At 45.4% G+C, this 66473-nt stretch overlaps 11 protein-coding genes across 16 annotated transcripts in view; 6 read left to right on the top strand and 5 right to left on the bottom strand.

The window, feature by feature from the left end:
* The window catches only part of LOC101762510 (26S proteasome non-ATPase regulatory subunit 11 homolog), a 2849-nt gene extending 2463 nt beyond the window's left edge, over positions 1-386 (bottom strand). Inside the window, exon 1 of the mRNA XM_004975672.3 lies at positions 174-386. The gene's annotated coding sequence lies outside the window, so the exon portion shown is untranslated. The remainder of the gene's footprint in view (positions 1-173) is intronic.
* A 924-nt stretch (positions 387-1310) lies between these two features.
* Positions 1311-5445, top strand: LOC101762097 (MLO-like protein 1). The gene is made up of 14 exons (XM_004975671.3): positions 1311-1643; positions 1735-1789; positions 1904-2133; positions 2642-2758; positions 2874-2925; positions 3066-3157; positions 3250-3324; positions 3422-3510; positions 3629-3678; positions 3779-3819; positions 3989-4204; positions 4325-4392; positions 4495-4555; positions 4654-5445. The coding sequence occupies exons 1-14, from the start codon at positions 1524-1526 to the stop codon at positions 4825-4827; spliced, it is 1440 nt and encodes a 479-aa protein (XP_004975728.1). The 5' UTR covers positions 1311-1523; the 3' UTR covers positions 4828-5445.
* Positions 5446-16623: 11178 nt separating this feature from the next.
* On the bottom strand, positions 16624-18231 carry LOC101761425 (protein AUXIN-REGULATED GENE INVOLVED IN ORGAN SIZE-like). Of its 2 annotated transcripts, none has more exons than XM_022828181.1 (3): positions 17933-18231; positions 17332-17478; positions 16624-17243 (listed from the first exon to the last, which is right to left on the bottom strand). In XM_022828181.1, exons 2-3 carry the CDS (start codon positions 17374-17376, stop codon positions 16854-16856), a joined length of 435 nt encoding a protein of 144 aa, XP_022683916.1. In that variant the 5' UTR covers positions 17377-17478; positions 17933-18231; the 3' UTR covers positions 16624-16853. The 2 variants fall into 2 exon arrangements, with proteins under 2 accessions (XP_022683916.1, XP_012703045.1); XM_012847591.2 differs by having other exon boundaries at positions 17332-17481; positions 17933-18227.
* Positions 18232-19582: 1351 nt separating this feature from the next.
* LOC101760764 (calmodulin-binding protein 60 D) lies at positions 19583-24869 on the bottom strand. Of its 2 annotated transcripts, none has more exons than XM_004975668.2 (9): positions 24636-24869; positions 24384-24552; positions 23543-23618; positions 23391-23458; positions 22802-23295; positions 22559-22719; positions 22268-22471; positions 21130-21361; positions 19583-20557 (listed from the first exon to the last, which is right to left on the bottom strand). In XM_004975668.2, the coding sequence occupies exons 2-9, from the start codon at positions 24506-24508 to the stop codon at positions 19938-19940; spliced, it is 1980 nt and encodes a 659-aa protein (XP_004975725.1). In that variant the 5' UTR covers positions 24509-24552; positions 24636-24869; the 3' UTR covers positions 19583-19937. The 2 variants fall into 2 exon arrangements, with proteins under 2 accessions (XP_004975725.1, XP_004975724.1); XM_004975667.2 differs by having other exon boundaries at positions 19583-20560; positions 24636-24867.
* Positions 24870-28370: 3501 nt separating this feature from the next.
* Positions 28371-32149, top strand: LOC111257882 (elastin-like). Its single transcript, XM_022828194.1, has 2 exons — positions 28371-29302; positions 31963-32149. Exons 1-2 carry the CDS (start codon positions 28647-28649, stop codon positions 32111-32113), a joined length of 807 nt encoding a protein of 268 aa, XP_022683929.1. The 5' UTR covers positions 28371-28646; the 3' UTR covers positions 32114-32149.
* Positions 32135-32934, bottom strand: LOC101760353 (transcriptional regulator SUPERMAN). The gene has a single exon (XM_004975666.2). The coding sequence runs from the start codon at positions 32809-32811 to the stop codon at positions 32296-32298; it is 516 nt and encodes a 171-aa protein (XP_004975723.1). The 5' UTR covers positions 32812-32934; the 3' UTR covers positions 32135-32295.
* A 5378-nt stretch (positions 32935-38312) lies between these two features.
* LOC101759943 (E3 ubiquitin-protein ligase EL5) lies at positions 38313-39778 on the bottom strand. Its single transcript, XM_004975665.3, has one exon. It carries the CDS (start codon positions 39420-39422, stop codon positions 38526-38528), a length of 897 nt encoding a protein of 298 aa, XP_004975722.1. The 5' UTR covers positions 39423-39778; the 3' UTR covers positions 38313-38525.
* A 2281-nt stretch (positions 39779-42059) lies between these two features.
* Positions 42060-46319, top strand: LOC101759535 (ruBisCO large subunit-binding protein subunit beta, chloroplastic). Of its 2 annotated transcripts, none has more exons than XM_004975664.3 (14): positions 42060-42395; positions 42525-42809; positions 43149-43286; positions 43432-43527; positions 43612-43854; positions 43931-44165; positions 44236-44405; positions 44514-44591; positions 44694-44765; positions 44860-44967; positions 45158-45250; positions 45420-45512; positions 45611-45761; positions 45846-46319. In XM_004975664.3, exons 2-14 carry the CDS (start codon positions 42540-42542, stop codon positions 45863-45865), a joined length of 1767 nt encoding a protein of 588 aa, XP_004975721.1. In that variant the 5' UTR covers positions 42060-42395; positions 42525-42539; the 3' UTR covers positions 45866-46319. The 2 variants fall into 2 exon arrangements, with proteins under 2 accessions (XP_004975721.1, XP_012703274.1); XM_012847820.3 differs by having other exon boundaries at positions 42072-42395; positions 42505-42809.
* Positions 46320-50583: 4264 nt separating this feature from the next.
* On the top strand, positions 50584-52361 carry LOC101759126 (protein BEARSKIN1). The gene is made up of 3 exons (XM_014805547.2): positions 50584-50783; positions 50923-51200; positions 51310-52361. The coding sequence occupies exons 1-3, from the start codon at positions 50615-50617 to the stop codon at positions 51889-51891; spliced, it is 1029 nt and encodes a 342-aa protein (XP_014661033.1). The 5' UTR covers positions 50584-50614; the 3' UTR covers positions 51892-52361.
* Positions 52362-58654: 6293 nt separating this feature from the next.
* On the top strand, positions 58655-59830 carry LOC101758444 (COX assembly mitochondrial protein 2 homolog). 2 transcript variants are annotated; one of them, XM_004975662.4, is made up of 4 exons: positions 58655-58836; positions 59150-59237; positions 59350-59454; positions 59582-59830. In XM_004975662.4, the coding sequence occupies exons 2-4, from the start codon at positions 59193-59195 to the stop codon at positions 59681-59683; spliced, it is 252 nt and encodes an 83-aa protein (XP_004975719.1). In that variant the 5' UTR covers positions 58655-58836; positions 59150-59192; the 3' UTR covers positions 59684-59830. The 2 variants fall into 2 exon arrangements, with proteins under 2 accessions (XP_004975719.1, XP_004975718.1); XM_004975661.4 differs by having other exon boundaries at positions 58656-58836; positions 59161-59237.
* A 224-nt stretch (positions 59831-60054) lies between these two features.
* On the top strand, positions 60055-64644 carry LOC101757769 (putative 12-oxophytodienoate reductase 13). 2 transcript variants are annotated; one of them, XM_004975659.4, is made up of 4 exons: positions 60055-61865; positions 62577-62857; positions 63232-63381; positions 63648-64644. In XM_004975659.4, exons 1-4 carry the CDS (start codon positions 61807-61809, stop codon positions 64268-64270), a joined length of 1113 nt encoding a protein of 370 aa, XP_004975716.1. In that variant the 5' UTR covers positions 60055-61806; the 3' UTR covers positions 64271-64644. The 2 variants fall into 2 exon arrangements, with proteins under 2 accessions (XP_004975716.1, XP_004975717.1); XM_004975660.3 differs by lacking the exon at positions 63232-63381.
* The last annotated feature ends 1829 nt before the right edge of the window (positions 64645-66473 follow it).

Here is a 66473-nt window from a genome sequence, read left to right as displayed (position 1 = left end):
CGCCAACTCCACTACCAGAAAGATTGGATCAGCTCCTCTGACACGCAGAAAACGAATCCACGACAGGTTAGATGAATTATGGAGTGCGGCGCAGCAATTCGGATCCTTGCTCAGCGGAAAGGGAACTACAGAGCGATTGATACATCCAGCCAATCTAGGGTTTATTTGCTTACCAACGAGAGGAGATGTGGAGCCGCGCGCTCCGGAGGAAGGGAGGGCGCCGGGATCGACCGGAAGGCGTGCTCGTCGGAGAGGCTCGGGCGGTGGAGTCTTACTTCGAGAGGTGGCCGGCCGGGGTCGACGGATTGTCGCGCGCCTAGCGTCGCTCGGCACAGCCGGCGCGAGGGGATATCACTCGAGGAAGAGGACGAGTTCTTGTCCTCCGAATCGGGTTGGTTTACCGAATTGGAACCTTTGCTGCTTTTGAGTGGGCTGGGTTACAAGCTAGTGTTGGGCTTCATCGGTTGATTATGGGCCTACTTACTGCTGGGCCGCGAGACGGTCCTACGTTCCGGCAAGGCCCACCGAAAGAGACTTTTGCATTTTTTTTAACAAAAAAGTTTATCTTCTTGCAGCGGGAGCACCTGATACCCAGCCTGGCGTTATTTTCCGCTGCAAGCGTGTGTAGGATTTGCTCTTCCTGCTGACCAGGCTTGCAGCCTTGCACTGGAAGTAAACGTCAGTGCCATGCAACGACGCGAGCCTTTTCCGCGTCGATGGATGGAATAGAAAAACCAGGTGCCTTTCATGCATTAGTGTCAATCTAAGCATCGGTCCATACAGCTGCCTCTATAAAATTCTCTCTATTATTGGCAAATCAAATACTAGTGTTTATAAAAAAGAAAATGCATTTATTTAGTCTTTTTTTTTCATTGGGTTTTCCAGCTGTATGATGCGTTTGGCGTTAGTTGTTGCATTGGTATGTTAATCGGGCAACCAGCTCAGACATAGAATATATGCCGATACAGTACTATATTACCAAGAGACCGTAACTTTGCATTTTTTTTAAAAAAAAGCTTATTTTCTTGCGTGGAGCACCTGCAAGCGTATGTAGGATTTGTTCTTCCTGCTGATGTGCTAGCTAGCTTTCATATTGCAGGCTTGCAGCCTTGCCCTGGAAGTAAACGTCAGTGCCATGCAACGACGCAAGCCTTTTCGCGTCGATGGATATAATAGAAAATTCAGGTCTCATGCATTAATGATTTAATGTCAATATAAGCATCGATCCATACAGCTGCCTTTATAAAATTCTCTCAATTATTTTAGGACTCTACCTTTATATCTTTTGGGTGTTGTTAAAATATTATACGGAGCATACCAATCCACCGAAAAAGCATCCCAGAAAAAAAATCAGCGAAAAACAACTGGACACGAGCTCGATCGATGGTCAAAAGGGAGTGAGTGGCTCAAGCACAATCACCATCATCCTGAGAGCCACACACCTGCATGAACTACTTCATTTCAGGGCCGTAGCTAAAGACTAAAGAGGGAGCTAGAGATCGCCCGCATCGTCGGCGTCGGCCATGTCGTCGGAGTCGGAGGCGACGCTGGAGGAGACGCCGACATGGATCGTGGCGTCCGTGTGCTCCGCCATCGTCCTCATCTCCCTCGTCTTTGAGCGCGGGCTCCATCACCTCGGCAAGGTGAGGAACCCATCATGGCGCGCCACCACCCTTCCTCGTCGTCCCTTCCCTCCTTGCAAATCAGGCGAGCTGACAAGTCGATCAAGCACAGGCACTGGAGCGCCGGAGGGTGACCCTGTACGAGACGTTGCTGAAGCTCAAAGAAGGTTAATTTGATGGCCATGATCTTCGACGTAGCCTTACTGTCCAGTGTTCGCCATTCTCTTATGTCACTGACCCGTTTGATGACGCTGTTTGCTCGTGTACCATTAATTTTTCAGAGCTGATGCTGCTGGGGTTCGTGTCGCTGCTGCTCGTCGTCTTCCAGGACTTGATACAGAAGATCTGCATCGACGAGAGCCTCATGGAGCACTGGCTGCCGTGCCGAGGTGGGAACAACGACAAGCATGCCTCGGCGGCGGCGGCACACTACGGGGCCGCCTCCACTTTCGCTGCCAGCGGCAGGAGGATGCTCAAAGGAGGGGCAGCTTTTGGCCACTGTTCAAGCAAGGTAATCTTGTGGAACCAAGTATATAGATGAAAATTTCACCTTTTTCAACCTAGGTTGAACGGGTAGGTGTAGGCAGGCTAATATGGTATACCATGGATAGGAGTTTTGAGTTCGAATCTTGGTGGGCGCAATAAAATTATAGCAGCTCTAATATTAGGATAAAGGAGCTTTTTTAAAAAAAAGAGAGGATAAAAGAGCTTTAAGATTCTTGCTAATTTTTCTAAAGGGATGGAGCGGTTCACTTTTGCTAGGCATCCAATACCCCTTTTTCTAATGAACTTGACCCATATTGCTCTTAGTAGTTGGTAGTGCTACGCAAAGTTTGGAATGTTTCATTTCGAATAAATTCATTACTTTTTGAGAGGCATAGTCACGAAAAAGAAATGACATGTACAGGACAGTGCATTTTTCATTGAATCAAGCAAAGAATAATATAATGCTACAGTTTAGTGTGGAACAAAAACTAATTTAAAGGTTTGATTCGTGGCCCTTTTTTTATATCTCCCAGGGAAAAGTCCCCTTGCTCTCGCGTCACGCCTTAGAACAGCTACACATCTTCATCTTCGTTCTGGCCATCACGCATGTCGTTCTCAGCGCCTTGACTGTGCTCCTGGGACTTCTACAGGTCTGTCCATTCTAAGCGTGCTGATTCCATCTATACCCAACGACCTGATCTCTCTGAATTCAGAATGTTAACAACCAATTTGACACTCATGATAATCCATTTACATGTTCATCAGATGAGGAAATGGATGCACTGGGAGAACAACATCCAGCAAGAGGGCAGCTCTGGTATCAAAATTTTAATACTCATGCTACACGATGGCTTATGGCTGTAACATGAGTATCCAAATTCTTCTTCTTTTTGGACCAGCCGGTTCTTTCACATGACGAGGCTAACTGATGAATAACTGATGCGCCATCAACTGCAGCTCCCAAGATGATCAAGCGGGTGCAGAAAATCAAGTTTATCCAGGATCGGTGTAAGGGGCATGAGAGATTGACCTGGGTCATAATATGGATGGTCTGCAACTGTAACCTTATGCTACTTCTTTGGTGATTATTGCTTGATGATGAGTGCCTGCCGTTCACTAGAGCTCTTCTTCTTGCTTCCAGCGATCGTTCTTCAAACAGTTCTACGGATCAGTGTCCAACGATGACTATGTCACAATGAGGCTTGGTTTCGTCATGGTACGTGCTACCTGGCACTGTTCATGTTGCCATTTGTTCTTTTTGATAGCTGTTCATCCATGTGGTTTTACTATGAGATGTCTCTCCTGGTTGACAGGAGCACTTTAGGGGGCACCCAAAGTTCAACTTTTATGACTACATGATCAAAGCTCTCGATAAAGATTTCAAGAGAGTAGTTGGTATAAAGTAAGTTGGAATTACTTTTTTTTTTGCTAGCCTTGGACATTTGTTCTTTTATAGGAAATCTTCTGAACTTATGCTACAACTGGCACATCGATCAGTAACTGCCTTCGTTCTAGTGCAGATGGTATTACTGGATATTTGTCATGATCTTTTTGCTAGTCAACATCACCGGTGTGCTTACTCTTTCTCATGCATCTCAATCCAGTATTTATATGTTCAATAGCATGAATAACCAAATTGACCAATGATGTATTGCAATCTCTTGCTGTAGGGTGGCACTCCTATTTCTGGATCTCGTTGGTCCCGTTGTCTGTAAGTTACATTTCTGCATAATCTCTCAGAGCTACAAGCAGTACATCTAAAATCTATGATAAAACAGCTATATGTTGCATCGAAGAGGTCTTTACTGTTTCTGATGTATGAAACGCTCGTGATTTTCTTTTCTTTTCTTTTCCTCATGTTTCTTTCTCCTGTGTTGCAGCTGCTGCTTCTGATCGGGGCAAAGCTGGAGCACATCATAAACAAGCTGGCCTACGAGGTGGCCTCGAAGCACGCCGCTGGCCGAGGGGAAGGGGGCGCCGTCGTGCGCCCTTCAGACAAGCTGTTCTGGTTCCACAGCCCCCGGCTCGTGCTCGTCCTCATCCACTTCATCCTGTTCCAGAACGCGTTCGAGTTCGCGTATTTCATCTGGACACTAGTAAGCACAAGACATCGTGCAGATCTTGCTTCACAGTTGTTCAATCGATCTCTTACCATTGGATTCTAAAGTGAAAATGTACACCCGTTTGCACTGATAAATCATGGCATCCTTGACTAGGCGACCTTCGGTATCAACTCCTGCATCATGGACAAACTAGGGTACAGCGTATCGAGGATCGTCGTATGGTACTGTGGCAAGAACCTGCTTTCAATCCCCTCTTGAGATCAATGCACATCAACCTAACATTTGCGGTTTTTTGCATTGTCTGTTTCTTTTTTGTTCTCCAGCGTCATCGTCCAGGTGCTCTGCAGCTACAGCACGCTCCCCCTCTACGCCATCGTGTCCCATGTCAGTAGGCCAGAAGAACCAAGCGTCTCATGTATCCTTTATTTTTCCTGATGGAGTTCGTAGTTTTAATCCTCCTGTGTTGTGGACTGTGCTATCAGATGGGGAGTTCGTTCAAGAGCGCGGTGTTCGCCGACGACGTCGCTGACCATCTCAGAGGCTGGGCCGACAACGCGCGGGAGCGCATGAGAAGATCTGCCCTGGGTACGGCGGCAGCGGAACGGAATTGGGAAGAGAAGAGCCGCCCAGCTCAACTTCGGAGCATCTCCTTCTGAGGAAAGATGCTGCGCGCATATACTATGCGTGAGGGAGGGTTGAAATACAAGTGAAATATCACATTTTCCTATCAGCTCATACTTTTTTAGTTCAATTAGTTGGTGCATGTAGCTCAATGAAATTATCTTCCCAGTAGATAGTTTCTTCAAAATAAATTTCCAACCAATCCTCTCTCTTCTATCTCCTTTCCTCTCCCAATCTTCCTATCCCTTTTCCCTCTTCCTTGTTTTCATGTAGAGTTGGTTTTTTAAGGAAAATAGTTTTCTTTTCTTCGTAACTCTATTGCCACATCATCATTTTTTTTATATGATGCTCTAATTAATGTTATAGAAACTATCATTCTATTGGACTAGTCAACCGACAATGTAGTGGGTATGAAGGGCCACCAATCGGTGGAACCGACTCGGTCGGAGGGCAATAATGATATGGATGAATTTTGGGACACATGTCGATGATTTGGGCTAGCAGATGCTTGTTCATTTGGAACCCTACATCTGGCGAAGATCAATCATGATAGAACAAAGAACCTTAGGTTCATTGGGATACGATCTTGTACTATTTAGCCAGTATGGAAAATTTATGCTACAAGTGTTTGTTGGCTAGAGTTTTTGATGATTCGTGAAGCTACGACTATCTATTTATATCCGGGTGATATCAAGAACATCTTCGGTGTTAAGATGAGTTATGATGCTACCGTATTATCAAACACGGTAGCACGTAAACCGACACATAAAAAATTCAACCAGAAATATAAATGGATAGAGCATGCAAATATCTACTTGGATAGAGAATGCAAATATCATGCGAAAGTTTGAGGTTGAACAAAAATTTATGCAAGGTGAAACAAAAGAGAGAGAGATCACCACATGGTTGTAGCTCTGCACTACCATCTGTCGACGTTTAGATCCGACAACCTACCGACGGGGGGTGCCCGAGGTAGTGTTTTGGTTAGTGGGGCTCGTTGAGATCAAGAACTCGAAGGTGAACGCAGACACACGATTTAGACAGGTTCGGACCGCTAGATTGCATAATACCCTACGTCCTGTATGTTGGTTGGATTGAATTGCTTTGGAGGAGGTCCCTGGCTCACCTTATATAGTCGGGGGCAGTGTTCCAGGTCAGTTGGTTAAAAGCATACTAGTCGGATACGACCAGAGGAGTTCTACTCTTATTACAACGAGTATTTTCCTAATTCTCGACTAGTTCCTATCTTTCCATGTGGCCTACGCTGTCCTGCGCCATAGTCTCCATGTCAGATGCGTCTTGATGTCCAACCCCATATTTAGGACTGTCCAAACCTTTTGGTGGGCCCATAGATGTATGTACGATAAGCTCCCAAGTACTTTTTAGTCGAATGCAGCAGTTCTGTGTACTTTTGTAGACTTCACCGACTAATTTTGGTGCTTTTCGAGTACTTCATCTGATTGAATCTTCAAAAGTTATCTAAAAACTGCCATGCGACTAGAATGTGCTCAAGCCTCATTTAACTCAGTCTCATATCCTTCAATTTTGAATCTTATATGGATATGGAGTAGCTCCCGAGCCTTAGGTTGAATCGAAGAATCAGGCTTAGGGTCAATCTGTAATTTGCATCACTTTCCCTTTAAAATCCGGAGAAAAAACTTTTTTATCAATGGACACGTGGCACACAGTTCTCGAGCCTTTAGCCAACTAGTTTGGTGGGTATAAGGGTCAACCTTTGGTCAACGTGACCATCTCTGGAAGGAGATCTTATCTCCTCCTGAAATAAAGGTAACCGCCAATCAGGTGTCCGAAATTCTGGGAATCCTTTAAATCGAAATCCTTTCATTTGCGCAGTTTTTATCATGCTACTGTTATAAATAACGGAGGAGGTTACCCCTTCCGTTTTACCCTTGCCATTTGCCTTTCCAACTTCCACACTTTAGCCCTAGCGCCGCCGTCCCCCCACCAAGCACCCTCCGAGCTTATGCGACAGAAGAAGCATGTGACATCAAGAATGGGAAGGAAAGCTAGTGCGTCCAAATTAGGCAAAGGAGAGAAGAAGAAAACATCTGATAAAAAGAAAGAGTCATATTTGCCGGCACCCAAATATAGGAAAACCGATCAGATCATGCCACCAAATCCTGTCTGTGCCTGGAAGCGGTCAACTCTGAAGGAAGAGGACATCAAGACGCTCGTAGCTGCCAAATTACTCCAAGATCAAAACTTCATCAACTGGAGATCTGCTTATGACAACGCTTGCCCGTTGGAGACTTATCCCAATGAAACGGTAATTTTTTCCCAGGTCTTGCATTGTTGGCTTCAGATTTCTTCTAAGGCTTGCTGGATTTCTATAAATTGGAGTTGGTTCATCTAAACCCCAATGAGATCTTCCACATTGCTATTTTCATCCACTTCTGTGAAGCTTTTCTGGGGATCAGGCCGCATTTTCAGTTATTCCGAAAATTTTTCCGTGTGAAGCCTCAACCCTCAAAAGACCATACCCTCTTGGTTGGAGGTGCCAAAATTCAAATGCAAGAGACAATGAGCAGTCAGTATCTAGGCAATGAACTGATAGACTCCAATGCCGGGTGGAAGGAAAAATGGTGCTACATTGGCAACCATGATCCGAAACTCAACAAGCTAACAGGACACTGTCCTTCTTGGAACAACTGGTGGCTTGATGATCCAAAGCATGACAATTGCCTGCAAGTACCCAAGCTGGTGAAGTGGATAGCAGTTCTGAATGAACAAGGTCTGACAGGTATTGGCGTCGCATTCAGCTTTATGAAGCGACAGATTCAGCCGCTACAACAGTGCTGTCACTTAGGCTACGAGTACACAGGTCTTGATGATCTATCCAGATTCTCTTCTAATGAAATCAGCACGGATGAAGTCATGACGAGGCTCAAGCGAATGTTCAAGAACGTGGGCGAGATCGCCACTATTTGTAGGAATTCAGTGACTCACACCCGCCGAAGCCTGTAAGTACCCGTGGCCTTAGCGCCCAAGTACTTATTTTGAATGTCCTGGTCAACTGACTTGTCTCATTTTGCAGGAAGATGTTACTTTGTACTTCTCTGCTCCTCCTCCTCCCGGATCTGAAAATGTCTATGAAGCCACTCATCGCTTGTTTACGCGGGAAGTCATAGGAGGCGATGACCAAAAGGAGGAGGTAGTCGAATCCTCCAACTGCACTAGTTCTGATGCTACGGATGAAGTCAGGGCTCAGTCGTCTGCTAAGGTTGGGTCTTCCTGTGCAATGAAGAAATGCTCTACAACAGATGAGCTTGAAGCCGCAATCCCTCCACCATCGAAGAAAAGAGGGCCGTCATTGCAAAACAGAGCGTGAAAAAGTCTATATCAGAAGATGATGTGCCTCCCAAGGTAATTACCTATGAAGGACAAGATCATGATTATCATGTACTTCCAAAGGATGTTTCCAATGTTAATACCATTATCATGTACTTCCAAAGGATGTTTCCATTGTTAATATCGTATCTACTCAAGATGACACTTGTGGATTGCAGGTACTCGAGCTGGCGACGGGTGCTGAAAAGGCAACCGCTCTAGCTGCGCAAGACAAGTCGCCGGTCATCGAGGAGATGATCAACATTGAAGATGCTCCGGAGCCTCATGTTGTTGTTGATAGCAACACATCTGGATTGATGGTGGACCCTGCCGGCGCAAGAATAACTCGAACAGCAGAGGCGGTGGCTAAGGTTGGTAATGATCATGCTACGACCATTCAAGCTGCGCCAAAGGGACTGTCTCCTACCATCAAACCTCTGCGCCTTATAGGAGAACCCTCTTTGAAGTTGAGGAGATCTACAAGGTATGTCTTGTTGCTCCCGTGAGTACTTATTGTAACTCTCTTTTCTGTCTATTTGATGAAATCTTATCTGCTTAGGATATCTTCGGACATGAATTTGTCTAGACCTGACTCCGGTCCTTCGGCTGATGGTGATAGCCGCTCAACCCGAGACATCATCCATGCTCAAGCAGTCCTTCCACCGCAGGAGCAAATTGTGGAGAAACCGTCTACTCCAAGGGCTACATCTGCCGTGGTGGCTCTTATGCATGAGGTGTTGGCATCGTCAACTGATGTTGTGCCGCCAGCCCCCGAGCGATAAGTACCCGAAGAAGTGGCGGCGACTACTTCTAGCACCATGGCTACTCCTGTGGCCCCCGAGCCAGAGGTGGAAATTGAAGTGGCGACAGTTTTGGAGGTCATGCCGTTAACGCGTCCTCCGAGCTAGGTCCATCGACAAACCTTATCATGGTTCCGTGCAGCACAATTGATTCTGAAGCTCGTGCGGATCCTCTATCGGCTGGAGAAATTCGTCTTGAAGAAATCCAACTACTCGACAACACTCTGCTACACGTGGATGTGGTTGCTGGAATGATGGAGATGCACTGCTGTATCGGTGCTTACGCAGAGGTATGCTTGATCTGGCTTGTTCCATTGACACATAACTTCCAATTAGTATCCATGCCTTGATATGAGTACTTATTGTGTAGCACAGGATGTTATCAAATGCTCCCGCCGCAAGTCTTAGATGCTTGAAAGCTATGGGGACACAGTACTCTGTGCTGAGGCCCTTGAGAAAGAACTTGCCAAGGAGAGGGAGTACTTCTCTCGACTACTGATGAAGTATGATGGAGCTGCCGCTGAGTATCATAATCGCATCCAGCAACTTGAGGAAGAGAAAGACCGTCTCAAGGGGCACAACAAATTGTTGAACCAGCAAATCAAAGGTAATTGCTCTTCTCGTTGGATTCCGAGTACTGATTCTATTTGTAACACTTATCTTCTTGTGCATTATTTGTGCAGTGCTCAAAAAGTTAAACAAAGATCTCTAGGGGCAAGTCACAAATTGGAAGAATGCGCATTACCATGTAGACGATCAGCATGATAAGCTAATATTAAAATATGAGAATCTAGAGCATCACCTAGAGAAGGAGAAGAAAATGCACGAAGATGGTGAAATCGACTTGGTCAATGCCATGAAGACCATCTAAGAGCGTGAGTCGGAGATGATGACAGCAACATCCACTTTGAGCAAGATTGTCGAAGCCGCCCAGCCAATTGCGGACATGATTGAACCCCGAGTTGAGGGTGTGGAGTCCCGTCCACTGGAAGATATACTAAAGGATGTGCCGGAGAAGCTTTCAGGCTATATTTAGAAGATGGCCAAGTCGATCTCCCAGCAGGTGTTGAGTTCCGTGAAGTCATTCTCCCCAAAAGCCGATTTGGCACCCAGGCGGGGCGGATGACTGTACTGATGAAGCCCTTCAACAATATATGCGGGAGATAGCCCCAATTGCTGAAGAATTGGCCAAGCAATTGAACCTTGAGTAGATCCGTATCAAGCAGACATTAGTATTGTAAAGAAAACAATTATGTGTGCTCGATATGCACTATATATTAGTCTTTGCGCAATTATTTTTTGCTTTGCGACTTGTTATTTTTAGTGCCTCTCACAATTAATTCTAATGTTTGCTCGTACAATTAATGTGAGTGTCTGTGCACAAGGCTTCTTTTGTGAGCCTCATCAGATGCACAATAGAGTACTTAGGACGCGTGTCCTTGTGTTGAGCACGAGTACTCAAGCTATCTGGTTAGTAGACTAGCGGGCGAGTAGTCCCTTCAGGGTTTCGACGACTAGAGCCTATCTTTACAACTTTCCTGAGTTGTATTGATGTTATGCTCTAGAAAGCTCGTAACAGCGGACTTGTTATTACAAGCCGCAACTAGACAGATTTGTCTAGTGAATAATTACTCAGATAGTTGATTAACTCCTGAGGTACTGATGGCTTCTTTTTGCAAGCCACTAAGGAACAGATTTGTCCTATGAGTCAGCAACTTATGAAGTTTACTACAGACTTACTTTGCAAGCTGCGTTTGGATAATTTTGTCCAGTGATTTGAATAACTCATTAAATTTTAGCAGACTTACTATTACAAGCAGCATTTGGGCAACTTTTGTCCAGGGAGCTGAATAGTTCATTGGAGTTGTGCAGACATGTTATTACAAGCTGCGATTTGGGCGATTTTGCCCAGGAAGTTGAATAGCTCATTGTAGTTGTGCGGACTTGTTATTACAACCCATGATAAGGCAGAAATAAGTAGTCGAATTACGATAAAAATATGATTGCTTTATTGGATTGTAAATCTACAACTAGGACCGATGGCCGATTTACATGAATATGCAAATCTAAATTAGGGATAAAATCGACAGAGTTGCTCTTTGTTCCATGAGTTGTCGACGTCTTCACCAAAGGGGTGTTGTAGTCGATATGATCCAGGTCCATTGACCTTGGAGATGATAAAAGGTCCTTCCCATGGTGAGTTGAGCTTGTGCAGCCCTTTGGTGTCCTGGATACGACGAAGGACCATGTCGCCTATGTTGAACAATTGTTCTTTGACATTTCGATCATGGTAGCGGTGGAGGCTGTTGGGGTATCTTGAGGACTGGATGAGTGCTGCGCGGCGAGCTTCTTTGAGGTTGTAAATGTCTAGACACCTTGTTTCTTCTGCTGTGCCTTCCTCGTACTGCTTGATTGTTGGAGATTTCCACATAACGTTGGCAGGTAGGACAACTTCGGATCCGTAGACCAGGAAGTAGGATGATTGCCCTGTAGGCTTGCATGGCTGGGTACGTAGCCCCCAGAGTACATTGGGTAGCTCCTTGAGCCACTTGCCTCCCTTGGTGTTGGAGATGTCGTGTAGCCTTTTCTTGAGAGCGTCAAGCACCATCCTGTTGGCGAGCTCAACCTGGCCGTTGGCCCACGGATGAGCGATGGAGACATACCGGACGTCGATCCCACTGTTCTCGCAGTATTCCCAGAACCCATGGTTGTTGAAGTTTGAACCCAGGTCTGTGATTATACGATTAGGGAAGCCGTAGAGATGTACAAGCTCGTCGAGGAAGTCGAGTACTCTATCTGATTTGGGGCAGGTGACTGGCTTCACCTCAATCCACTTGGTAAAGTTATCAATGTCCACCAGGACTCGGTTGAATCCTCCAAGCGCCGTGGGGAGTGAGCTAATCATGTTAAGCCCCCAGCATGCAAGGGGCCAAGAGGGTGGTATGGTGATCAGCTTGTACATGATGCTGCTTAGCGAAGAATTGGCACCCTTGGCATCAACGGACTAGTTCCTCGGCGTAAGCGAGAGCTGTTGGCCAATAGAACCCTGATCTAAAAGCTTTACCCATGATTGTGTGTGAGGATGCGTGGTTGCCGCAAATGCCTTTGTGGATCTCTTCCAATATGTCCTTATCATCTTGCCATGAGACGCACTTCATGAGCACGTCTGACGATGCGCCTCTTCGCTAAAGCTTGTCTCTGACTAAAACATAGTTCTTACTGCGCCGTGAGACTTGTTCTGCCTCTGTCTTGTCTAAGGGTAACTTGTGCTCTTTGATAAGGTCGATGAAGGGAGCGGTCCGGTCTACATCAATCATCACAACCTCCCGAGCTGGCATGATAGGATCTTATCACACCCAGTGCTACCTATATGTGTGCCATGATCTAGTTTCATACATATAGTGACATCATTAGTGAATAACAGCAACAGTATCACGTAAAGGAATATAAGTAATGACTTATGAGTCTATCAGAGATATACAGCTTAATCCTGGAAACGGAGGCTCCAAACTTCACAGGCAGTTGACTAGGGGCTGCGTACGCCTAGAACTCAGCATCATCTTCAAAAAACTTCACACACTTTCCTCTTCTGAGCAGCAGTAAGTAAGGGTGGGTACACTTATGGTTGGTACTCAGAAAGGTCACAAGAAATAACTAGAATAACGATTTAAGTCAATCTTCAAGTTCAATTATCATGTGAGGATCCAGGTCGCTCTTGACCGTGAGCACGACTGATATATCAGTTTTACACTCTGCAGAGGTTGTACATCTTTACCCACAAGTCACGTAAAAGTTCAGAAGAACTTTAGACCCAACCATGTTGTGCTGATCAGGCACTCATCACACTACCGAGGTGTGACTGCATAGGGACGCTACGAGACTTTTACAAAGATTCCCTAATAAGGATAGATCGCTAAGGTTTCATGATCCGCAATGCATAAACCTCTCTCAAACTGCGAAGTTACCATAGAGCAGATTAGTTTGAGGGCTGAGCTACAAACCAACTACTGTCTCCTCCTCTTGCTCTTTTCATGTAAAACTACCACAAACTACAGATTAGTTGGCATAAAGTAAGTCCGTCGTACTTGTAGAGTACACATGTTGCTCATTGGAAATTATGTTCTGACTAGCGAATAAGTACCTGCCTTTGCTGTTTCGACTGCAGATGGTATCATTGGATATTCGTGATGATCTTTTTGATATTCAATGTCTCCGGTATGCTTCAATTTTCTTACATGGACACTGTTTTGCTCTCACGTCTGTCGGTTCTTTATCCCTGCATAGTTTTAGTAGCATCCACAAATGTGATGGTCTACTGCAATTTTCTTTGTTCAGGGTGGCACTCCAACTTCTGGATTGGCTGTAAGTACTATTTGTGTGTTCCTAATATACAAACAGCTAGACAGCTTCTGATTCCTAAACCCTGAACAGTAGGAGTGTAGGACTACCGTTACAGGGTCTGGATAATATAAAAGTAAAACAAACCATTTTAGCTGTTGCTACTGAAGATTTTGTTTTGCCTGTTGTGCTAACGTTTCACATGTCCTGTTGCAGCTGCTGCTCCTGATCGGAGCAAAGCTGGAGCACATTATAAACAAGCTGGCTTACGAGGTCGCCACGAAGCACTTTGCCGCGGACGAGGAGGGTCTTGTGCCCTTCGGACGAGCTGTTCTGGTTCCAGAGCCCCCGGGTCGTTCTCAGCATCATCCACTTCATCCTGTTCCAGAACGCGTTCGAGTTCGCGTACTTCTTCTGGACGCTGGTAAGCACACAAGCATCAAACTCTTGTGTCAGTGACAGATAGTGTTATCTGTTATGTCTTGGATTGCGCATGTGAGGATGCGTCCCTTAGCTTTCTAGGCGATTGAGATTTTGGGGCACTATGTTTTATACATGCAGGCGATGTTTGGCGTCAACTCCTGCATGATGGACGGACCGGGATACAGCATATCAAGAATCATCGTATGGTAGCAAGAACATCAATTTATCCTCTTCGTGCCATCTCATGCTGTTAAAAATGAGTCACCGATGATCAGCGCATCTCTCCGTTGTTGTTCTTCAGTGTCGTCGTCGAGGTCCTCTGCAGCTACAGCACGATCCCTCTCTACGGCATCGTCACTTATGTCAGTAGGCCTCCGCCTTATCATCAAGAGACACTCCTATCATTCACTTCACGTGCCTAGCATATTTGTTTCGTGCATATATACATAGTCTGAACTCAGTCAGCACGAGTGCATTATTGCAGATGGGGAGCTCGTTCAAGAGCGCCGTCTTCGCCGACGACGTCGCGGAGCACATCAGAGGCTGGGCCGACGGCGCTCGGAGGCGCAACAGGGTGGCCGCCGCGGCGGCTGGTGGCGCCTGCTGCCTGGGTGCGGCGGCGGCGACGGAGCCGAGCGAAGAAGGAACCAGCTGCGGGGTGACCGACGACTGGAGCCAGCCCGCTGGACTAGTCGTCGAAATGGATTTCAGTCTTGCGCTGTATATGTGATGAAATTATAATGGTAATGGCAAGTTTCAATTTAAATACTTCTTCCGTTCCAAATTACTATTCGTTTTGATTTTTCTATATACACACATTTTGATATGCACATAGATATATACCTATGTCTAGATATATAGTAAAAATGATGTATCTGGCGAAACCAAAACGAATAGTAATTTGGGACGAAGGGAATACAAAATAAAAATTATTGTAAGATAGTATTTTCTGAAAATATCGAGGAATCAATACAGGCTTACATTGGCTGTGGAATTGTAAGGTGTCCAAGAGTCCAAGAGTTAAAAATATGGACATACTACCATTTATGTGTGAACATGTTTAGCGAGCGAGTAGCGACTGATCAGCAAAAAGTTTACGTGTTAATTAGCATCACGCACTGGGCGCCGGCCCGCCGGTGACATTTTTGTTGATGCGCAGCGACACACATCACCACGTCCCTAGCTCATTTCGATCCAGGGGCGCTTCTTGTCGTACGTGGCACTCGATCGTATGCTTTTTGGCAGGAGGGTAGATCCGCGGTGTGTCTGATGGCCTGGTGCGACTGACAGCTTGTTCCCGTGGCTTGAAGGAAACTCAAGTGCAATGCACCTTGACCATTAAATGACAACGGCTCTGATATGATGGATGAGGTATATGCGAAAAAGCACGTACTGATGTACGTACAGAGTACTGATATCTTTTGGTTTTGCCAAAAAACAAACAAGAACCATGAATTAAGCTCGAGGGGGAAAAAACAACACCACTGCTGCCTGCATTGTTATTATCCATCTCTTCGCCAAGAAATAGTTAATGTCAGATTATATCTATGTCCGTCAAAACTCAAATCTGATACCTACCTGGCCCATCTGTTCTAAAATGCAAGAGGTTATCCAGTAAGTTCTCTAAATTTAACAAAGTTTATAGAAAAATTACACCAGCATCTGCATTGCAAAATTAATTTCGTTAAATCCAGTTTGGAAACATATTTATTTGGTAGAGAAATTTTAGAGTGCTTGAAAAAAATAAGGGTTGTCCATCCGGCGAAATCGACCTAAAGAGAAGTACCAATTTGGTGGGACCAAGTATCAAAAATAGTGAGAAATTACTATGACGCCCTTTTACTTATGTGCAAATCTATTTAATTCTTTTTTTAATAAGGATAAGAAAGGAAAGTACCTGCAGGTACCACTGGTACTTTAAAAGCATTGTAACAAAGCTCTGATTTGGTAATGTAGATGTTAATACAGTTTGTATAAATTCGACCCAAGTTCAAACATCTTGAGGCTACCTTGAAGTACAATTGCAGTTTTATATCCGAACTTTGCAATTGCATGTGTTTCATTTGCATTGTTTTTTTTTTCAAAATCAAGTAGAATGGTTAGAAAATAATAACCATGGTAATATCTATATCATGTTGTCGTCAATGATGGATCCAGGAGGGGGGCTGGGGTGGGGCTGCCGCCCTCCTAGTGGCTGCAACTTCCATTGGAGAAGGGGAGGAGAAAGGTGAGGGGAGAAGAAGAAGAAAAGAGAGAGGAGGTGGGGGAAGAGCTACAAGAAGACTTCAACCCCCTGGAACTTCTGGCTGGATCCGCCCCGGTTGTTGTGATCTTTTTTTTATCATGTCATCTTCTTTTATCTTGAGTTGCTGAACATTTTTGCATGACCACTTCTAAGAAATTACTCCCACACAAGAGAAAATAAAACCTCGGCGTACATCATCATCATGAGAATATGGGGGTGTTTGGATACGAGATGCTAAACTTTAGCAGGGTCACATCGGATATTCGGATGCTAATTAGGATGACTAATATGAGCTAATTACAAAACTAATTGCACAGGTGGAGTCTAATTCGTGAGACGTATCTATTAAGGCTAATTAATCCATCATCAATAGATTCGTCTCGCGGATTAGACTCCATCTGTGCAATTAATTTTATAATTAGACTATATTTAATACTCCTAATTAGTATCAATATCCGATGTGACAGGTGTCAAAGTTTAGCAGGGTATCCCTATGTTGCTTTCCATGATGGTAGTTATGACTGGTTTTCTCTAGACATGCTGATATTCGTGTAGCTACTATCATGGTCTCAACAGTACCACCTACTACTCACCTGGGAATTATTAGCGTTTGATATTAGCGTCCATATAAACAGTACGCCTATGGCAGTCATAGACCGGTAAAAGAAATTGTAAAGTGCTGTAATAATGTAAATATAAACCAGTTGATATATGTAAGTAATGTCTCTGAACATTCTGTGTAAGCATACGAGCCGTAACTAGACTCAGATTAATTAGCCGGACAATGACAAGGTTGCTAGGATTCAGAAGTGCGGTAGAGGACCTTGGGTTGATCCATGTATACATCTCCCTATCACAAAATCCAAATGAAAAGACAAAAAAAGGAAAGCAATGTGATTGTGATTATCTACAAGTAGGTATGGCCCGCCCCACCGCGGCCGGCCGTCGACGTCGTCGGCATGAACGCCAGCACAAGCAGCAGCACCAGCATTGCCACCGGCACCAGCATCAGCATCGACGGCGGCGGCGGGAGCGGTGGCAGGACGAGCGGGAGGATCACCAGCGACATGGTGACGCCCACGAGCAGCAGGAACGAGAACGAGGAGTACCTGGCCCAGAAGCCGCCGCCTCCGCCGTGGCTGCTACGCTCCTCCTCCTCCGCCCTGTGGAGGAGCCTCTGATCGGACGTCGCCATGCGTGACGATGACGCGCCGCCGCCGCCGCCCCTGCCGCTCTCCATGTCGCTACTGGGCGCGGCGGGTGCGCCGCGGCTGGGACCGGCACTGTTGGCGATCAGCTGTTGGATGTCCTCTTGGGGCTCATTCCTCGAGCTCAAGAACATGAGGATCGGAGCCGAACGAGCGCTCGGTTCAGTCGATGATTACCTTGGCCTTTGCGTGCGCCTTCTTGTTGAAGTCGAAGGCACGCATGCAGTGCAGCGTTAGTCGCTAGTTATAGAGTCGTGGAGCTGAAGCTCTCAATCTCGTATACTCTGACTGCCCGATCGCCGAATCAGGCCAGATCTAGTTCGCCTGCTGCGATTTGGCCAAACAAAGATCTCATCAGCACATGAAGCGATCGAACTGATGGATCGGCACCTTATATATTATGCGTAAGCTATGCGTGTGTGAATTGTTTTACTAGCAGGAAAAGCTGGTAAAAGGCATAGACAAAGGGAAGAAAAACTCGTAAAGGTAGGTAGGACTGTAGGAGGGCGAAAGACATCCAATTCCTGGTTCTTTCGGAAAAGAGCGAGACGCAACTCGGCTACTCTCGTTAGCTGAAAGAATATACAAGAAAGAGATCGGTCGAGTAGCATAGTTCTGAACCCATCATATCGATTGCTAGATCAGGGAACTAAGCGTATACATAAGACGATCGATTAATAGCAACTTAAGAAAAAGGTTATTCTCTACATGGGGGCGCATAGCAATTACAATCACATGCAAATGAACATCGGCATCGAGGCATCGAGCAAAGGCAGACCTGGCGAGACCGATGGCAGAAGCATCATCTTTCCATTGCCACTTTTAGCTTTGGTATGAGGAAGAAGGCTGGCCGGCGATTGCTGCTGGGCACAGCGACGCAGACAGGCTAGTGGGGTGGAGATCGAGAGCCTGCGACCCTGCGAGATAGCTAGGGAGAAGAGAGCCAGCAGAGACGGGGAGAGAGAGGACGCACGGATGCATTGCATCTGGCGCAATTAGTCATCGCCCCCCGGCGCAAGTTGAGGCGATGGTGGGCGAATATTATACAGGAGGGCGGGGGCGGGGCGGGGAGGCGCCGGGGCGGGGGTTCGTCTCCCCTGGCCGCCCCCCTTCGCTCTGCCCGCCCGCCTGCCTGCTCACGTACGTGCTTTCCTGCCATTTCCTGGGGTTTTTCTAAGCGCCCGGCCGCCCCCACCACACCCCCTGCGGCCTGCCGCTAGCTGCCGCCTCGGCGGCCTGCCAGCTCCGGCTCCCCTTGATGTTATCGTCAGCACCCCTTGCTGCGCGCGCGGTTTTGTTAATGGCGCCGGAAATCTAGGGACGTTGGGTTGCTTTAATTATTGTTACCTCCAGGGGGTTGGTTGGTCAGACAAGTCGTGGTTAGTTTCTGGCCTTGCCCTTTGCTTGGCCTGCCCACAGAATCGCTGGCCTTGCCCTTAAGAGCATGCCCGCGGAGTCGCTGGCAAATATCTCATGTACCCTTACCTCTTACCTAACAGTAATACAAGGTAAGTAAGTTTTTCAGTTAACAAGAGAAATATTTAGCAAATTTTTAATTAAGTTGATGGAGTACTTGCCAAAAACTCCTATGATGCCTTATATTTGGGGATAAATTTTGAACCCTTGGATGCCTTGTATTTTAGGATGGAGTGAATAGTAACTCTGAAACATTCACTGTATTGCACTTACGATTGCTTCAGTTCGAGTTACCAATCAATAGAAGAAGTCTGATGGTTCATATAACTTCAGAGACTCGGGTGTTCCACTCTCAGAGAGAGATTTTTTTTAGAAAATATCAGGAAAAATAATTTCTCATGGTTGTTCACCTGATGTGGAATTCTGCTCTCTGGATGTCAGTATAAATATTCAGTTTGGTCTTGTCTGGCATATTCATTTACCATTTACTTGGCGTATGGTTCGGAGCAGCCCAGTAAAGAATCCATGATCAAACGTTAGGCCCATGGATGAGGTGGCATGATTTAAAATTTTTTGGCACATATTATTAGGACTCTGTTTAGGCCACTAGCGCTATTCAGAGTTTCACAATCTAGCTGATGCAAGTTGCATTCAAAATTCAAACCATTGGGCATTGACCAGAAAAACAAATAGTGCTGGCCCAAGAAAACATTAATATTTCAAACATGTTTTTCATGACGTTCTAGGAGACAGACACCGGGTGTAGGGGGACAAAATGATCACGTGCACCTCCCTTATTCCGGAAGCCTACATTCGATTTACGTTCCACGTGAGTCACGGGGCAAACGCTAATGATCAGTTTCACAGTGGCCATGATATGCACGCTATACGACCACGCGAGTGCATGTCGGCATCAATAAACGGACACCAGCACGAAGCTCTGCACTGAAAAGTTCTGTACGGATGCTCGCATGAAGTGCGAAAATTCCAAACTTAATTTCCGTTTGATGGCTTACGAACAAATGAGCTTCTTGGCTTCCCCTTTTCTTAATCCTCCAACAAGTAAATTTCACAGTAAGGTTACAGGCAGAGGATTAACTAGGCAGACATATTTACATACCCGACCCCTAGAAAAACCATGATAGTAACCATCATATCGTGCATCTATACAACCAACGTGCGTTCATTTGTAAAAGAGTACTCTTTGTAAAAGCTCAGGGTCTTAATCGTCCTCCCATCCCATGTTGCCATTAGTATACAAATATCAATGGAGCTGTTGAGCAAGGGAAAGGCGTGTTAGTGTTACAACATTGCAGCATCTGCAAGCCTTCCTCGTAAATAAGCTGAACACTTCAGCCCCGCACCCGCTAGTCTTCCAGCTCGACAAGCTGAGCTCGTCTCTCGGCCGCTTTCCTCCTGACGAAGATGCCCCACCGCATCGCGGCCTTGATCTTAAGCCACCCAACAACAGCTTTACCGGACGAGCGAGAGCGGTCGTCCTCAAAGCTGAAGGCTGGGGCAGGAGATGGGTACGAAGGAAAGCTGTCGACATTGTTCAGGCCGGTCGGTGCCCCGCCCATGCTCAAAATGCGCAACATCTGTTGCATCTCATCATTCTCCAGTATCTCGTGGCTCCTCGCCCTTATCTCCTCCATCAGGTAGTCATCAACGCTTCCACGGTTCTCCTGCAACCGCGACCAGTCGTCGAAAGGGTTGAGAGATGAAGGTTGGGTGGACTGACCACCAAGCCCGGAGAACTCAAAGTTTTGCAGCAGCGGCTGCTGCTGCTGCTGCATAGGGCGTAATGCTAGCGTGTTGGAGCTTCTTGAAGCTTGAGGCTGGATGGACGAACCACTGAACTGGCCTTCAGGGGCCAATGAACTCATGTCATATTGCATGGTAATACTTGATGTCGGTGCCATGTCCTGAGGATTGGCTGCATACCCTCTTGCTCCCTGGTTCCCAATGGATACAACTCTTGTTCCATCTGCTGAACAGAGCAAATATGCTTATAAGTTCAAGCTAGCAGTAGTCAGCAACTGATAATAGCTAAGTGAACAATGAAGCTGCTAAGTGAACACATAAATGCAGAATAATTGCCAGCAGGTAAATAGTTGATTTTTTGCCAATGTAACATAAATGCAGAATAATTGCCAGCAGGTAAATAGTTGAGTTTTTGTCAATGTAACATAAATGCAGAATAATTTCAGCAGACAAACAGTTTTTTTTATAAGAAGCAGGTGAGTAGTTGATCTTTTTGCCAAAGTAACATTAGTGCCAATGTTGCTTTTCAAACGTTAAGCTAAATTCAATCAGGAACAACTATCAATATTGTCAGACAGTCAGACTCAATAAAAGAATCCATGTTTTTTGTGTCATGAATAGGTTCTGTAAACAGTATAACTCAACAGATACAAAACAGTAAAAAACTGCATACGAGAAAGGGGAAGTTCTTTTTTACCAAAAAATTATAAAGATGCTCAAGAAGTATGGTTAAAATGCAAAGGGAGTGCACAAGAAACATACTAGAAATTAATGTTAAGCTAAGGTAGTAGGTACCTTCACTAATATTGCTCAGGGAAGACTGCTCAGCATTTACAGGACTTGCTAATTGTTTCTGCGAGTGCACTAAACCGTTTGATGCAGGATAGCTTGCTGAAGCCTTTGCTGTCTCACTTCTAGTTGTAACAGATTTCTTTTTCTGCTTGAATCTCAATAGTGCCTTACCATCATATTCTACAACATTGATCCAATCATCATATGCTTGCTTCACCAATGTATCAGCAAAAACCTGTGATCAGGTAGAGTGAGCTTGCCACCAGCATACTAAATCCCAAAAAAAACATAAAAGAAAAGATGGTTATACATCTTCTAATTGAAATGGTGATTTTTTATTAAAAAAATATGCATTTTGTTTTAGAATGGGAATTGAACGCATTTTTCAATAAAAGGTATATTCCGATAGCACCATTGATAAATTATAAGTAATATAAAATTTTTGAAGGATTAGTAGACATCATCCATAAAACTTGTAGCAGAAGCATGGATAGTAAACTATTTACTCTACTCCCTCCGTCCCAAATTACTATTCGTTTTGGCATTTCTAGATACATCACTTTTGCTATGTATCTAGACATACGTATATATTTAGGTGCATATCAAAAGGTGTGTATCTAGAAAAGCCAAAACAAATAGTAATTTGGGATGGAGGGAGTATTATCTGTTCAGACTTAGGGTCTGGCCGCCAAACTGAGCATCTACACTCTACAGGAGAACCAAAAAAGCACTTAAGTTTCAACAATAGGTACAGATCTCTATCAAACAAACATATGAAAGCATGTTCTATACTATGATCTTGAAATGCTTGTGGTTGTCATTTCTTGTTGGTAAGAAGCATTTAACTGCAGTAAATTTAGGCGATGGCCAAACTAGAATGCAGAAATGGAGCAGTTTGTCGCAAATTCTGTGCCTAGGTCAAAACAATAGCAAAACACTCTAGGCAAGAGTGGCAGCAGAAATTCATGGACCATGAAAGGAGAAAACATTTATAATATGTGATACAGTTTAAGGAGGCTGTGAAATTTTATCAGCGGTTATGACCTCAGAATCTCAATTCATAGACTATCAACTATCAAGTGCTGACAGGATATGAGACTCCCAAGACCAGAGTTATAAAATGCACTGAAAGGAGACTAACCCTCTGGTTTTCAGTGAGATTTTCAGCTGAAATGAACTGATCATCAGCGATCAAACCAGTGAATTCATATATGTTGTTGAAAATTGCACCGACACTTCTGGCATCACTTGAGTAGTATATATAATGCTTGCCGCTCAAAACACAAGTCTTCGCATGCTCAACAAGACTTTCCCACATCCTATTTGACATGTTACTGCCAAGAATCTGCCAAAGTAGCCAAAAAGAAAAAGAAGTATTGGCTACGAGAATATAGAATTGATGAACTGTAGTTTAGTTGAAAACTAGACTTACACTTCTTAACTTCTGCTGGTCTCTAACAAGAAATTGAAGAAAGTGTTCAACTGTGTAGATTCCACTAGAGTTTAATCTCTTGTGGAACGAACCATCCTTTCCAATCTTCTCTAATCTCCATACCTCATCCTTCAGTGCAGGAGGATAGTGCTTCTTGTACACTAAAATATTCAGGTAACATATTCATGATTAAGAACTATATGTTAGAACATTAGACGATGAAAGAACAGCAAGTTAACATACATTCGCCTCTGTGATCTTTAACAGTAAAAGCCTCTGTTTTTGCCTCCATAATACGAATTCCTTCACAAAACCCTGAAGAGACTCTCAACCCAAGTCTAAATTTCCGGCTTCTTATCCAGCTGGAATTATCAGTGAAGATAAGCTCTCCTATGGTCCCAACACCTTCTTTAAGGGTCACCTGGAGGTCACCAGTTAAAAGAGGCCTTTTCCCTTCACGTTCTTTAACAATGTGACTTTCAAAGTCTTCTTCAGTCCAACCCTCATCTTCCTCTTTATTAAAATCACCCTCAAGCACTAGAACATCCAGTTTAGCAGACGACTCAGGTCCTGAAGTAACAGCATGTCCAGTGTTTGCATCTAGCAGCACTACATGAATTGCTGCTCCCTGCTCGCCTTCTACTTTCCCTCCAGTAAAGAGTGGGAGGGATAACCTAGTCCTAAACTGAAGCTGGAGATTTCTACCATCAGGGCCTTCAATTCGTTTGGGAGAGCTCCTGTTTTTATTTGGTATGTGAAGTTCACAACTTATCGCGGCATATCCAGGTAAAACTACATAAACAACCATAAGATCAAGTTCCAAATTTTGTACCTTCCTTGGATCCTAGCAGGACCAGCCGGGCCCAATTTGGTTAAAGCACGCTCTACTTCTTCACTGACCTACAAAGCAAACATTGAGTGGCTATATGATCAGAAAAGCTGTCAGATGGTTATATCAAAAGTCATCCTCGGGCTTCAACTCACAACTCTGCGGAGAATTGGCTCCAGTGATGAGCAAAGCTTCTGTAAACTATCCACCTTGAGGGCTTCTACAATAACACTGCAACCAGCAAACCACCAGCAAAATATATTAAACCATGGTACCTACAGAACTTCAATGTCTCCTCACACAATTGTTTGTTTTAATGTGCAGAAATTTGTTGCAGTATATATTACCTAGAGTAAATTCTAAGTTGAGTCATATTTTCCAAATGGTCCTAGAAAAATGGATATCCAATGGCACATAGAAACTAAAAAGTAAACCAGAATTAGAACTTTATCAAACAATAGACAGCACCATTGATTGGCTAATTAATAGATGTATATAATACAAAAAAAACGTGGTTTAAGTCCTGATTAAGGGATTACAATAAATGCTGCCATACATTTTTAGAAGTAAGATGTTTGAAAGGGCATGGATGGTGCTCATACACAGTCCCAAACAAAGAGGCACAGATTCTATGCGGACAAAACTATAATATTGAGTTCATACCCATCCTTTTAAGCGCTTCCGTCAGCTAAATTATATCTTCAGTCACACGGACAGTGTTTCTTTTTTCGAAAGACACACGGACAATGTTTCTGAGTCCATTCTTAACTAGGCCACTCAAGAGGGGATCCACAGAACTTCCACTGCATTAGCAACCGAATTTACTTTCACGTGTACGATTTACGAATCAACGTAATGCTACTTGGTAAGGTACTCTTTCCAAACAGAATCACCAATCCAAACACTAATAAGCAGCACGTGCACATCTACGTAGACACTGATTAATCAGCAAACCACTCCACAACAGTCCAATCGCGTCAGGCCCAACGCACTCACCTCGCGAGGGCGGGGACGCGCGGGCGCTTAGGCGCGCGGTCGTCGTCGTCGCCGCCGCCTCCGCCGCCATGGTCGAGCACCCGCTTGGAGTTGGACCGCTCCAGGTGCCGCCCCTGCCTCTGCATCGCCGCGACGCCCTCCCGCACGGGCCCGGAGCCACCAGTCAGATCTGCGCCCACCACCACGAACCCGGATCAAACAAAGAGAATCCCCCGCCCAAAAAAATAAATAAAACCGAGGAAAATCCATCACCGGAAGCGCAGCCACGGCGCAGGGACCAAACGCCTACCAGCAGCCGCAGCTAAAGAAGAGGTCCGAAGCAAACCGTCACGCGTCCGGTGGAGAGGACGCGCGCTTGCTTGCGCCGTTGCGCGGCTCTGCTCGCGTCGGAGCTGAGCTGGGCAGCGACTGGGCGACGACTTGGGCGAGCGCGAGCGACGGGGAGAGCAAAGGAGGAGAGAGAAGAGAGAGATGGAGATCTGTGGGTGGGTGTGCGGGCCCGCTTTTCGCCTTTGGCCACCAGTTTGTTTACTGCTTTCGGCCCGCGTACGAGGCTCTGTCGACCGTGCGCGCCACTGACGGGCGTGGCCCACGGGAGCTCCGGGATATGCTGGTACGGCTGGATATCCGACTGACAGGCAGGGCATGGCTCGGTGGGACCCGGCATCAGTGGGGGGAGGTGGAGCTGGTGGCTGGCGGCTGTGTGGGATATTCTGACTAGGACCTTTCTGCCACGGCGATCGCGCACTCCCGATCCGAGCGGTCTTGCCGCTGACAGGTGGGACGAAAGTTTTGCGGTCCACGAGTCAGTATTATAAATGTGACGCGTCGCTGACAAGTGGGCCGCCAGTGGACAATACGAGCTACATCTGCGATATGATTGGGCCGATAGTTGCAGAGTCGGTGGAGCAGCACAGGTGTCTCGCAGGTGGCTGCGCCAGATGCTTGTCTGCCGCCGTCTGAGCGTGGATCATCTGCGGGTGCTGAACTGCTTAATGCTGTGCCGAGTGTACATGTGAGCTTGCCGTGGACATTGCGGTCTTTTTTTTCAAACGCTAAAAGCTGCCAATAAATAGGGTGTTAGCTCTGCATTGCATGAAACATACCTCGTCGTGAAATATAAGGTATCTTAAATTTATCCCAAGACAAATTATTTAAAGTTTGATGTACATGAGACACTATTATAAAGTTACTTTTGGAAGGAAAAGGGAATCGGTAATGACGTTTTAATAGGCCAGGATAAGATCATGCTTGAGAGAATATGTGAAGATGTGGCTAGTATATTACGTACTCCCTCCGTTCCAAATTGTAGGTCGTTTTGGCATTTCTAGGTTCATAATTTTTGCTATGTATGTAGATATACAGTATATTTAAATACATTAAAAACTATGAATCTAAATCTACCAAAACGATCTAAAATTTGAGATGGAGGGAATATTTACATGATGACAAGAAACTGCATAGCTTCTGTAGAGAAGCGGCGCAAGGGTGTATCGTGTGGCATAAACCTCTTTTTCCTTTGTGTAAAATAATATGGAAGCACAATTGAGGAGGGAGGAGGGAGAGAGAGAGACCTGTACGTGCAGGAGCTTGGACAGGGAAGTAGGACAACCATCACTAGGCAGTAAAGGGTGCATGTATTTGGCGAACTCCACGCAACGAATCAAGTGAACTCCAAGAGAAGAAAACAACAAGATGCACACACATGAAAGTATGATAATAAAGCTTGGTCTCTTGTATGGCTGAAGAAGTTGAGAAAGTAGGGGATGGGATAAGGGGAAGCATGTCCGTAACATTAATGTCATGGGTGGAATTAGGATCGTATAAACACTTGGTACATTACTAACTATTCACCACAGTATATCTAATATTTCCCATGTGTGTTTTTTTTCCAAATGATCGGGGGTTATATATTGTTCTTATTTACAATTCTTAAGTGGTTGAGGGTTTTAGTTTATTTTGGACAATCCCCAATGGCGAAAACAAATTAGCAACCAAGAATACCCAGCCAATATTTCACATACAATAAACTATTGGTTGCTTACAAAATAATCTCAAAAGCAGTCCATTTAGACTAAAAAACCCTTGGCAATTATTTGAAAAAAAAAATCTAAAGAAGATCAATAACAACTGGGCATTTGCAAAAAAAAAAACACTCGGAAAATGTTGAAAATCTAGTAGTGATTATATGTGTGCTGTCATTTTAAAATAAACAAAAAGATTAAGAAAACCGTTTTTCCCTACACTTCTTCACATGGCCGTTTCCTTTCTGATGCATTATCATGACTGCACAGAATATTTTACAATGCTGAATAGGTTTCAAATTTTATTTTTGGCCCCATATCAAGAGACCTTTGTTGATCTAGCAACACCAAGAGAATCTTTTACATGTTAACTGGTATGCAAAACTAATTTCCAACCCTATAATCTTTGTTTCTAGTAATGTTCGTATAACGATGTTCAAAACCTTAATATAGAAGCATAATTCTGATTATAAGAAAAATCGAAGAGAGGCATCATACCTGATCCCTTATTGTCTTTAAGTCACGGAATATATTTTAAAAAGAAATTGAGCCCATAGTACATTTAAAACTAGAGACAACCGCTAACAATATATTATTAATTAATGGTTTTGTCTTGAAAAACATGTTTACTGCTACTCCCTTATCGTACCTTTCTTTTAAGTCCTGGGATACCTTTATTGAAAAAAAAATGAGCACAGAATTTATTTAAAACTGTAGAGAGCCGCTAGAAAAAAATATTGTCGATTAATAGTTTTGTCTTGAAAATACTTCACTACTAGTTATAGACATCTACTGGTTATAATAAGATTGGATATCTAATTGCACCTTTCAGAGAACGTGAAAGCCGAAACACAAAGAGAACCAATTAGTACTTGCTAACTAGCTCCAGTCACTTCTTTATGCTTCTAAACCTAAGCAAAAAAGAAAAGTGCAAAGCTCATAATAAGAAAACTAGTTTCTACAACAATTTTCCAGCATGAAGATTAAATAAATAGTATCCCCAGGCTCATGTCACCAATCCGCAACACACATGTACTATCTGTATTCAAATTGTTCAATCTTTCAAACAGTATTAATTATTGGTATGTGGAAGTAGAACATTGAAGACAGATCAAATTAAACATTTGAAAATACATAGAATGAGAAGCCCGAAACACGAAACATATCTCTGCTGGTGCTGTACTTCCATAGTGGTTCTGTCAGCTTTCCCCTCCCTTTCGTAGCACATAACAGGGGTTGCTCATGTATGCTTGGCTGCGGTAATCTATGTGGGATACTCGTAAATAAAGACACACAGAGCAAGTTTTTTCACCTGAAGTGTTGTCAGGAGTAAAGCAGGCGTGCATAAATCTTTATGGGCGTCACATGTGGCTGTGACTACTACTGCAGCAGCTGCTACTACTAGTACTAGTTTATGTGTGCCCAATAATGAAAAAAAATAATGAACTAACAAATTGACTAGTAAGAAAATATATGGAATCATAGAGTACACCATGAAAGGAGACACATTATTAAATAAGCATTTTTATTGGGAATCAAAGAATATCTAATATAGTGTTTGCCCAGAGAATATTTTTCAGGTAACCATAATCCGGAATGAAGCATGGAAAAATGGGGTTTATCTCTGAACAATACAACAGCATTAGACAGGAGTTGCATGAGGTTTATGACACAAATTGACTGCTACAGAAGGGCTAGCCAGGAGAGAGCCATGGAAGAATCAAGAATCCCTAAAGCAACAAGCTATGCTAGCTAGCAGCTATCCATCTGAGACCTCTGCATTCTGCAAGACTGCAAAGCTAAGTTGAAAGCAATTCTAGAAGGACAGAATATTTACAGAGCGATCAGCACTAGCACTCTAGCAGTACGAGGAATTCATGAAGAAGCTTCTGATGATGAGTAGTGCACCTAATTATTAGGGCCTGTTTGGTAGGGCTTATTGGACGGCTTCTCGAGCGGCTTCTGGAGAAGCCGTACCAAACGCCCTTCCAAAAAACGGCTTCTCTCGCGAAGCACCCGTGAAGCCGTTTTCCAATTTGTACTGGGGAGGAGAAGCCCAAAAAACCAGCTCCCCGCGGCTTCCCCTCCATCCGCGCCCCCCATGTTACCAAATTACCCTTCGACTTCGGCAAAATTACACCGAATTGCCACCGCCTCCTTTTCCTTTCTTCCTCTCGCGAACCGTTCCTTTCTCTTCTTCTGGTAGCGCCTCCTCCGGTCTGGTCTGGCGGCGGCCGGCATGGACCCTCCTCCGGCGGCGGGAAACTTGGATCCGGCGGTCGAAAGGGGTAGATCCGGTGGTGGGCTCCAAGATGCGCCAAGCGGAGGGTCCAACGGCGCGCCGTATGTGTCCGGCGGAGGGGCTGGCGGCGCCCCGTTCTTGTGGCCGGGAGGCCCGCCGACGGGTCCCCTGGGTGCCCTCCTGGCCGCCGCGGGAGTGCCTCCCGGCATGGTGGCGGGCGCATGGCCTGGAGGCGCAGCAACCGCGGCGGGCCAGCCACCGGCGCAGCAACCGGCCATCCCAGCCGCGGCGGGCCTGGCCGCCGGCGCGTGGCCCGGCATCCCCGGCGCATGGCCCGGCGTCCCCAGCGCGGGGCCATCAGCTTCCCAGGCCTCCGGCATCCCCAACGCCGCCATGCCCGGAGGATGGCCGGAGTGGTGGGCCGGAGCAGCGGCGGCGGCTCTAGGGCCGGATTGGCTCCGTGCCGATCCTCAACAGGAGACAGCTTCACAGGAGGTTGGAGGCAATGACGAGCGGCTGCCGGTTCGGGTCACCTCTGGTCCAGTTCGGAGCTCCTCAACTCGTCGGCGAGGTACCCGCGCACCTAGGCCACCACCGGCGGCTAGGACAGCTACTGCTCCTGCATCTGTGGACGTCGACCTCACCGATCCAAGGTAAGAACATATGATCCAATTAAAGTGATTTCCTTGTTTGAGCCATTGTGATTGCTGTTGTGATTGTTGAAGCCATTGTGATTGCTGTTGTGTTTGAGCTCAAGCCATTGTCTTGCTGTTGTCCTTAGAAAGAAGAACATGCGTGACGCATTTGCTATCTGGGACATTTTGTTGTGAACTGTGGTGTGTATTTGGATTTTTAAAGTTTTGCTTGCTATCTGGGGTGCCAGGCATGCATCAGCTGCTGGCCATTGCCTTGCATGGTCATGAAATGTGTTTTCTTTAGGGAACTGCATGCCCATTCTTGGATTCAGCATCCTTCAGTCCTTGTGGTATATTATTATCCTTCAGTCATATGCCCTAAGCAATATGCATGTAGCTAGATAACAAGATACACTAGAGTGACAGGCGACATGCCAATCTTCTGTGTGACCACTTTCACTCATTTGCATCCTGGTTTAATAAATGTCTAAGAGTCAAAAATGGCTCCTCGCAAATGTTCCATATATGATATATCATATATGTATATTACTTCATATCATAGCATATTAGTAGATCATTAGCATATCGCAATGTTTCATATCATTGCTTTTGCAGACAGCAATGTAGTAGTACCTGTGCATTGTTATTTCCCAGCTAATTGAAGGTGCGTGGTACGGTGTCTATCATCCACTCTTATGTTGAAGGTGCGTGGCTTGTCGTGGGGTTTGAGAGCCAGAGAAGTTCTAGTCAGAAGTTGAAGACTTGTTCCCCATCAGGAGTAGGGGAAGTAGGGGAATGTGCCTTCTCAATGTTCAGTTTCATGACTTCTCTGCTGTTTTGATGTATTTTTCAATCCAAGTGATAAATTTTTTATCTGTACTCATGGATGAAGCGGGAAATGATTTTGACGAAAATCTTTCCAAGGTTGCATGATTGTTTTGTTCTTAAGTGGTTTCTGCATTCTTGGGCCAAATGTTACAGATTGATTCTGGAGGTTTGATCCTGATAAGACTTATCCAAGACTAAACAAATTTCTTATGCAAAGAAATAGTAGTTCAGCCATATTTATTTTCTTTTGTACACATTTTTTTTCACTTTCATGGTTATCTCACTTGCATTTCTTTATACTTACTGTTATACAATTTCAGTCTCAAATTTGATTGGTAGTTGTCATTCTTTTACTGGTGACAGACCATCATATGACCTGCAATCCTAGGACTTTAGGTAACCTGATGTGTCGGTCACCACTATGGTCCAGTAACTTGTTCATCTTAAGCTAAACACTCCAGGTGAAAGTCATAAGCAATTCCGAATGAATGCATCTCTATTTTACAAGTTGCATGATCTGTTAGTGGGTAGCTATGGACTAAAATCATCTCTTCATATGAGTTCTATGGAATCATTGGCTATTTTCCTACTTGTGTGTGGGCATGGTACTTCTACCAGTGGTGTACATGGTATATTCAAGCACTCCGCAGAAACAATTAGTAGAAAATTTGAGGAGGTATTGATATGTATGGTGGCTATGAGTGCAGACTACATAAAGCCAATTGACCCTAATTTCTCTACTACACATCCTAGGATTAGTAATGATCGTAGGATGATGCCACACTTTAAAGATTGCATTGGAGCTTTGGATGGCACTCACATTTCAGCGACACAAAATGTTCTTGGTATTGTTGATTTCGACATGAGGTTCACTTATGCATCTATTGGTCAGCCCGGGTCTATGCATGATACTAATGTTCTCTTCCATGCACTTCGACATGATCACTCTACCTTTCCACACCCCCCTCTAGGTATGTCGGATCACCTACCTTATCTTTTCTCATGTCTATACATGAATGCGCGTGGCTCACAACCTTCATTTTTTTACATGTGTATTTAGGAAAGTATTATATGGTTGATGCCGGGTACCCAAATAGACCTGGATACTTGGCACCATACAAGGGTGAAAGGTATCATGTGCCAGATTGGAGGAGAGGTCCTGCTCCAAATGGTGAGCAAGAACATTTTAACCATTTGCATTCAAGTATTCGCAATGTGGTAGAGCGCTCTTTTGGTGTGTGGAAAATGAAGTGGAGAATCCTTCTCAAGATGCCGAGTTACCCAATGGAGAAGCAAATGATGATAGTTGCCGCAACCATGTGTCTCCATAACTTCATTCGTGAAAACCACACACAAGATAAGGATTTCCGCAAATGCGATCGGAATCCCGATTATATGCCCACTATACCTTCAAGATATAGGAAGCACTATGTCTCTCAAGATGCTGGAGATACATCCAACATGGAAACAGATGATCGGACCATGGATAAATTCCGAGATGATCTTGCTAGAGCAATCTTCCTTTCTAGATCATCTTGAGTATGTCAGTTAGCTTATATGGTTGCATGCTATGTAAGGATGGTAGCTATTATTTATGAACCGTGATGAATTCAAATATTAAAAAAAAATCAGCTGAATTTTTTTGAGAGAAATACAGGAGTAGCAATTAAAATATTTATGAAACGTGATGAACCGTGATGAACCGTGAGAATTTTTTTGAACCTGGATGCGACATTCGCTAGTAATCTATTTATGAACCGTGATTATCTATTTTCATCTATTAAAAAAAATCCATATAGTTAAGGGCATCTATGACATTTGATTTATCAAAGCCATTCCTAAAAATACAGGAGAAGCCGTTTTGCCAAACACTTTTCAGAATGGCTTCAGCTTCACCAGAGAAGCTGTTTCACCAGAGCAGCCACAGCCGCAGCCGTTTCAGCCACAGCCACAGCCCTACCAAACAGGCCCTTACTTAATCCCTGCGTGATCCTGAACTGAACATCACAAGTGATCTCTCAATGAGGCATGACTGCATGAGTCCATAAGCTGAGACAAGGAATAATAAAACGTAGGACGATAGATCAAACAAGAAATAATGACGTGATGAAGAAACTAAGCAAACTAATGGAGGAGAAGAGGAGGAACTGCTTCAGCTGCTGCTAGCTCATGCATCGGTTCATTCATAGCCTCAGGGACAGGTCGATAATTTCAGCAGCATCTCCGTCGCCCCTTGCACCAGACGAGGCTTCCACACCACCACCTGCTGGGACGTGATGAAGATGGTGCTGACGACGATGCCTGACCCCCTCTCCCCACGCATCGGCGCCCGGCTCCGCCCTGGTGCGTGGCGCGGGCGCGCTCTCGCTGCCGGACGCCGCCCTGTGGTTGCCTTGGTCATCGGCTGCCGCCGCCGGCGGCGGCACCGGCGCTGGCGGCGCCGAGGCGGCCTCCCTGCCGCGCCTGGCCAGGTTGCGCTGCAGCTTGTGCGCGTTCTGGTGACCACCGAGCGCCTGCGAGCTGCGGAACTTCCTGGGGCAGTAGCAGCAGGCGAAGACCGCCTGGAACCTGGGCGGCGACGACGGCGACGGGTGCAGCGACAGGCTGAGCTCCAGCCCCTCCTCCTCCCTATCCGCCGGCGCCACCGCCTCCATGCCCGGTATACAGGAGCCGAAGACCCTTTCCATCCCCCTGTCCATTGGGTTTCTAGTTTCTACCTAACCACCACCTGCTACCGCGCGAGCGAGCTCGGGCCTCACAGGAAACCGGCAGAGGCCAGCCAGCCAACGGGAACCCGGACACGGCCGGGCGAGCGAGTGTGGCAGCTCCCCACTGGAGGAAGGGGGAGCCGCGGGCGCGCCATGATATGATATCATGGGGGTGGAGGCCGAGCCGTCCTGCTGCCGCATGGTGGGGTTCCGCCTCGGCCTGTCCCTGTCGGGGAACTGGACGCTGGATGGACACAACAGTTTACGATGCCCCAGAAAACGCTTGCAGTAAAATCACATCGGTGGCGAGCCGGAGCCAGCCCCGCCGGCAGGCACGAGGCAGAGGGCAGGGGAATCGATCGAGCGAGCAGGGGCAGGGCGCGCATGCCTAGGATGGTTAACCCGCGGCGCGCCTTTCTTTCCTGCTCTGGTGGATCGCCGGACACCACCGGGGCTATAGCTGGGGCTAGGGCGCTAGGCTAGGTTAGTCTCATCTCGATCGACTCGTGCCGTCTGTCTGTCCGCAGTCTGCTGCTGCGCGCGCGCTTTCACCCTCTCAACTGTTGACGCGTATGTGCATGGCACTGTGCGCTCTCGCACGGGGACGCGGGGAGGACCACGCCGGCTGGGCTAGCTAGGGTTCGCGTAGGCCACCAGAGCCGGGCATGGGCGATGCTCAATTATTAGGAAGGCGCTGGAGTGGTGCGCAATATTTAGAATACTGGCTTGATGTCTTGGCTTGATGTCTAGGGTGTATTGCGATGCGTTTATTTCAATATTTGGTAATTGTTGTTTTTCCAGTATTGAGTGGTACGATGCGTTTATTTCAATTATTCGTAATTGTTGTTTTTCCATTTTATTGTTCTGCTCAACCTAAACTTTCATCTTCTCTTAATATAATCACCGCTCTCGCCTGAATTAAGAAGACGCTGGAGCGAAGCCGATCCAGTCAACTGCAGGCTCTGCTCGACCGTACAGACCGGGCCAGCCGGGCCTCTTTAGTCGCGCGTACACTGATTAATTTCATGGTCTTTCTCTTTAGTCGCGCGTACACTGATTAATTTTATTGTACTACATGTGTTATCGATGGATCTCCTTATCCTACAGATAGTCCACCCAGCAGACTAATGATGTGGGGGCTTCAGTTGTGGAACGGCGACAGTTGAACCGCCTGTGATAATCATTCATCACCCGTGTCCTCTCTCCCTACATATACATAAGTAGCTCCATCGGATCCATCCGCCGCCTTCGCCATCGATTCGATCAGTATGATCTACTACCTCCATTATGAATTATATTTCACTCAAATTTTGACGTTTTAAGTTAAACTTGTCTAGCTTTGATCAGGTTCGCATGAAAAATCACCGATATTCTACAACATCCCGTTAGTCTATAGATGTTGCTATATTTTTTTTTAAAAAAAACTTTGATCAAAGTTAGTAGAGTAATTTGATTTATGATAAAACTAAAATAAGCTATGATTAATCAGGAACAGAGAGGGAGTAGCTATGATCTTTTTCGTTTCGGTTGAAGAATGCTAACAGTTTGCTGTAACTCATCAAAGTAACAAAGTATATAGTACTCAGAGATGGTGAGATGGATGGATGTCCTGCTCCAGTACTGAAGCCGGCCTGAATGGAGATTAAACCTACGGAGAGGAGAGGAGGGTGAGCATGAGCTGATCCGGGTAGAGGCGACCGAGCCATAAGAGGGCCGGGGGCGGAATCCGGAGAGGACAGTTCAGAGGGCTGTCGGTACGTGCGTGGTGGGCGTGCAGTGCACTAGTGCAGTGGAGGGGAGTGTACTATGAGGAAGTTAAGGTTACCAGGCCAAGAGGCCGGGTGGTCCAGTGAGTTGCCTGAACGAATCAGAGTCGACGCACTGTTCCATGAACAGGACGCCTCACCAGCCACCTGCTGGGGGAATCCATCGACGGGCTAATTATGGAGATGAACATGGGCTGGTCTCTTTCTCACCTCCTCGCTCGCATGGACGCAGCTGCTGCTCGTAGGCCGATAGCTAGGATAGGCGCATCGGCGAGCTGATGAGCTCGGGGTAGAGAGCCAGCAGCCGGTCTGCAGAGGCTGCAGTACACGGTGACCAGGCATGCATGAGCTTTTCTAGGGCCTAGGCTCATAGGCTACACTATACTACACTACACACATACACGTCTCCCTCTCGCTCTCTCTCCTCGACTGGCCGCTGTAGTATGTGGCTGTATCGGAGATTCAGAATCCTGAAAAGCGTACAAATTTGTCTGCTCCCAAGGACACATATACAGTGGTAGTCGTGGAGCCATAAAACTCATAATGCACACGGGACAGCTAGCCTACACAGCTACACTACACACGAGATCGATCGGTCGACGGCATGCATAGCATAGCCATAGGCCGATCCACGCATCTTCCTCAACAGCTTCTCTCAGTAACAACATAGTTACTCGAATCGTTATGTTGCCCATGTAACTAGCAGCAGGCCAGGCCCCCTGTTCCCGCATCTGTACGACGTACGCATGCGTCCACCATGTATCTTCTCACTGCTGCTGGGGCGTTTCGCTTCACATGGCATGGCATCATGCGATGCAGCACCGGCCGGGCGCCACACACTGCCCGTACGGCCGGCCGGGCATCTGCTTCGTCCCGTCCCGTCACCGCGCTCACAGTAGCCGCGGGCGCTGTGCCGCTACAATGCTAGCTACTAGCTCCGATCCGTGCGTGCCCGGGGATCGATCGGCTCTCGTCGTCGTCGCAGCCTCGCTACAGCTGCCGCTGCGCGCGCTGCCGGTGGAGAGAGGCGAGAGAGAGAGAGAACGGCAGCGTCACACGGCCATGTCGGAGCCGGTTCCATAGGCGTAGTACGTGCCTACGGTTGCCAATAAAGAGTAGGATCCAGGATTGGGCGTAGGGCGCCAGGCGAAAGTCGATCGGCTCGCATGCTCACTTGCGACCGCTTATATGACTGTTCATCCTTCATCGCCACAGTGGGAGGTGTTCCATCATCAGGCCCCCGCCCGGCACGAGAGTTAACTGCTGCCCAACAAAGTGCTGGGGGCCTCGCTCTCATCAGCCCCGTGCGAGCGCATGCATGCGTGGTATGAAAAAGCTGTGTGAGCCCACTTCGTTTGAACTCGCGAGGGCAGCGGGTAGCGTGCTGTACTGGGAGCACCTCGTCCGTCCATTCCAAGATTTTTCACGTGGCAAACGTATCGTACGTGAAAACTTTTTTTTTCCCCTTCGTTCCAGCCTCCTGTCGCTAGTGTGCTGCATGTACATGCTACCCATCAGTTCGTTTGGGGATAGATTCAGCTTGTGCTCTCAATCTGTCTCTCCTCCACTACTAGACTGTTGACGAGAGGTGAGAGCGAGTAGCTATAGAGTTAAAAAAAAAATGGAACACAAGAAGACACGAAAGATGATATGGAAGCATGGGATTGTGTTGTAATACTTACAGTTCCTATCGAGTCTCGACATGCTGTGATACTCTAACATCGCCTTGCAGTCGCATCGGTCATTGCGGGTACAAGGAACGTCGGGGCGGTTAGATGCATAGGGAGCCGGCCGGAAGTGGGAACCTGTTGGACTAACATCACTTGGCCGTCATAGCGGGAGCGTTGGAGACAGCTTTCAGCCGTACGTCCACAAGTGCAATGATTGCAGATGAAACCGACGGGTTGCATGCATATTGCTCATTGAAATGATAGACCCTATGTTGTTGATGTAGCTAAGAGAGCAGCAAGGAGCTGTGGATGTGGTCGTGGTCTAGTGGAACAAGGTGTGTGTAGCATGCAGCTGGCCGAGAAAGAACTAAAACTAGCACACACGCGTGCATGAAATCAACAGGCATGTGATCCGGCCAAGTACCTCAACGGCGGTAGCTTGGAGGTTGCGGCGGAATTCACTGATTGGGATATGATAGCTACCATTGGTGACAAGGACCAAGCTAGGACATGAGGTCGACAACTCTTGTAGTGATGGTGTATCCACGTGCACCAAATATTGGTGGTGTGATGGCACATGGTCGTGGACGATACGCTGGCGATGATGATCTAGCATGAGAACCACCGGTAGATGATGGCCGCTTGGATGATAGGGCCATATATGTATTGTATCCTCACGAAAAAAAACGGAAACCAATGTATGAATCAAGAAAAAAAAGTTTAATTATCTAAACAAGAGACCTAGATAAATATAGAATAATCAACTATTGGCGTTAAGAATCCTAACTCTGTGGGTGGTGCAATAATCCCCCTGGAGAGATCATGAAGATTTTTTTTTTAACGAACGGGTACGAGAAAGTGACTATTTCATTGATAGAGCAGGAGTGAGATCATGAAGATTAATTTCTCAAAGGGGCAGTGTCACGCAGAACCTAGCAAGAGGCGGTGAAGGTAGGGACAACCCAACCTATATCTATATGATGCCATTGTAAGTAAGGAAAATGGTGTATATAATGCGCGTGATGGAAGTTGCATTAAGCCTTTTGACGGTGAGCACTGAGTTATAAGGCTTGGTATAAAAAGACTCCCAGATGACTGTTTGAAAAGAGGAGGTATGTTTTAGGAAATTTTAGGATTTAACTCAAGTTTGTACTAAATCAAAGGAGTTTGGATCCAGAACCTCCTTCCTAAGTTTTTGCGAAATCAAAATTCCCTAAAACACGTGACGAGTTACAGGCTTACATTAGTTGAAAGTTGGCATCAAAAGTTAGGTGTTAGATTCCCCTCAAACGTTTAGACACTGCTATACTGGGCATAAAGGTTCTCAGGTCAATACAAATCTTTATGGTCGCAGATCATGTCAAAAACCAACCGTGCGTCTTCTCGCGCCTTGGTGATCATCATCAGCTTCAAGTGCAACGGCCACGCAAGCGTTGGAAGCACGGAGCTCGGGTTCGTATCCGCCGGCCGAGCCGCCGAGGGATTCGACCAGTCGCCGAGCGCCGAAAATATCTCGCAGAGGAGGGGGCGGGCGGAGGCGGACGACGGCCGCCGCGTCGGCGTGAACGTTGCCAGCCCTCATGTGCAAGGGGCCCATCAACGGCCTTGACCTCCCTGTCCTGTGGTCCAGGCCCACTATCTTTTTCAGCCTGAAAAAACGTCGTCGCCGTCGCCACCAGCCCGAATACTAAACGGGCGGTATCAGCAGGAAAAAAACAAAACAACCCGGAAAAAAACAAAACAACCCGAATTCCTTCTTCCTTTCACGACGCAGGCTACAAATACATACGCGATGTATATGGGCCACTTTCTTTACATGATTTTTTTACAGCGTCACACTTTAGCTAATATTTTTCTCCGAAACGCACGGATGCAGACACTCACGTGTATCTATGAACGTCTTTGAGAGATTGAGCCAATCGATCTCTAAATTGATGAAGTTAATATAGACATCGCTGTTGATGGACATGTCATTTACGACTGAAAATATGCATTATGAATTCATAAAATGCATTCAGAAAATCCATGCTGAACCCAGAATTCGAATATGAACATGTAACAAGAAACCTAACCAAGTGATTTTAGCTGAGTTTAGTTACGGCAAATAACACGTCAACTGAACGTGCGCTAAATCGCGAACACATCCATGTGGAGTTGAGTTTGAAAGGCCATCCTAGTCGATTCGATCGTCCGCGTACAAGGACGCGGCAGGTCGAATTCCGTGCCATACACACGTTTCGTCTTGCAACATGTACACTCGACTGTGAGCTCACATGCATGTATCCAACCGCATCGCCCGTTCTTGCTCGGTGCCATCAGCCGCAGTGGCCTGGCGGCAGGAACGGGAGCTCGCAGCCGCCGCGTCAGGCCTCCCTCTGCTCCACAGCCTCCTGAGCGAGCTCAGCCTCGCCAAGCCCTGCGCCTTCGCCGCGCCACCTTCACGCGGCGTCGGCGCCACAGCCGGTGCCGTCTCCCGGTCCCGGACCTCGATGACCAGCGCCGCCGCCGGTGCTCCGCGGGAAGAGCTCGGGCCGCCGCCGATGACGGTCGTCACCGCGTCCTGGGATCCCCAGAACAGAACGTTCGTCGGGAGGTTCGTGGGGTAGTTCGCGGGCTCCGGCAGCGCCGGTGGGAGCGCCAGGGACGAGGGCGGCGGCGCCGGCAGGGAGCCCGCCTTGTCGACGTCGACGCGGCAGAGCGGGCAGGTGGAGTGGCCGTGCAGCCACAGGTCGACGCACTCGGCGTGGAAGCCGTGCCCGCACCTGGGCAGGAACCTGGCCGCCTCGCCGTCGGCGAGCTCGGCGAGGCACACGGCGCACTCCAGCGCCTCGCCGGGTGGACGGTCCTTCGCCCTGTACACCATCACCGGCAGCGCCCGGAGCACCGCCGCGTCGACGCCGCCCCGGCCTCCAGCGGCGTCGCCTCCTCCCAACGTGCTGCGCCGCTGCTGGGCGCTCGACGACGACGGCACCTCGATCCCGGCGACGCCGCCGCGGCGGTTGATGGTGAAGTAGTGGTACACGACGAACGCGAAGGCGAGGGCGACGAAGAGGAGGACGGCGCCGGAGAGCACGACGTCGCCGCCCACCGGAGAGGCCGCGCTCCACCACGCTGCGGGCGGGCCGCCGCCGCTGCCCGCGTCGACGTCCTCCGGCAACGATGACATGGTCGCGCTCTCGCGTTTCGGCGTGAGCTTGTGTGGTGTCACGTGGCTGTGATTTATGGGGCTGTTCGTTGGCGTTCTTGGAGAGGTTTTGGTGCGCTTTTGGAGTTTGGAGTTGGAGCGGCCGGTTGGAGTTGGTGTGATGTGATGGTGTGGGTGGGATCGGTGTTAATTTGAGTCGAGCAGCTTGAGCTCATCCCCTTTGGGGGGCTCGTGAAGGGTTTAGTGACTTTTTCCCCTGACCCCTATCAACGTGTGATGATGCATGGAAGGGGCTAGAGAGATACGGGGGGAGAGAGCAGCAACTCAGCAAGGCCTAGAAGGTTGTGCTCTCGGCTTCCAGCTTCCAAAGGAGAACGGTAAGGGTCTAGAAGGTGCCTGAGTGGGCCAGAACTGAGTTTAGTGGAAAACACATAGTATTATAGTATTAATGCAGCAGATTAGCCTCGTCAGATTTTAATAAAAATCTGACGAATATTATTACGAAACATGATTGTCAAATGCAGAATGTTATTAAAAAAATTACGAGTTAGCAGACTTGGAATGATGGCAGTCCAGTTATGCCTCAGATGGCCTGGCCCAATAACATGTGCATGCCAATGGGCCTGGCCTGGGATTGGTTCTACTGAACAGGCCATACAGTCCATGGGCTTCCGAGACATTGAACTTTTCAACCTTGCTTTGCTAGCCCGCCAAGCGTGGCGGATATTGCAGGACCCAGAGTCACTGAGTGCGAGGATCTTGAAAGCAGTATACTTTCCCTGCAGGGGAGTTTTTGGACGCCGAGGTTGGAGAGACGCCGTCAAAGATTTGGCGTGCAATTATAGAAGGAAAGGTGGTGCTGGAACAGGGCCTTAGCAGGCGCATTGGGACAGGGGAGGACACTCACATATGGAGAATGAATTGGCTGCCCAGAGATGGTTTGCTCCGACCTGTGGCATGCGGTCAGGCGAACCCGCCCCATATGGTGAGTGAGCTCATCGATACTACGACTGCTTCTTGGGATAGACAAAAACTCCAGGCGTTCTTTGCTCCGATGGACAGGGAGATTATCAGCAATATCCCGATAAGCACAAGAAGGCAGTCGGATTTCTGGGCCTGGCATTACGAGAGGAAAGGATGTTTCTCAGCAAGGTCGGCGTATCGGATGCTCGTTAACGGAACGCAATACAGCTTGGCTGGAAGGAAGAGCCGGAATTTCTGACACGAGGGCCGTTGAGAGAGACTGGACAGCTCTCTGGCATGTCAAAGTTCCGGCAAAGGTGCGTGTGTTCTTATGGATACTAGCTCGACATTCCCTTCCGTCCAGCGACGTGCTACACTGCATGAATATGGCGCGTGTGGGCTCTGTGTGGTCACATGGCATGACATATGTGTCGGCACTAGACGTATGGACGTATGCTAAGAAGGAAAGTTCCTGGTCAATTGCCCTAATGTGTGCGGGTATGTTGCCGACGAGGATGTCGGGCCCTTTAGGGGGTGTATGTGACATCCCGAGCTAACTAAGGATGAATTGAGCCCACTAAAGGCCTATGTGAGTGGCATAACATGTGTGTGGATAATAGTCCCAATGCTAGTTGAGGGTGGGTTTCACTAACATATAAACTCAAGTGTCAAATACATTCCAACCCTCGAGTTAACCCTTTTACGCGAAGCAAGGACAAAAGCATAAACGGGGTTGATGCGAGTGCGTATTTTACTCTGCGTGCGAGTATGACTTAGCGATATTTGGGACTGGGATGTTACAGCCAACCCCACTTGCCCGTCTTGCATGCTCGGCTTCCCCGTTGGCAGCTGCTGCCTTCAATGGCTGAAGATGGCGTGCGTGGCTTCATAGAAGATGGTGCCAATAGCTGGGATAGGATGACTTGCGTGGCTTCATGGAAGATGGTGCCAATAGCTGGGATAGGATGACTGAGGCCTTGTTTAGTTCCATACAAACTCCCAATTTTGACACTATGCAAAAAGAAGATTCCCCGTCACATCAAACTTGCGGTACATGCATGGAGTACTAAATGTAGACGAAATAAAAAATTAATTGCACTGTTTTGTTGTACTTTGCGAGACGAATCTTTTGAGCCTAATTAGTCAATATTTGGATAATAATTCACAAATACAAATAAAACACTACAGTATACTACAGTGTTACAACAGTAATTTTGGACACCAAATTCAGGGCAACTAAACATGGCCTGAAGATGGATCAAGTAGGTGCGGGTGCTGTGGGGTACCTATCCAGTTGCTTAAGATGGGGAAGGCGGCGTGTGGACCTGAATATCGTGGAGGGTGTCACCCTAGCGACGATCGGCGAACAGTCTACAACCCCGCGATGCGTCCTGACCGGGCAGCAGCAGCGCACTTACGTATGTGCTTAGCAGCAAAGACTAATTTAGGCATTTCATGAACTAGAAAATAGGAAATAAAAATATTAAAAAGTAAAATGTAAAGTAAATCAATGTAGTTAAATTTGCGAAGCCCATCCTCACGTTGTCATATGGGTGAAATTACGTGTTTGCAATGGCAAAGTCAAAATTTCTAGTCGCGCGATGGAAGTGGAGTCACCGAAGAGGGAGTCGCACGATACCGGCTTGTGCCGTATCGGATAACCCAGGGAAAGGAGCGTGTGCCGTATCGGAATATCGGATAACCCAGGGTGGAGTATTCACGCAGAACCGCTCGCAGCCTCGCACGCCAATACTCCACCCTCGCGAAGGCCAGGCGGCGGCGCTCTTCGACTCCCGGCACGCGGCTCTTCCTGGCGGGCGACCACGCCTGGGGTGGCCCTTGCCCTTCTCGCCGCGCAGGGAGTACCAGCCGCGGAGCTCCGGCCTCCTCCTGGCAGCGCGCGGTCGAGCTCCAGGCAGGGCAGCGAGTGGCCGAGCTCCAGGTAGGGCGGCGTCGCGATAGCGGGCAGTGGACGAGCGGCAGGCTGACGGAGCTCTTACTGGGCGGCGGTGCTTGCGGTGGCAAACCCCGGTGAGCCTTTTTTTTTTTTGTTTTTCTCTCCCTTTCGCCTTCCTCCCCGCTCTCGACTCCTCCCTGGCTCCCAGCAGCAGCACCCCTATCCACTCCTCACTCTGTCCAGTGTCCGCCGCCTCCTTCTAGCTGGGTGGAAGAAACATGTCAAGAATGGCGCCTCCGTCTCCTCCTATGTCCATGAAGCCTCCGACGCTGCCCTTCTCCCCTCCCAAGAAGCCGCCGCCGATGCCGATATACAAGGACCTGCACTTCAACCGTGACCTCTCCGCTACCAAGAAGCTCCAGGCCGGGGTGGACCTGGTGGCGCGGTTGGTGGGGGTCACCCTGGGGCCCAAGGGGAGGAACGTGGTGCTTGGTAACAAGTATGGCCCTCCCAAGATTGTCAATGATGGGGAAACAGTGCTTAAGGAGGTAATGCCATGCTTCCCAACATGAATTTTTCCTGCAAAGCATGCTGCAATTCAGTGACAGTTTCAGGGAGACTGAATCTGAATTGGGTGCACTCACATTTTTTTTTGGATTAAGGGTGCACTCACATAAAGGCATAAAACGTGTTTATCACTCCCGCGGTCGCTCTTCAGTTCTTGATCAATCTTGTTATCTTATCTTACTGCAGTATTGGACCCTGTTTTTACTCTGTTCCATAGTAACATAAGTGGAAAAGCGCCATGAGCTTGCTTATCGTTCTTTCCTGATCATATCATACTACTTTCAATGGTTGAATGTATGAATCTAATTGTGTTGTTGAAGATCGAATTGGAGGATCCATTAGAAAATCTTGGAGTGAAGCTAGTCAGACAGGCTGGTGCAAGGACCAATGATATTGCAGGAGATGGTTGTACCACTTCCATAATCCTCGCTCGAGGTCTGATTGCTGAAGGAATGAAGGTATGTCCATCTCTTTCCTTGTTCTAGTTTTCTACAATGAAGTCTGGTAAACAGGGAAAAACTCTAGGTGCTATAACAAATTTGTTGACACAAAAATTCCAAATCCTGAACCTGCATTTCTTCTTATGATTGTTTTACAAAGTAGGTTCTTGCAGCTGGAATCAACCCAGTTCAGGTTGCACGTGGCATTGAGAAGACTGCTGCTGCTTTGGTGTCTGAACTCAAATTAATGTCACGGGAGGTATATCCTTTAAATTTATCTAAGTACGATTTTGTATTTCCCTTGTAAAGATATCTTAGCATTGTGTGACATGTTCTCATGTAGATTGAAGACCATGAACTTGCACATGTGGCTGCAGTTAGTGCAGGAAACGATTACGCTGTTGGAAATATGATCTCTGATGCTTTTCAAAGAGTAGGTAGAAAAGGAATGGTGAGAATTGAAAATGGAAGAGGTACTGAGAACAGTCTTGATGTTGTCGAAGGAATGCAATTTGAACGTGGTTACCTCTCACCTTACTTTGTTACTGATCGTTCAAATATGACGGTTGAGTTCACAGACTGTAAGGTAAGGGCAAGTTCCCCGTTATACACTACTGTTCTGCAGAATAACCTGAAGAGTTACATTTTTTTCCTTTTTGTAGATTCTAATGGTTGACAAGAAAATTACTGATGCTAGTGAAATTATAAGGATACTGGACAGTGCTGTAAAAGAAAATTATCCTTTGTTAATAATTGCTGAGGATGTGGAAGAAGCAGCAATGGCTGATTTGATAAAAAACAAGCTGAAAGGGACAATCAAGGTTGCAGCAGTCAAGGCCTTCTCTTTTGGGGAGCAAAAGACACAATGCTTGGATGATATTGCAGTCATGACAGGAGGTATATGGAACTCGATCACCAACCTAACCAATTTAATTCCGGTCATCAACATATTCCTGTTGGTTTTCAGGTACAGTAGTGAGGGATGACATGGGATATTCACTGGAAAAGGCAGGAAAAGAGGTTCTGGGTTCTGCTGCTAAGGTGGTTATCAGGAAAGATTCAACATTAATTGTTACTGATGGAAGCACTCATCATGCAGTTGAGAAAAGAGTTGCTCTGATAAAAGGACAAATTGAGGTATAGTTGTTCCAATCATAAAATGCAAAAGTGCCATGTGACCTTCTGTCTTCTATATGCTTTACTTTTCTTTGGATAAAATTATATCTTTTGATTGTTAACTCTCAGAACTCAAAGGAAAGGTACAACAAGAAGATATTGGGTGAGAGGATAGCAAGGTTATGTGGTGGAATTGCAATCATCCAGGTACCACATACTTGTTTAGTTCACTACGCAAAACATTTCAAGGGTATCAATTTTGCCATGAGAATGCCAGAATTTGAAATTTTGACACGAAGCTAATTGCAGGTTGGTGCTCAAACAGTCATTGAGATGAAAGATAAGAAGTTGAGAATTGAAGATGCTCTTAATGCAACCAGGGTACCTTGATTGATCAAATCTATGTCCGTATCATGTGTGGTTCATAAGTATAAGTTCCTCAGTTTGAACTTCTTTTTTTCTTTTTATAATTTAGGCAGCTATTGAGGAGGGTGTTGTAGTTGGTGGTGGATGTAGCCTATTAAGGTTATCGAAGAAGATTGACGCAATCAAGGATTCATCATTGGATAATATGGAGCAGAAGGTACTTTATAACTGTATTTGAGTAAAAGGATATTTAATGAAATATTTGTTAATTTGAGGTATTAGCAGTACATTGACCTACTTGTGTAAATCTACTTTTGTAGTAGTCATTTTCAAGGTCTATTGTTCCATTGCTTGTTCCAATGCAACGATTCTGTCTTGAACTTTAATTTTGTATTTTCCATGTTTAGATTGGTGCTGACATCTTCAAGAAAGCCTTGAGTTACCCTACCTCACTAATAGCAAACAATGCGGGGGTGAATGGTGATTTTGTCATTGAAAAGGTTTGTTAGCTGCACCGATAGCTCTATCAATTCTAGTACATCTTTCGCATAATTTTGTATTCGAAAGTATGCAGAGACCACCATGCAAGTGCACCATATAACTGTGCACACAAGTTTTTCTGAACTCATTGTCTGGATCTGACTTGTGTTTGATTGTTGCTGTTAAAAGGTGTTATTGAATGATACCACAAATTATGGTTACAATGCTGCCAAGAACCGCTATGAGGACTTGATGGCTGCCGGAATACTGGACCCATCCAAGGTGGTAGAAAAAGTCATAGACACCTTAAATCATCTCTATGTCACCTTGAACTATACGTATGATGGAGTATATCTTCTCACACTCCCAAATATCACCAGGTTGTGAGATGTTGCATTGAGCATGCTGCTGTGGTTGCGAAATCTTTTCTCACTTCTGATGTGGTGGTGGTGGAGGCAAAAGAAAGTAAACCAATTCGAATAAGACCCCCAATGCCTCCTAGGAGCTTGATCCCCCCAATGCCTGCCTCAGGTAACTCTTGAGCATTCATATGGAGAAGATATATTTTCATTTGAATATCAAACTTGTTAACTTAGTTTACTTCAATGTTTTCAGTTTCAGGTATTCGAGTGTAGCAAGCTTCATTTCCACAGAATCGACCTGACGACCTCAATATGACAAAAACTACATGGACACAATTCTTTTGCAAAAAAAAATGCTAATATAACAAGCGAAGAAAGGTTTCACCACAATAATGACTTTGCACTATTGCTCCAAGAAGCTCTATGTGTTCTGTCACATCAATACAAGCAGCAGCAATGGTGGATAATGCATGTAATAGAGAAGACAATGCTGGAAATTTCAGCTGATATTCTTAGCTCCCTCCACTGCTTTGGATCATATCCATTACACTTGTGTAGGATACTAGGATTCATGTTAAATTTAGCAAAGGATGTACAGAAATAACTGTCACATGACAATTGAGGATGCAGATGGCAATCTTTGTCATGAGCTGATGGCAACAGGAAACATATCCTCCTGACACTCTATAAACACTCTTGAAACATACGAGATCTCATAATCAGGGAACCAAACAAGTTTCATCAGATGCTTTTTAGTTTTGACTATTGACCCAGGGAAGGAATAGCAACGGGAGAGGAGGAGGTCCATGTAATTATAATCCATGGCCTCGCAACCATGCTTGTTCTTCACAGGTACGATTCTTCATTTTCTGACAATAATATAAGGGGCTAACTACTAGTGTTGTACTTCAGCATTTGCTTAGACAATAAAATTATTACAGGAAAGGTATAATCACTTAATCAGTCTTGTTATTAAGAGAGCTTGAGGGCAACAAGGGGGTGGGTATCAGCATACCCATTAAATGGATGGTGCACCCTTTTTTTTAGCAACTGAAGGTTGACGATGAGTTGGCGAGCTGCAGAAACTAGCTGCTCACCTCTTCATTGATTCTCATTGCTTATGCTCCTCTTCACTGTTCTGAACTCTAATCAGTTATCAGTTTCGAAAGAAAATGGTCATGGTTTGCAGATATGTAGCTATCTACAGAATAATTGTGTTTCCAAGATATTGCTGATATTTTATAGTCATGTTGGTGACTCTACTGTTTAACTCTTCATGTAGAATGGATGAGGGAAATTCATGATAACACGACAATTGTAGTATGATACAAGTGACTAAGTGAGATCGGAGAAGACATAACTTTTAAGGGTGGCTTACAGCATTTGCGAACATAATAAATACTCACTATTTTGTGGTTTTCTTCTTTTGCCCTGAGCCCCTGACTGCAGGACTGAAACACGGTGCCTGAGAAAAAATAACCACGTCGACACACTAACGCAAAAAATTAGCTGCAGGATTTATCTGCACCGGGTGCCAGGTTGAAGAAATTTCACTCACTTTCCAATCGTCTCAACCAGTGGAAGAAAGCGAATTTGCATCCAAAACGTCGACCACTTCTTATGCTCTTCTATTACTATTACGCTACCCAGGGTCTGTCTCAGTACCTCCTAAAACAACAGCATTGCATTCTTCTGTTGATACATGCATCAGTTTGATTGACCATCATGACCGCATACAAATTGCTCCACTCAATATAAGTTGAGTTGTAGAAAATTCTAGCTCGGTGTTATCTTTTTTTTTAATGGAATTAGTGCACTACACAATCACGTAACATGCACGCAGATAAGAGCGCGTAAAAGGGGTGGCGCATGCATGGCTGAATATAGTAAACGCTTCTCTACCATGAGTACCATCTACAGTTCACATGATTGACTTTGTGGGGGTTTAACTATTAAACATATTTGATCATCTTCAACGAATCCACTTTAGGACACTTTGAAAGAAAGCAAACATTCTTCTATGGAATCTAACGCAAATATCTTATTAGTCGAGTTGAGCTATCTGACATAGCTTACTCTTAGAATAGAGAAATTAAGCCTCTTAGAAGTTTTTTTTTCATCCTTTTTCTGACTTGTTTCGGAATCAAAGCACACTGAGGTATTGTCATATGTTTTTTCACCAATGTTTTTTAGACTATATATATATCAATGGTTAGAAGCCTATTTTGGATCAGGACAATTACAAGGAAATTAAAAAGGTTTACTACAGGATAACATTCCTTTTAGACTTTTCTGTCGTGAGCCTGCATCATTTGAGAGATTGCTGTTGCCCGTGGGGGTGTATTTTTAGAACGGTAAGGCCAACCCATCTAAAGTACAAAAAAATGGCGCACAGTTAATATTGGCGTCTGAAATGGAAGAAAGAAGAAGTAATTATACTGACGAATACATGAGATTTGCCTATTTCATCTGACTTATGACGTGTTGATCTGGAACATTGTTCTTGATTACTAAAAACTTCCTTTCCATTTTTATTTCCTCTTCCTTCCTTTCTTTTCCTTTTTCTGGGTAGCTTTCAATAATTCTTGAGTAAAAAGTATTGAGTTGCTTTATATATGGACCTCGGGAGATTCCAAAATTTGTACTTACCCTGCCTCCTAATTCTTCCATTGGTACCTCTTACAAGAACAGTACGAAAGTACCGTTGTGTTGGTACACTCAGATTCTTCTCGTGTTCTTCACCCTGAAAGCTTGCTATCTTGACTAACAGAGCAGATACCTGAAGCATGCATGCACTGACACGCCCCTCGAATTATTTGCAATGAACTTTAAAACTGGAGCTGGAGCCTGGAGGCACAAGTTTCATGGCAAGTACGTACGTTTCACCCGCCACACACACACAGAGATTACCAGGGGCAGCAAGCAAATGGCACAGGAAGCAAGCTGATCGAGACCAGCATATACAACTCGCTCCGCTAGGTTCCTATCCTAGGTGGTAACAATCTCAGAGGTTAATTGCAGTAAACTCCAGGCGAGGCTCCCCTAATCATTTGCCGCGAGCTCGCGTTCGCTTCTCTCAGCTCTCACTCAAAGCGCGCGCGAATGGCGGGGGGAGAGCCCCCCGGCCCCGAGCTGAGGTTTCTTCTGCCGATCGATCGCGTGCTGCGCATGCAACCCAGCGAGCGCGCGCCCCGCGCACGCACGAGCTCGGCCTCCGCCCGCGGCCCGCCCGGCCTCGCCATCGATTCGGGAGCCTCGCCGCGGGCGCGCGTCAGGGTGACGGCGGAGCAGTAGGCCTCACTCAAGGTGCACACGGGCTAGCCGTGTCCATGCACGCCGCGCGTGGGACGAATCGACGACGACGACCCCCCACGAGTCGTGGCTCGATCCGTGGCCTGCATGCCCCTCACATGGAGTGGCCCTTAGCTCATGCTTTGAGTAATCATGCTAGTTCGTTCCTCGTTTTTTTTTGTGTGGCTAATTTCTGTGATATTTCAGTTGACAGGTATATTCGGATTCAAAGGTAGTCCAATCTCTACGCATGAATAAACATTGAGATGGCTGAATGAGAAAACGTTGAGATTAGGATCCTGTTCGACCGATTTCTGTTTGATAGTAGTATGAACATTTATTTGGAACTCAGAAGCCAGAGCCAACTTTCAGATAAATTTCTCTGAATATTACCAAGTTTGTAGTTTGTGGCTGTTCCCAATCCAGTAGTTTAGAAGTTAGCTGTTTGATCGATGATCGACCAATTGGGTGAAGCAGAATTCATCAATCAGTAGTAGTTTAGTGGCGGAGGATGGATGTCAACTGATCCTTGAGTTGCAGTTAAGCTCAGTCAGTTAAGGTTTAGTGGAAACTGTGCCTGCCTGCATGTGTGTGCATGGTGCTCGATCCCTAGGGAGACTGGTTGGTTTAGGTTGCAGTACCAAGTGTTGGACTTCGTAATCTAGTTTGGCCTCCTCCAATGTGCATCATCAAGTAAACCCAAACCACCACAAGCTTTGCATCAAATCCATGCATAGCAAAAGATCTGACTACAGCAAAACAAAAACTTTCTTCCACGTTACTGATGTAATAATTGACAGCTTTCGCCCGCTTGTTTGCTTAAAATAACAGTAGTTTCTAATTTCACTTGGTTGCGTTTGTCTGATGAAATTGCCACTCCTGAACTATGTATCTAAATCGCAGCTACAAATCTCGTGGCGATGCATGCCACATAGACAGCTACATATATGGGTTAAACTACTAGGTCAGAATCCAAATCATTTATGATGCGTATTGGATCTTGCCCTATCTGCTTGTTTCCTAGCTAGTCCTCAAATCCTGTGCACGAGCATGTTCATGAAAAAGGATGCCAATCACTCACATTAGTACTATAATCTAGACCTAGCAACCTCAACTTTCAATCCTTGATTTTACACAATATACAACTATACAAGCACATCATGCAACCATCATAATCAATTATCAAAATAAAGGAAGATTCAGCTAATCTTTCAATTATGTCCATCCATGAGATATGCAATTACAGAAGCATATACACACATACGAATCGCAAGATTTTGTGGATAGCAGCTCTCCCAAAGCCAGCAATTGCTTTGAGAGCAATCAAGCGATCCCTAAACAACGAGCCTCGGGATCGTTAACGGGCGTAGAATAGTGCAGCTGACCGCTAGGCGATCGAGCTCCGCTGCGCGAGAGAGCTCATGGGCTCATGGGCGTACCTTGCGTCCTACGCGATCAACTTTATCTCCCCGTCCACCCCCCTGGGGGGCGGGGGGAAAATTTCCCCCCCTCCTTGCCCCCCCCCCCCCCCCCCCCCCCCCCCCCCCCCCCCGGCCCTGCTGCGGTCTACAGCAGCCCCTATCAGATAGCCAGCTGCCTCTGCGGCAGTGCTGACGGTGCACCTGCTCCTGGAGGAGGTCGGCCACGCGTGTATATATACGCGCTACAGGCCTCTCCCGCGTCAAAAATGAAGGCTTGACTATTTAGGGGGAGCTGATTGGATTGGATCCCATGGCGGCCTTCTCGTCCAGCAACGGCGTGCCGCCGGGGTTCCGGTTCCACCCGACCGACGAGGAGCTGCTTCTCCACTACCTCAAGAAGAAGGTCGGGTTCGAGAAGTTCGACCTCGAGGTCATCAGGGAGGTCGACCTCAACAAGATCGAGCCATGGGAGCTGCAAGGTAATTAAAGCTAGGCAATTTAGTGTGTGTGTCTATATATATACACATGCATCCATGCATGTCAGTCTAGCTAATTAATTCTCCATGATCGATGATTTAGCTAGACTGTTCTTGTTGATACATGTAATTGATGATGCAGAGAGGTGCCGGATCGGGTCGGCGCCGCAGAACGAGTGGTACTTCTTCAGCCACAAGGACCGCAAGTACCCGACGGGGTCGAGGACGAACCGGGCCACGACGGCCGGCTTCTGGAAGGCGACGGGTCGGGACAAGTGCATCCGCACCAGCTACCGCAAGATCGGCATGCGCAAGACGCTCGTCTTCTACCGCGGCCGCGCCCCGCACGGCCAGAAGACCGACTGGATCATGCACGAGTACCGCCTCGAGGACGCCGACGACGCCCAGGGCGGCACCAGCGTAAGCTCTCCGTCTCATGCATGCCAGATATCTCAGTCCTCGCTGGTTAGGGCTTTGATCGCACTTAACTCGATCTGTGCTGATCATGCATGTGTGGCCGGCCGTGCAGGAGGACGGATGGGTGGTGTGCCGGGTGTTCAAGAAGAAGTGCTTCTTCAAGATCGGCGGCGGCGAAGGGAGCACGAGCAGCCAGGGCGTGGACGCCGGCGGCCACCTGGCCGTGTCCCCGCCGCTGGGCGGCCACCACGACCAGGCCAGGGCGGCCGCCCTGGCGTCCCACTACATGCACCCGCACCAGTACTACCACCACCACGCCTCCTCCTACTACTCCCAGATGCAGGCGCCGGCGCCGCACGCCGCCTACTCGCACCACGTCCAGGTCCAGGACCTCCTCACCAACCACCGGCCCGCGGACGACGCCGGCGCCGGCGCCGGCTACGACTTCTCCGGCCTGCCGGTCGAGCACCACCCCGGCGGCCTGGACGTAGGCAGCAGCGACGGCGTCGCCGCGGACGGTGGCCAGCTGGGAGAAGGGGGGGACCAGGCGAGCGGTGCCGCTGCCGCCGAGCAGTGGCAGGCGATGGACGGGTTCAGCAACGGCGGCAGCGCCGCGGTGCAGCAGATGGCCGGAGCCATGAGCTCCGGCGCCCAACGAGGTGGGGAGATGGATTTATGGGGTTACGGGAGGTAAAAGCTTTGATGACCATCTCTGATGCGGACACACGAACTAGGTGTTCATGCGTACATGAGGTGGTGCAAAATTATGCGCGCGGGCCGGGATCCTTGGGAGTTTTATATATAACTTGATTTGTTTGGGTTAGTTTTGGTGTTTTACGATGTATATTGTTGTATTATTTGTTGTTGGTATGGTGTAATAAGAGCCGATGCATATTATGATGTGTAATTGGTGATTAAATTTGGTGCGGGCATGCTGAAGAAGCACAAGAATTCAACTTTATTTGGGGGGTTTTCTTGTCTTGCATGCACGGGGTACACAGGTGTAGAGCTACACAGGTGTAGAGCGTGTGCATTTTAATTTGACCTGCAGGAAGTAGGCGGCAGCATTTGTTCTGCATGTATGCCACTTCTACTCGTTTTGTGATGAACTATGATAACAAAAGTTGGTTGTTGTATTTGTAACTTCTATCTATACACGCAATATTTCCTCCACATATATGCGTCTTCAAGGTCAACAATATTTATAGAGATATTATGTTATTAGATTTATATCCTATTATTATTTAAACTGAGTACTTTTCATGAAATTAACCATTAAGGTGCTTCACTACGATTTTTAACTAGTTGTTGTGTCTGGTTGTCATTGTTGCTTTCGTCGCTTTACATTAGCCCCCAGGGTCATCGTACTACCAATATGGTTTTCTTTTTAATAGAATGTATAACTAGTTTGTTTCAAGGAAAAAAATACAAGGGGATAAAGAGGGGAGAACCTAGAACCAAGGAAAAGAAATTGTATCAGAGTGGGGCAGCAAAACTAAATATATTAGACACCAAAGGGAAGACTTAGAGTGTAGGATGATGCTAGCACAAAAAATTAAATTGGGAAATTGCATAAGATGAGGATGGAGGATGCTAAGCAACGAAAGAAGTAGGATAAAGAGACAAGTGCAACATTTGAAGGTTGTGTTGGAGCGGTTGTTCTTGGTGGCACAAAGGATAATTTTGTGAGGGGTAGAGAGGAATTAGCATGAAAGAATGAAAGGGCTAGAGGGAAAAAGTTTAATATATGTGAAACACACGATATTAAAATATGAACATAGACATGAAGGTTACAATTTTGAATGATTTTGTGAAAATGTCTAGATGATAGCATATGTTACTTAAAAAATAATACACGATTTTATAAGTGGGTGAAGACTTTATTTTCAAATGAAAAGAAAGGTTTATTAACTATATCCTAAACTAACAATCCTAAACGTGTAGGTGCACATAGTCTCCATATACTTTTGGAGTTGTGCGGTTTCATTGGTTTTCTTGAGCCTTCTGACACCCCTCTCAGCTCCATGGATCACGAATCTCAACGGATATCATGCCAACTCCTGCAATAAAGTTATGAGTAAGTCGTCCTAAAGTTGACCTATGTAGAAATTTAATAAGAGTTTTGCTACGGTACTCTGTGGACCGTCCATTTCGATGACCTCCTGAGAGGTAATAGAAACAATATATTTATATATTTTATTTTGGAAAACAAAAAATAGAGAAAATATTTTGCAATTAGATCTAATCTTACAACATGAAAACATTAACATGCATGCCTGGTAGGATAGATCATGCACACGTGATGGATCCTATCAATCACATCCTCATGTGTGTTACGTTTTTTTATATGTGACACGTAGAGGTGTAGCATGCTAGTTCGTTACATTGCACGACATAACCAACATAATTTTTGGAATGTTTGGTCAAACCAACAGTGAAAACATGCGAACAATTTAGGCCTAGTAAAAGCTGCTTCCTAACATCAACCAAGAAATGGTACTATAATCGCCACTGTGCAGAAACTGAAAATTGATCTCAACGTGTTATTGCTCCATTTGGTGTTGCATGACAAACTGATCTGTTGATGCAAGTAAAATTTAGAGAGGGTCCATTCAGGGATGAAATAGTCTTTCCTATTGACATGATAAATTGTTTGTGGGATAAAAAAGGTGCACGTATAGGGGCTGAGATTGATTCATTTTGTTGGAATTAACCTTATAAGTGGAGGAAAGCGATGAGTAAAATCTCAATAAAATGAACAAATAATGAACCATATTTTCTTAATAATTGCAAAAATACTTCAAAAAATCACTCCACATTTCATGCTGCATGCATGTTTCCCTAATTTCACGCCACCCATGCATGCATATTCAAAATGGTGTAGCCGATTTTTTCTTCTTTTCCCCTTTAATTGCTTTATCTCTTATAAAAAAATAAAGATCCAGATTCATCTAAACTCTTACCTCCTAGAAGGTAATTGGAGTACCTTGCAAGACACATTTAATAATTTATCACACTATATTTGTGCTAACCTAAATACAAAATATAATTATTGCTCTCATATTACCATATTTATTTTAAAAAATTTATACATCATTTTTTATATAGCAATGTCAATATTATTCTTTGAATGCAGTTTCAGTTATGAGTGCCGAAAACACTTGACATGATCATTTAGGGTTGATAAACGTTTAGTCCTTGCATTTCCCAGGAAATTGTCATCATCATTTGCTGGGCCATTTGGTGTCACGGGAATTGTATTATCTTTGATAATGAGATGCTATCGATGTGCCTTTGTGGACACAATTCCAAGAGAAGTTGGCGTTGGTTTCTCTTAGAACTGACAGTTAGCGAGAGCCTCAAAATTTTGTTATACCATTTAACTTTTTATCTCCCATCTCTTCTCTTTGGGCTTAATGCATGTTCACATCTACAAATATAGTTTCTTTACAAAAAAAATATGCAGGACCTCTCTACTGACTTGTATAAAAAATATCAATTTTTTTGTGTATAAAATCTTTTATCTAGAAGCATCCTTAGAAGTAACAAAAACTTGGAAGACTTATAAACCTATTTGATTTCAATGATATTCTTGAAGTTCTATTTGCGAGGTAAATATTTTTATAGGTGACAATTGGCACATTATGTTAAGTTAATACTTTTTTAAAAATAAAAAACTAAATATTTCTAGCAAGTGTGGAAGAATTAAGACAAGAAGATGTGTTTTTTATTTTCATTGAAAAAATGATGTGTATATATATGCTCAAATGTTCTTCTAACATAACCAATATGACATAAATGTGAATTATGGGCAAATCACAAACTTTTAATGAAATTTATTTTTTATTCTTGCTTCTCCAAATATTGGTACATGTGTACTTAGTCCAGTATCTTTTGCATGCAAAGTGCTAGCTGCTAACGACTGTCCATTGGCCAATGCATGATCAATATTTTTACTTGGGTAGGCTAGTGTATAGGAGCACTAAGACACACACTTATGGTGTCACCGAGACTCAATAAAAAAGAACAACGTTTTTTCCTTTTTTGTGCTTGTGATGGTGCGAATGCCCCGTGATGTTGTGACCAAAGTTGGACCTGCTCAATGGCTTGGCAATGGCCTCCATCATATCCAAGCTTGGCATGGCCTCCTCCATTCATACGTCTATGTGTATGCGTTGCGCATTGATGAATGACAACATTAAGGTAGTTTGCTCCGGACAATAAAAAAAATGCATGGGGATCATACAAAGAAGAAGTACTAGCGTGAGTAGAAAATAATGAATTCATGTGAAATGAAGCCCTATTATGCACACACTTCCTGCCTCTCTGACACGATGTCCCAAGTCAATCGCCTCCCAAAATTGGACAAAAGAAAATGAGATACTTGCAGCGCGTGATGGTAGGACATGTTTTCAAAAAAAACCAAACACCTTAGACCAAAGAAATTCCCTAAATTTCCCCTCTCAAAACCAAAAATCCTAAAATTTATGAGTTAAGACTGTGATTTGTATCTTCAGTGCTTTGATGCCATCATTGTTCTTGATGTGTGTATGATAGCCCACGGTCATAACTCTACTCGACGGGCTCTCGCAAGTACATGTTTTTATGTACAACCCTGCATGCCTGTTAACTTATGTGTGCCTCTGCCATTATTGAGGTCGTCGTTGCTGCATACGGACCATGACATCATTGCCAATGAAGGAACTTTTTTCCATGTGCATGTTGCATCATCACAATCAAGGGCGCCACTGCAAACCCCTTGATGGGGCCGCATGTTGCTTCAACCACATGTGCACTTCCCAAGTGGGCTGGTGGTGATGCCACCTCTCCACTTGAACAACCATCGTCGCTATCTCTCTCGTGGTGTGGAAGGCAAAGCATATGGGAGGAAATGGCCTAGGTTTCAATGGAATAAATATTTTGATCATGAGGGGAGTAACCATCAAATTCAATTAAGTAGTTGAAATCGTCTGATGACTTAAGCTAGTCGGCTGAAAATACGCTTGGTATTGCGGTTTAGTCTTAGATTTTTAGGACCTAACCATATAAACCACACAGTGGAGTATACAGGCCAGGTCAAGGCTTAGTTTGGGAAATTGTCTTCACCCTGTGTAAGAAAGATTAGCTTTTCTCTATATTTTTTAAAGCTTCTACGATCCGAAAGCTTCAACTGATAAAACAAAACTGCAAGCCCGGACGTCCGATCCAAGCGCTAGGTGTCGAACGGTGCAGCCGCTGGAAAATTTCCACTACAACATATATCTGATGTCACATGCAACGTAAAAACAAAATCTAACATAAGCTATGAACCGGCGCAACATCCATCTATTGGTAAGTTGCATGCAATGTTTCAGCTATTTCAGCTAAAAAGATTCTACTGCAACATTTCATTTGTCATATTTAACATTTGTGTGAACAAGACCTTGCGACATCACATCTCGTCGGTTGAAACATCCGAATAAGCATAGTGCAACATTAGGAGAATAAAGTTAATCCTAGCAATAACCTTGTACAATATTACAAAGAAATATTGCAACGTCCGAGATCAACTGCCGTAATATTCCAAATCAATGGTCACAACACGGAAAAAAAGGAAATTCCCAACCAAAATACTTAAAATATCCAAATCACAAACAACAACATTAGAAACCACTAAGTTCAACATCCTAAATCAAAGGTTGCAACATCTCAAATACAGAGAAAATTGGAACCGTGGAATTGTTTGGTGCTTAGGTGCCTTCGATCGGATTGCTAGACCTCTAACCTTGCCTACTGATTATTCTTACCTCTTTGTGCTGGTGCTAGCTTGCTAGGGTGGTTCTTCTCCTTCGCATGCCGCCACCATCGGTCCGCCGTGGCTCCTCTTCTCGAGGGTCTCGACGCTACGGCAGTTTCTCTCCTTCGCGCGCTGCAGTCACAACAACTCCTCACCTCCAAAGCCTCGGATCGCTCCTCCACCTCTGTGAGCCGCTTCTCTGTGGCACCTCACCTTCGTGAGCAGCTAGAGGGTTGAGGATTTGCATTGCCCACGTGGAGAGGTCCTAGTTCGACTACGGTGGAGAAAGAAACAAGTAGAAGGGATAGAAATGATACATTGGGAAAAATATGTAGTGCAAATTTGTGTCCACCCAATAGAAACTCTGCCGTGGGACAATAGAACCATAGCATTTCCGAAAAAAACTTAAGCTAAGATTGTGTGCTACTATTAGGCCGATTGGGCCAATTTTTCTTGTTTGATGATTATAGAAAAAAAAAAGCTCTCTGCTATCTTCCGGCCCAGGACGATCCAGAGTTCGCATTCGGTTTTCTTAAGGAGACAAGACCATTTTACCCCCTTGATGTTATCACCAAGTCCAGAAAACACCCCCAAACTCAAAAATCAGAATTTTTACACTCTCAACCAGACAAAATACATACATGGCATGCGGATCCTACATGTCACCCTCCTCCTTTTGCTCTCCTGAGTCCCCACAACACCGCCGCCTCCCGCAGTCCCACCCTCTTCCCCAATGGCAGCCACCTCCATCTTCCCTCTAGCTTCGTGCCACTACCCCTCGCTCCTCCCCCGTCTCCCTCCTAGTGCCGCCTCCTTCCTCCCCCTCCCATACCTCTCTCTCTTCTCCCTCACCCCGGTGTGTGACAGGGCCTCCATGTGGCGGAGGGAGGCGGGGTCTGGCAGGGGCCAGGCCCCCTATGGTCTGAACTTTTCCATTGAAAATTTTAAATTTGATTAAATTTTAAGAAAAGTTAGCACTGTTGGTCCCCTCTAAATATGGAAAAAAAACAAATTCCTAGCTATGCCCTGCTCCATGGCCGCCGCTCGTGAGGTTTACTAGTTCAAAAAAAAAAAGCAGTGACGTTCGTTCAATAGCGGGTAGCAGCGACGCTTGGGGCGGAAACTGATCATGCAGATGAGAGAGAGCGGAGGAGAGGGGAGCATGGGATGGCTCAATGGCAGGCGAACTACACTCGAGCTTTCTTGTGAGCAGAAATCAGTGCCACTACCCACAAAATCGAGCTTCACAAGAACGGATTGGGGCTGATTTCTTGTTTCTTTTGTGATAAAGCTCGCTTGGCTGTGATGTTTAATTCGACCGTAATTTCTTCTTTGGTTTGTTCTTTTGCTTGCTATTGACAAAAAAATCGAGCTGTGTGCTAGGAGGTGCAGAGCAACAGTGCTGAGAGGAGCAGGCAACCACAGTGCTAACGAGTGCCTGCCCCGGCGGGGCTCGTCCGCTTGAACTGCTACTAGGCCTCACTCCGGCCATGGCAGAGGTGAAGGGCTTCGGAAGAGGCTTGGCAGTAGCGAGGAGAGACAGAGAGTTGGCCCATAGGAGTGAGGTGGATTCCGACATGTGGGTCTGGAGGTTGAAATGGTTAGGGGGTAGTGTGTCCGGTTTTGAGAGTCAGGGAGTGTAAGATTTCTGGTTTTTGAGTTCGGGGGCGTTTTCCGGACTTGATGACAACACCAGGGGGTACAATGAACTTGTCTCTCTCTTAATTCCTTTTCCTTTCTCCGCTCCACTCTCCTCCTAGCGGCGACGACGCGGCGACAAGGCGAGCAGCCACCCTCGGCCAGGTCTTTGTCGGGCGGCCACCCTTAGCCTGGTCTTCGTCGGGCGCCGGCGACGAGGATCAGGTATGCACGCCTGTTCTTTTCCCTTCCTGCTGTGCGAAATCAAGCACCCCAAACCCCTGATGTATGCTATTTATATTTGGATCTGAGTATCTGACCATGTATTTATCTGCTAAACTTCGATTTTTTTTCGAAAAATTATCGGGTGTGTGTACACCCATGGCCTATACTGCGTCCGCCTCTGGGATGGATAGTTCAAATCCATTAAGTTCATTGTGGATTCGCTTGCTGTGTGATTGTGTGAGGGCTACCAATTACTTATTTTCCAAATGTTGAGGGTTCAACTAATCTCCCATTCCTTGACTTACATGGTCAGCGATCATGCAGGCTCCCGCAGTCGCGCTTAGACATCTCTGGAGATGCATCCCCCACTAACCTTGCACAGGCATCCTATGTGTGCTGAGGTACCTCTCTGCTGCCTCTCTGCTTATATATGGCTCTGTTTAAAGCTCTGGCATGTGAACTGTACATTCTGCGCATTTTTTTTCTTACAGCTAATGTCCATTTGTCATCCAGATTATCGAAGCATTCCAGAAGTGCCATGTGGATCACCCCGTCAAGAAGTTCTTTGGTGAATGCACAGATCTTAAGATTAAGCTAGACCAGTGCTTCCGGCAGGAGGTGCTCAATTCTTTTTCTCTTTGTCCTGCATTGGAATTCGTACTAATATTTATTTGTCTGTTCCTATGTGAGAACTTCTGATGCTGGTTTTTTGCTTCCCTAAATGCCTTTTTTTTTGTGAATTCAGAAAGCTTTGAAGAGGAAGGCAAACTTTGAGGAGAGCAAGAAATTTAAAGAACGGTTGCAGGCCTATAAAAGGGAAATGGCTGAGGAAAACAAGGGACCATAACTTGGAATGTAGGGCGATGATCTGAATTCGAATGTTCTTTTTATCATAATCCAATGGCCTTAGCTCTGTACATCACATATTTTACAGTTTTGAAAAGCTACTAGTGATGAACTAGAGGCTCTAATTAATACACTGAACTTTTCTGAACTCTATCTTGTGGTTGTGCTACTGATGTTCAGTCAAATCTCAAGGAATCCTATGGAAACTTGGAGTTCCTGTGGAAACTATTTTGTTCTGTGGGCTCCAACCTGCTATTGACATGCTGGCATGGTTAAGGCTCATGAATTCTTTATGTTTGTTTCAAAGCCATTTAAGATCTGATAGCCCCTTTTTTCCTTTTCTTTTGATTTCTGTTGATGTGCCATCATCCCTACCTGCACCCTTTATTGGGGATGAGGACGTCTGTGGCACTTAAATAGGGAAATCAAGACAACTATGTAATGAGTGACGTGCTAAACCTTTCATTTTGGGTACTGGGCATTGTATTCCTAGACAATCAGGTTCCTTTCAAACAGGAGCAGCAATAGGTCAATAGCAAAGGTCACGAGAGGGAGAGAAAAGATGAATCCACTCTTGAGTTAAGATGGGAATTTTCATGTTTTCTCACAGGTTGGTCATCATGAGCAACCTTTCTGGCTTTAGAATTTTAGTAAACATGGATGGTTTCATATGCAAGCTTGTACATTTCTCTGCCGTCTTTTTTTAAAAAAACTTTTGATGTGTTAATATTGTTTTGTTAACCTGCAAATATATCACATTTGTTCATGTAATGATTTGAGTTTTCATGTTCTATTTGCTAAATTGAAATTACTATACACCTCAACCTACTGTCGTTTGTACTTCGATGCCCTAGAATAAATACATGATGCTGGCTTGTTATATTTCTCTTCCCTTCTTTACACTTGGAACTTTCATGCATCAGTTGCATGTTGTTCACATGCAAATTCATCTCAAGAAGTTTTCGTTTTTGTCTTGTTAAATGAATAGAGCATTGTATCTCAAAATTTTTTCGATTGCACAGCAATCAGTGAAAAAGGCGCGTGAAATGGTAGTCATGCTTCAGATTTACGTATCTTTGTATGAACTGTTGTATTTGTATCATGATTAATTTTCTGCTCTATTTCCTTGCAGATTCAGTCCAATACCTTTTGGTTCTTATTTTATATATATATTTTTTCAGAAATGAAGAAATATTTAGAACATTACAAGCATGATGACTAAAAAAATTGATATTTAAAATAAAACGATATCATGAATTCTTAACTTGATTCGATGTTCAACTTATAATCTCTGTGTGGTTTGCTCATAATATATTCAGAACTTCTGGTGACTAATGTTAGGTACAAAAGAAGATAAACTTTTGTGAGGTCAACTTATTGTACTGCATTTGCATTTCAACTTGGTAACTAGAATACTGCACAACAGCCTGGCAGGCCAAGCACTTAACGTATCACATGCTGGTCAAGATAAAGATCATAATGCAATCTTGCGCTTCTAGGAAATGGCTGATGGGGAGACATGATTACAGAAGCCACAGCTTTGTCATCTGAATTTTAAGGCATAAGTGCGACTTGGAACAGGGAGAGGCCTGGAGCCTAGTTGAAGATGTTAAAGGTTCAGACTTGGCATGTTGGAAGAGCATCTGACACTAATATTTTCTTAAATATTCCTAATTTTATAAAGAGAGAGGACTTGATCAACTTATATTTCATCAGACAGTTAAAACCATCTGAGGTTCCTCTTGACTTGTTTAGAACAAAAACAAAGAATATATGAATGTATCTTTTCCAAGTATAATGGGGGCTTGAATGGTTGAACCTATGATAGTATAACCTCAACCACCAGTCTTGTCCAGTTGTACTTTAGAATTAGTACCCTGGAAGTTTGTTTATGTTCATGTACCTACCTACCTTTCCCCACCAGCTTCCTTTTTAGAGGTTGAGGATGAGTTGGGCAGTCCCACTAAGTTACCCATGAAGAACTTTATGAAACCTTACTTTGCCTCTGATAGTCTCTGCTGTATCTAAGTGTCATCCTATCAGGAGATGTTGTGATCAACACTAAAAGCAAGGCGCTCCTGGTTCCTCTTGAAGAGTGGTAGCAGAGGAGCAAGGAGAGCAATCATGGAGTCTATACCTCTTCTGAGTCCTTGTGAAACTGGAAGGTTCAGGTTTTCGCACAGGTTAGTTGGACGACTTATATTCTCCTAGAGTTTCAGTAGACTCAGATGACTTTGTATGTCAATTTCTTTTCTTTCTTCTAATCTTCAAAATTTCTCATGTATTAGCTGTGTTATTCACCTGCTAATTCCTCAGTTCTGCTATGGAGATTGATTTTCTTCAGTTTATAAAATATTTTGTTTCCATCTACTTGTCACTTGCACTGGAATTCACTGGGAGAAATTACATGTGTATGATGTATGTCTGTAGAGGCTATTCTTGTATGGTTAGAGTATATGTCCTGAATCATAATTATTCTTCCTTTCTGCTGCATGGTCCCTGACTTTGAGGCAAACAATGTTTGGTTTCATGGAGTCATGGTAATTCTTGTGGAACTATGATGATATTAAACAAGCAGGATATTGCTTAAAATTGTATGAATATTGATGCTAATGTGGGAATTTTAAAACGATTGAACTTACACTGTTTCGGAATGGATAATAATGTAGAACCTGTGTTAACTAAATGCTGGTGTGAAATCTGTTTCTTTATGAGCAATAATTCAGTCTAAATCAGGTATAAACAACCATGTTCTCCACATACGGATCCTATAGGATTATGAAAACTCTGAGAAGGCCCTATTTCAAGCCTTTGATTACCTGCACTGCACTTGGCGCTGTTAATATCATGCCACAGAACTATGTGACATCTTTTATGTTTTAATCTTGACACAGAATTGTGCTGGCACCTTTAACAAGAAACAGATCATATGGCAATCTTCCACAATCACATGCCATGCTGTACTACTCACAGAGGGCTACAGAGGGAGGTCTTCTGATTGCGGAAGCCACAGGGGTGTCATCTGATGCTCAAGGGATGAGTTTAATTCTGCACACCCCAGGGATATGGACCAAGGAGCAAGTTGAGGCCTGGAAGCCTGTTGTGGATGCCGTGCATGCGAAGGGTGGAATATTCTTCTGCCAGATTTGGCATGTAGGAAGAGCTTCTGATATGGGTAAATGTTTCTTACATGATCCCTTGCATTTGTTTATCCTAACCAGTAATGGTGTTTGGAGAATGCTGTGCTCTTGTCATACTTGGCACTACCCTGCACCTGCTACATATGCTTTAAACTTAATTTGAGTATAATATGTGGTTCCATCAAAGCATTTCTATAGGCCATTTTGCATCTTCTGCTGCAAGGAATATCCTTCTCAGATTTGGTGCAACCACAGGAGCCTCGCCTACTCGGCTACTCTTCCTGTTCCAAAGCTGAACTGAAAAAATTATTTCGTTAACGACTCTTCTTTAGTCATTTAGCTAAACTAATTATGAATATTTAGAACCAACAATTCTGAGAGGTTGTTATCTTTGTATTGCATTTGCCAGAGAAAGAGCCCATCTCAAGCACAGGTAAGCCAGTAGAAATGAATGAAGATGACCACATGGACTTCCCCATCCCAAGATGCTTAGCTGTAGAAGAGATCCCCAATGTAGTCAATCGCTTCAGAGTTGCTGCAAGAAATGCTATGGATGCTGGTACGTTGATAATTGACAAAAGAGAAAAATAAAGGCAATTAGATAAATAATAAGCCAACTATTACTATGTTCACAGTATCATAATGGACAAAAATAACTCGCTTCTGCAGAAAAATAAAGGTAATTCAAGTTGCAGTTGATCTCTCTAAGATAGGTTCTTGATTTGCTTGCTAACAAACATTAGATATTCTATGATTGTGCTGTACCGTTTGAAACATGTACAAGGACCTGACATGATCAACATAATAACATTGTATCAACTGCAGGTTTTGACGGGGTTGAAATCCATGGTTCGCATGGCTTCCTCCTTGAGCAATTCATGAAAGATAGCGTCAATGATCGTACTGACAAGTATGGAGGCAGCCTACAGAACCGCTGTCGCTTTGCCCTTGAGGTAGTAGAAGCCGTGGTGGCTGAGGTTGGGTCCGACCGTGTAGGGATCCGCCTCTCTCCTTATGCCAACTACCTTGGCTGCCATGACTCAGACCCAGATGCGTTGGGTGTCTACATGGCTCAGGAACTGAACAAACGTAGCATCCTGTACTGCAGTGCAGTGGAACCTGAGATGGTCACGGTGGATGGCAAGATGCAAATCCCACACAGGTTGCATGAAATGAGGAAGGCCTTCAATGGAATGTTTATGGTTGGTGGAGGGTATGACAGGGAGGAGGGGAACAGAGTTGTGGCTGATGGATACGCTGACATGGTCGTATATGGTCGCTTGTTCTTGGCGAATCCTGACCTGCCAAGGCGATTCCATCTGAATGCTCCTCTGAATAGGTACGACCGATCAACATTCTATACCAATGATCCTGTTGTTGGCTACACGGATTACCCGTTTCTTGAGGACTGTGAATTGATGATAAATGAAGAAAAGTTACAGGTTTGAACTAAGTTTAGGTATTTCAACACATGAATTGATGATTCGGTCACACCTGTATTAAATGGTAATATGCTACAGAATGAACAATGATTCTCTATGTATTGTTGCCATCTGTGGACTGCGGGGGTCCTGAAACTTGAAAATCACAGATTGCATCAAACAAAAAACACGTTGAGTTGGTGGCGTTTGGAAGTTAGGTGGTGCGGAAGCCATCTAAATCATGCTTATCTCCAACTTCTGATGGTAATAGTTTGTCATCATATACACTGACGTTGTCATGGCTTCGTTGTGTGTGTTGTAAGCATGATTTCAGATACTCTGGAAAGTCTGATCATATATCTGTCACCTATGTCGTCATGTCGTTTGAGGTGTTCCCTCCATTATTTTCATGTACTTTAATTTTTTTTGCCAAAATTTTATTTGCAAATACTTGAATGTTTGAAACTCGCTCTTTAACTCGGTTCATTTACATCTTCGTTCCATGTAAGATACGGCTAGAGAGTATTTTGCACTACACTATAAGGACAGTTTGTTCCAACTGAAACGTTTATAGCAGAAGCGGGCCGCGCACCTGTCAAATGCCGTTTCAACATTTAAAGCATTGCAAACTCACAATCGCACCGCCCGACCCATCCAGTAGCTTTTGGGTCTAGAAAACTTCTAGCGGAGCGTGGCAGTCCACAGGCCGGAGCCCAATACTCAGAAAGCTTCTTGAGGCCGAAAGCCCGCCGCCGGCCTGCTCGCTCGACACGCGCGCCGCCAGCCCGCCACATCTTCTAGGCCGCTGAAGCCGCCACCGCCAACAGCGCCGGCGTCGTGCCGGCCGGCGGACGACCGCCGAGGCCCCGCATCCCAGCGGGCTCCCGCCGTCCCGCGCCCCAGCTGTGCGCCTGCGCCGTCCGGCGCCCCGTGCGGCTACCACTGGTACTACTGCTGCTGTACCCAAACTACCTACGGATTTCAATACCCGCTTGCTTCGTTTGATTCCCCTAATTTGGTGCCTGTAGTCCGATTTAGCTTCATCAGTTCATCCGTTGTTGCTCTTGCTCCTGCATGTCCGTGCACGTTGTGCTCTAGTTTCGGCTTGGAATTCGGGTCGATTTGCAATTTCTACTTCGAAGAAATGATGCTTTGGTGTTCACATGTACTGACTAGTGCCACCGTGCGTATCCTTGCTTGTACAGTTTGTTCTGCCGTTATGGGTTTGCTGTCCCATGGTACCTCCGATTGAGATTTATAGCTCGCTTGAATCACGGCTTAATATATCATTTGTTTTTGCTACTGTTGTTAGAAAGTCGAGGTATGAAGAACTAAGACATTGTACTGTTTTTTCGAACTTATTTGTTGAATAACCTTGTAAATATATCATCGTACTTTTAGTTATTTTTATTTTATACTTGTATGCTGAATTGCTTGGCACATTTTATAGTTGTGTTACCGCATTGTGTATTGGATTGTGCCGAATTGCATATTGTAGTATTGGCTAATGGCTAGGCATACCCTGGGTTAAAATCATGGGTCCCCAGCTTGGCACCAGACCCTTGTCATGTATATGCATTCCACTAGCAGGTGAAATGCCATCTGTGGTTCTTGTCTGCACAATGGGCATGTGGGACTGTGTTCTTACCCTCGTCTTGCAAGGTGGTCGGACGTCCATAGTTGGTCTTGGATCACTAGCCATGAGAAAAAAATAATTACACTCTGGTGGCGCCCATGTCTTCCGAAACTCACCTTGACTGTTTGATTAATTTTGTCCACTGGTAATTCACCAGTAGTCTGGTTTGGTGGTAATTAAAAGATTTGGCATGCAACTGCAAATATCCTCTCGGTAAACATTTGTTACAAGATGGCATTTGGGTAAACATTCCTGTGACATGGGTTGCCTGTCCCAAATTTATCGTAATGTGTGATGAAAAAACCTCTCATATTTACTGTTGTGAACTTTTGGTGTAGGATTGTGATAACAGAGGTTGTTCACAGTGTTATATATGACATAATTCAGAAAGGTGGAGATTATGGGAAAATTACCAAGGGAGCCAAAAAGTTGAAGCTGGAAAAGGGGATCCTTTTGGATAACTATGTTCAGAGGGTTCCTAGACTAGTGGATGCCCAAGCAAGATCTTTGTTGATTTCACTCAAAGCGATCAAAACAGCACATGTCTCTGAAGCAACATAAGAAATGTGGTTCACTTGATTTGGATGGTACATT

The sequence above is a fragment of the Setaria italica genome, chromosome VII (assembly GCF_000263155.2).
Source record: "Setaria italica strain Yugu1 chromosome VII, Setaria_italica_v2.0, whole genome shotgun sequence".
Classification (NCBI taxonomy): domain Eukaryota; kingdom Viridiplantae; phylum Streptophyta; class Magnoliopsida; order Poales; family Poaceae; genus Setaria; species Setaria italica.
This window is presented reverse-complemented; position numbering and strand designations above follow the sequence as displayed.

Excerpts from the sequence above, each read along its gene's own strand:
- LOC101758444 (XM_004975662.4), top strand. The coding sequence starts at position 59,193 with ATGCATCCCCCACTAACCTTGCACAGGCATCCTATGTGTGCTGAG. Across the intron at positions 59,238-59,349 it reads GGCATCCTATGTGTGCTGAG|ATTATCGAAGCATTCCAGAA; the intron begins GTACCTCTCTGC and ends TTTGTCATCCAG. Across the intron at positions 59,455-59,581 it reads ACCAGTGCTTCCGGCAGGAG|AAAGCTTTGAAGAGGAAGGC; the intron begins GTGCTCAATTCT and ends TTGTGAATTCAG.
- LOC101762097 (XM_004975671.3), top strand. The coding sequence starts at position 1,524 with ATGTCGTCGGAGTCGGAGGCGACGCTGGAGGAGACGCCGACATGGATC. Across the intron at positions 2,759-2,873 it reads TGCTCCTGGGACTTCTACAG|ATGAGGAAATGGATGCACTG; the intron begins GTCTGTCCATTC and ends CATGTTCATCAG. Across the intron at positions 3,820-3,988 it reads TCTCGTTGGTCCCGTTGTCT|CTGCTGCTTCTGATCGGGGC; the intron begins GTAAGTTACATT and ends CCTGTGTTGCAG.
- LOC101761425 (XM_022828181.1), bottom strand. The coding sequence starts at position 17,376 with ATGCGTGCCTTCGACTTCAACAAGAAGGCGCACGCAAAGGCCAAG. Across the intron at positions 17,244-17,331 it reads AGGCGCACGCAAAGGCCAAG|CTGATCGCCAACAGTGCCGG; the intron begins GTAATCATCGAC and ends GACATCCAACAG.
- LOC101760764 (XM_004975667.2), bottom strand. The coding sequence starts at position 24,508 with ATGCAGAGGCAGGGGCGGCACCTGGAGCGGTCCAACTCCAAGCGGGTG. Across the intron at positions 23,459-23,542 it reads AGCCAATTCTCCGCAGAGTT|GTCAGTGAAGAAGTAGAGCG; the intron begins GTGAGTTGAAGC and ends TTTGCTTTGTAG. Across the intron at positions 22,472-22,558 it reads ACCAGCAGAAGTTAAGAAGT|ATTCTTGGCAGTAACATGTC; the intron begins GTAAGTCTAGTT and ends CTACTTTGGCAG.
- LOC101759126 (XM_014805547.2), top strand. The coding sequence starts at position 50,615 with ATGGCGGCCTTCTCGTCCAGCAACGGCGTGCCGCCGGGGTTCCGGTTC. Across the intron at positions 50,784-50,922 it reads CGAGCCATGGGAGCTGCAAG|AGAGGTGCCGGATCGGGTCG; the intron begins GTAATTAAAGCT and ends TTGATGATGCAG. Across the intron at positions 51,201-51,309 it reads ACGCCCAGGGCGGCACCAGC|GAGGACGGATGGGTGGTGTG; the intron begins GTAAGCTCTCCG and ends CCGGCCGTGCAG.
- LOC101759943 (XM_004975665.3), bottom strand. The coding sequence starts at position 39,422 with ATGTCATCGTTGCCGGAGGACGTCGACGCGGGCAGCGGCGGCGGCCCG.
- LOC101759535 (XM_004975664.3), top strand. The coding sequence starts at position 42,540 with ATGTCAAGAATGGCGCCTCCGTCTCCTCCTATGTCCATGAAGCCTCCG. Across the intron at positions 42,810-43,148 it reads GGGAAACAGTGCTTAAGGAG|ATCGAATTGGAGGATCCATT; the intron begins GTAATGCCATGC and ends GTGTTGTTGAAG. Across the intron at positions 45,251-45,419 it reads GTGATTTTGTCATTGAAAAG|GTGTTATTGAATGATACCAC; the intron begins GTTTGTTAGCTG and ends TGCTGTTAAAAG.
- LOC111257882 (XM_022828194.1), top strand. The coding sequence starts at position 28,647 with ATGGACCCTCCTCCGGCGGCGGGAAACTTGGATCCGGCGGTCGAAAGG. Across the intron at positions 29,303-31,962 it reads GTCGACCTCACCGATCCAAG|GAGAAGCCGTTTTGCCAAAC; the intron begins GTAAGAACATAT and ends CTAAAAATACAG.
- LOC101757769 (XM_004975659.4), top strand. The coding sequence starts at position 61,807 with ATGGAGTCTATACCTCTTCTGAGTCCTTGTGAAACTGGAAGGTTCAGG. Across the intron at positions 61,866-62,576 it reads AGGTTCAGGTTTTCGCACAG|AATTGTGCTGGCACCTTTAA; the intron begins GTTAGTTGGACG and ends ATCTTGACACAG. Across the intron at positions 62,858-63,231 it reads AGGAAGAGCTTCTGATATGG|AGAAAGAGCCCATCTCAAGC; the intron begins GTAAATGTTTCT and ends TGCATTTGCCAG.
- LOC101760353 (XM_004975666.2), bottom strand. The coding sequence starts at position 32,811 with ATGGACAGGGGGATGGAAAGGGTCTTCGGCTCCTGTATACCGGGCATG.